Here is a 72,089-nt window from a genome sequence, read left to right on the forward strand (position 1 = left end):
TTGGGACAGTGCACAGGGGGACAGAACAGAACCCGACTGGGTGCCAGGATAGCGGACTGTGACAGATTCATGTCTTGGTTTTTTAAAAGCCTGTAGAGTTGTTCTTTAAGTAGGACACAATTGGCTTCTTTTCAAAACTGGGCCTGAGTAATAATGTTTGTCACCTACTTGTTGTGGACAAACTCTCAGTGACGTCATCCATAGGTTTTCTGAAGGCCGGTTTTGTAGCTCAAATAGAGCAGATATGGAGGTTGCCATCTTGACACTATTTAATGCTCCTTAACTCTTGGTTAACTGATAAATGTGCCCCAGCCTCTGATATATTTCATGAAAATTGGCTTGGAAGGTTTTTTTGATGTTGGATAATGAATAACTATTATGTTGAGTTAAGTCACTCCAATCTCAAATGGACTTCCCCACCTGTTATGTTTAAAACGCCTATTACAAAGTACCAAAAAGTACTGTTATCTCATTTAAACTTTTTAACAGTTATTAAACTTCCAAACATTGTCCATATAGATGGTGTTTATATAAAAAAATATATTTCTTTAATGTACAGTGTTGTTTTTCTTTTTTTAAACAGTAAATCTGTTGATATAAACTGCTGTTCAGTTTTACTCTTTTTGAGCAGCAGATGGCAGCAGCACATCAGACAAACAGTGAATAACTAGTACAACCAGTAGTAGTGGTGGTGGTGATAACTGTAATATATGTAGTACCATTAAGTCAGAGAATTGAAAAGTACTTTAAATAAAAATACAAACATTAAAACAAACAAAAAAAATTAAGCACACAGATGAAAAAGAATAAAGAAACATGAGAAAGGACATTGATGTCTAACTTTCCCATTCAATTGAATAGGAAAGTCTGTCCAACCATTTGACTCGTATACTAGTGTTTCCACAGTTACAACCCCATTACATTCAAATAAAATGCATTTTGACCATATTCTAACTACAAGTAACAGGGGGGAAAGATGGGTTTTGAGCTTGGATTAAAAAAAAAAAAAATTCACTGAATGTCATGAACATCAGTTACCAAATTATTTCACAAAATACAGTAGAAACTATGAGATAAACCTCGTTCATATGTTTGTGTCCTTCACAGTTGACTACTACAGTAATGTTTTACTTTCAGGGGACATCAAGACATTTTGGCATTACACAACAGGATTGTATATGATTGTCATAATTACTTAATTAATCTGCTATTTTAATTAACAATGAATCTTGTGAATCATTTTAATGTCCAAATTTTCTGATTTCAGATTTTTAAATGTAAATATTTTCTGTTTAATTAACTAGTTTCTTTACTCCTCTCCTTTTATGGACCAAATAAATCCCATTAATGATGCAGATGATTGACAGATTAATCAATAATGGGAGCAAACATTAGTTGCAGCCCTACATCCTAGTCAAAGAATGTTGCTGATACAATCTGCTGTATATTATTATTGTAGAATCAGTGAAAAGTATCCATATATTTGACTGGTTACATTGTTGTAGTCTGTTCCATCATTGGGAAATAAATAATGAACTGAATATGTTCCAGTCAATTATGAAGTCAAAAGAAATAGAATTGTATTGTGATCAGGTCTAAAAATAAAGAAGTATCATGCAGTTGTAAAACAGCCAAGCAGAAATGCAAGGTAATGGAAAAGATTTGTACAATGTAAATGTCAAAAGTTTCTATACTTCTGTTTTTGAGGTTCCATCCAACGCTGTGTGCAAAGTTATTAAAAAAAGGCATGAAGAAATGGAATATTAACTATGGTTTTTAGTGGTTTAATAACAATCTAGTTAAAAAATGTTTGCTTTTATTTATTCATTATTTGGTTAACAAACTATTTACCACCCCACTAGGTAAAGTGTGTGTGTGTGTGTGTGTGTGTGTGTGTGTGTGTGTGTGTGTGTGTGTGTGTGTGTGTGTGTGTGTGTGTGTGTCTCAGCTCTGAGCTTTCTTTTTTAATTGACTCCACCCCCCCCCCCAAAAAAAAAAAAAATTACTCAAACAAAAGTAGATAACCAACATATAACTGTATAATATGTCCATCAACTTATTAAACAAAGCTCATCACCATTTAAAAGGTTCTGGGTGGTTTCAAACATCTTCCAGTCCAGCATAGCTCATTTTCTCGTTTAACATTGCCAGATTTGTCACTTGCATCATTTTCTTGTAAAAATCATACATGAACCTTATTTCATTCATTTTAAATGATATAAATTTGAAATCGTAATGTCTAGGAACATATGAAATATAATAATTGTAGTAGTTAATAATTTAATAATAGTAGTAGTTAATAATAGTACAAATATCTTATTACCAACCATAAATACAAAGTCATCTACCTTGACATGTAATTAGCGAAAATCTGAGGGTATATTTTGAACTATTGTCAAAATAAATGCCTCAGTACCTTACTGTTCCAAAGTGAGCATTGCTAGTCGTTAAGCTAGTTCTTGTTTTTTTTCAAACAGAATATAAAAGATGAAGATAACGGATTTGTCAGTTAATGCTTTGCTGACTGCAAAACTCAAGTAAAACTATCATTCATGTCAGTAAAAAAAACAAAACAAAGATTATGAATAGAGCTGAAAGTGACCTGTTTTTGCTAAAGCTTGACATCAGTCTCAGAAAGGGAGGAAATGGAAAGGCATTCAGCAACTGAAGTGAGGCCCCTGTGTACGTAGACAAGGAAGGTTCCATTGGGGGAAAAGAATGTAAATCAAAGTCAACACATCATTCTTACTGTACAAGTGACCAGAAAAATAGAAACAGCAGTTTGACACTGCAGTGATCCTGTGCTAATCATGCTAACATCTGCTACATGCTGTTGGTGTTTAAAACAGAGAGAGAGAGAGAGAGAGAGAGAGAGAGAGAGAGAGAGAGAGAGAGAGAGAGAGAGAAAAGAAAACACCGTCAGAGGATTGCAACATTATTGATAGATGTACTATAAAATTGCATTTAGTAACACTACCATGAACCAAACAGCACAAAGTTATGTTTGATTATTCGTCATAAAACATTGCGCTATAATTTGAGCATTTATTGTTTGTTTGTTCCCCAACTTCTCCCAGGTTGTACAGCCGATTTCCACCAAACCAGCCATTTGGATGAAGGTGTTGTGTGGGCCGCTGAAGAGGAGGTACTGCTGGCCCACCACCACCAGAGGGCGCCCTGCTTGGAGTGCGGGCTCCAAGTACGAGAGGGCGCTAGACCCAGAAGAAGTGACAGCTGTCACCCGTTCATCATCACCACCATAAAAGCCGGACTGCAACTCCACCTCCCCGCCGAGAAATCGACTACCATTACCAAGGTAATTTCTCTGTGAACTTAAGACTGTGTATCTGTCTAAACTCTTCTTTGCAGCCGTTTTCCTGTAGGTGAGACTCGTCTGTGGAGGTGGCGTTTGAGGTGTTCAGCGACGGCTTCGCAACACCTCCCACCCAGATAAGTGCTCAAACAGGAGCTGCACGAGTGTGTGCTTGGAGGTGGAGGCGCTTCCTCCCTCGTTAACTGTGGATTTACTGAGTGTGCGGACTCACACTCACTCATCATATTTCTGCTTTCTGCCAGCAGTACCAGGGTCGACAGCCGAAGACAGAGGCCACCTGGGGACTCGGGACTTGGCGGCTCCGGTGTTCTTCAGACCGTTGGTGGGGGAAGCCGTGTGGGACGCGGCTTCTCTCTCGTCGGGGGTCTTCTATCTTCGAGCCTGCCCACACGTCACCTGGTGTTAAATTGACTGTGCAGATTACAGTACGTTTCGTTGTGTATTATCGCAACATTAAATTGTTACCTTTTTGGCTTATTCATTGTCCGTTCATTTGCGCCCCCTGTTGTGGGTCCGTGCTACGACACCTTCCCAACAGGATTTCTCGGCCATCGTCATGGATTCCGAGGGGCGTCAACCCGAGCTTGAACGGCCAATGGAAGAGCCAGGAGCGCAGGCGTCAGTGGGAGGCGTGTTGAGTGAGCTGCAGCAGATCTTAACCGCCTTCATGGCTCGGTTAGATTTAGTGACCGAGCAGAATGTCCTCCTTAATCGGAGGGTGGAGGCTCTCACCGCCAGGGTGGAAGCGCGCGATCAGGGCGCTGCTGCAGCCACTCCTCTGGCTGGTCCTGGGCCTGTATCAGACGTTCCACTGGTCGTTCAACGATCCCCCCCACCGTCCCCTGAAGCATACATAAGCCCTCCGGAACCGTACGGGGGCTGTGTCGAGACGTGCGCGGACTTCCTCATGCAGTGTTCGCTCGTCTTTTCACAGCGCCCTGTCATGTACGCATCAGACGCTAGCCGGGTGGCTTATGTTATTAATTTGCTTCGAGGAGAGGCACGCGCATGGGCTACGGCGCTTTGGGAGCAGAATTCACGGCTCCTAACGTCTTATACTGGGTTTGTACGGGAGTTCAAACAAGTGTTTGATCATCCCAACAGAGGCGAGACCGCTTCGAACGTGCTGCTGTCGATGAGACAGGGGCGCCGTAGCGCAGCCGAGTATGCAGTCGACTTCCGCATCGCGGCAGCGAGGTCCGGCTGGAATACCGTTGCGCTCCGCGCCACCTTTGTAAACGGACTATCCCCGGTCCTTAAGGAGCACCTACTGGCTAAGGAGGAACCGTGGGATTTTGACGGGCTTGTCGATTTAGTTATACACTTAGACAATCGTTTAAACGAGCATCGTCGGGAGCAGGCCGGGGGCGTGACCGGGCACGAGCCGTCCCTCCCTCTTCCGGTTCCGACAAGGTGACGTCGTCCCCACGCTTCACTGCCAGAGAGCTTCGTGTGGCTACAGCTCCCCCTGCTGAGGAGGCTATGGACACGAGCAGGGCCAAATTAAGATCAAATATCAGACAAAGGAGGCTGGCCCGCGGGGAGTGTTTTGTCTGCGGCTCTTGCGAGCACATGCGGAAGGTCTGCCCCAAACGGTCAAACTACAACGCCCGTCCTTAGAAACTGGGCTAAGGGTGGGCCATACGCACGCGGGAAAACCCCACAAATCTGCACGAATCCCAGTAACAATCCTTTGTGGGGATTTAACCCTTCACGCCCCAGCACTGGTAGACACGGGGTCTGAAGGGAATCTGCTGGACAGCAGATGGTTAAAGGAAGTAGGGCTCCCTCTGGTGGCTCTGCCGACACCATTGTGGGTGCGAGCACTAGATGGCACCCTGCTTCCATTAATCACACATCAGACACAACCAGTGACTTTGGTTGTGTCTGGGAATCACAGGGAGGAGATAGTGTTCCATGTAACACCTTCTACCTCCCGAGTGATTTTGGGCTTTCCATGGATGGTGAAGCACAATCCCCGGATAGATTGGCCGTCCGGGGTTGTCACGCAGTGGAGCGAAACCTGCCACTGGGAGTGTTTAGGATCCTCGGTCCCTCCCGGCACTACGGCTAATGAGGAGGTCAAAGTCCCCCCCAATCTATCGGCGGTGCCAAAGGAGTACCATGATCTTGCTGACGTTTTCAGCAAAGATCTGGCGCTCACTCTTCCCCCGCACCGACCGTATGATTGTGCCATCGATTTGGTCCCGGGCGCTGAGTACCCGTCCAGTAGGTTGTACAACCTCTCACGTCCGGAACGCGAATCAATGGAGACCTACATCCGGGACTCCGTAGCTGCCGGGCTGATCCAGAACTCCACCTCCCCGATGGGTGCTGGTTTCTTTTTTGTGGGTAAAAAAGATGGCGGACTCCGTCCATGCATTGATTACAGAGGGCTGAACGAGATCACGGTTCGCAACCGATACCCATTACCTCTGTTGGATTCAGTGTTCACGCCCCTGCATGGAGCCCAAATTTTCACTAAATTGGATCTTAGAAACGCGTACCACCTGGTTCGGATCCGGAAGGGAGACGAATGGATGATGGCATTCAACACCCCGTTAGGTCATTTTGAGTACCTGGTCATGCCGTTCTGCCTCACTAACACCCCCGCGACGTTCCAAGCTTTGGTAAATGACGTCTTGCGGGACTTCCTGCATCGGTTCGTCTTCGTATATCTGGACGATATACTCATCTTTTCCCCGGACCCTGAGACCCATGTCCAGCATGTACGTCAGGTCCTACAGCAGTTGTTGGAGAACCGGCTGTTTATGAAGGGCGAGAAGTGCGAGTTCCACCGCACTTCTTTGTCCTTCCTGGGGTTCATCATCTCCTCCAACTCCGTCGCCCCTGATCCGGCTAAGGTTGCGGCGGTGAGAGATTGGCCCCAACCAACAAGCCGCAGGAAACTACAGCAGTTCCTAGGCTTTGCAAATTTCTACAGGAGGTTCATTAAAGGTTACAGTCAGGTAGTTAGCCCCCTGACTGCCCTGACCTCCACCAAGGTCCCCTTCGCCTGGTCGGATCGGTGCGAAGCCGCGTTCCAGGAGTTGAAACGCCGGTTCTCAACTGCACCAGTTCTGGTGCAGCCTGATCCTGATCGCCAGTACATAGTAGAAGTGGACGCCTCTGACTCAGGGATAGGAGCCGTGCTGTCCCAGAGCATGTAGGCTGATAAGGTTCTCCATGCTTGTGCCTTTTATTCCCGGAGGTTGACCCCCGCTGAACGGAACTATGACGTCGGCAATCGGGAACTTCTTGCGGTGAAGGAGGCTCTTGAAGAGTGGAGACACCTGCTGGAGGGGGCATCGTTGCCCTTCACGGTTTTCACGGACCATCGGAACCTGGAGTACATCCGGACCGCCAAGCGGCTGAACCCCAGGCAAGCCCGCTGGTCTCTGTTCTTCGGGCGCTTTGACTTCCAGATCACGTATCGCCCCGGGACCAAGAACCAAAACCAGATGCATTGTCCCGGGTGCACGAAGAAGAAGCCAAAGCGGGGCTGTCGAACCCCACCGAGACCATCATCCCCGAGTCCACTGTCGTGGCCACCCTCACCTGGGACATGGAGAAGACCGTCCGGGAGGCCCTGACAAGGAGCCCGGACCCGGGGACTGGCCCCAAGTACCGACTGTACGTCCCACCAGAGGCAAGAGCTGCCGTATTGGACTTCTGTCACGGGTCCAAGCTGTCCTGTCATCCCGGAGTGCGTAGGACCGTGGCAGTAGTCCAGCAACGCTTCTGGTGGGCGTCCCTGGAAACTGACGTCCGGGACTACGTCCAGGCCTGTACCATCTGCGCCAGGGGCAAGGCAGACCATCGGAGGACGACGGGCCTCCTCCAACCCCTGCCAGTGCCTCATCGCCCCTGGTCTCACATCGGCCTGGATTTCATCACGGGCCTCCCGCCGTCCCAGGGCAACACCGTGATTCTCACGATAGTGGACCGGTTCTCCAAGGCGGCCCACTTCGTGGCCCTCCCGAAGCTCCCGACGGCCCAGGAGACGGCAGACCTCCTGGTCCACCACGTCATGCGGCTGCATGGGATACCATCGGACGTTGTATCAGATCGTGGTCCCCAGTTCTCTTCACTGGTGTGGAAGAGTTTCTGCAAGGAGCTGGGGGCCACCGTGAGTCTCTTGTCCGGGTACCACCCCCAGACCAACGGCCAGGCAGAGCGGGCCAACCAGGAGTTGGAGCAGGCCCTTCGGTGTGTCACCTCTGCGCATCCGGCGGCCTGGAGTCACCATCTGGCCTGGATCGAGTATGCCCACAACAGCCAAGTTTCGTCTGCTCCCGGCCTCTCCCCTTTTGAGGCATGTTTGGGGTACCAGCCCCCATTGTTCCCACTGGTGGAGGGAGAGGTCGGTGTGCCCTCGGTCCAGGCCCACCTCAGGAGGTGCCGCCAGGTGTGGCGGACCGCCCGCTCTGCCCTATTACAGGCCCGGACGAGGGCTAAGACCCATGCAGACCGCCGACGTTCCCCGGCCCCCACATACTGGCCCGGGCAGGAGGTGTGGCTTTCAACAAAGGACATCCCCCTTTGTGTGGACTCCCCTAAGTTAAAGGACAGGTACATTGGACCATTTCATATCCTCAAGATCATCAACCTGGCCGCAGTGAAGCTCCGACTCCCGGCTTCACTGCGGATCCACCCTGTATTCCACGTGTCCTGCATCAAGCCATACCGCACCTCGCCCCTCTGTGCACCTGGACCTACGCCGCCTCCTGCCCGGCTCATCGACGGGGAGCCTGCTTGGACGCCTCCGCAGGCTCCTGGACGTCCGTCGTAAGGGCCGGGGGTTTCAATACCTGGTGGACTGGGAGGGGTATGGACCCGAAGAACGCTCCTGGGTGAAGAGGAGCTTCATCCTGGACCCGGCCCTCCTGGCCGAGTTCTACGCACGACACCCGGACAAGCCTGGTCGGGCGCCAGGAGGCGCCCGTTGAGGGGGGGGTCCTGTTGTGTGGGCCGCTGAAGAGGAGGTACTGCTGGCCCACCACCACCAGAGGGTGCCCTGCTTGGAGTGCGGGCTCCAAGTACGAGAGGGCGCTAGACCCAGAAGAAGTGACAGCTGTCACTCATCCTCTGCACCAGCTGTCACCCGTTCATCATCACCACCATAAAAGCCGGACTGCAACTCCACCTCCCAGCTGAGAAATCGACTACCATTACCAAGGTAATTTCTCTGTGAACTTAAGACTGTGTATCTGTCTAAACTCTTCTTTGCAGCCGTTTTCCTGTCGGTGAGACTCGTCTGTGGAGGTGGCGTTTGAGGTGTTCAGCGACGGCTTCGCAACACCTCCCACCCAGATAAGTGCTCAAACAGGAGCTGCACGAGTGTGTGCTTGGAGGTGGAGGCGCTTCCTCCCTCGTTAACTGTGGATTTACTGAGTGTGCGGACTCACACTCACTCATCATATTTCTGCTTTCTGCCAGCAGTACCAGGGTCGACAGCCGAAGACAGAGGCCACCTGGGGACTCGGGACTTGGCGGCTCCGGTGTTCTTCAGACCGTTGGTGGTGGAAGCCGTGTGGGACGCGGCTTCTCTCTCGTCGGGGGTCTTCTATCTTCGAGCCTGCCCACACGTCACCTGGTGTTAAATTGACTGTGCAGATTACAGTACGTTTCGTTGTGTATTATCGCAACATTAAATTGTTACCTTTTTGGCTTATTCATTGTCCGTTCATTTGCGCCCCCTGTTGTGGGTCCGTGCTACGACACCTTCCCAACAGAAGGTGCATTTAAGAATTACACTTAAATGATTCGCTTTGGCAAAGGTCAAAGTCAGTGGGATTTCCATCTTGCCCCACTCTTCATATGGAGATTGGCTCTGGAATTGCAAAATCAAATTTGCCAAAGGTCGCTTATTGGGGCCAAGGTATTTTCTGACTGCTAAAGAACAACAACTTGTCCAGAAAGCCCTCACAGTATGTCAGTACCCATGAAGGTCCCTGGACAAAGTGCAGAAGTCCCAGAGAACAAAGAGACCAGATAGACAGAGACAAGAAGAAGAGTGTCTCTCCCTTATTTAGCAGGAGTAGGGGAAAAACTACAGAGAATCTTCAGACAGCACAAAATCCCAGTTTACTTTAAACCGGTTAACACCTTGAGACAGAAATTAGTTCACCCTAAGGACAGGATCCCTAGTTACAAACAGAGCAATGTAGTGTATTCTATCAGATGTCAGGAAAACTATAATGAACACTACATAGGTGAGACTAAGCAACCTTTACACAAAAGGCTATACCGGCGCCAGTGGACTTCAGTCTGCAGTTCATCTCCACCTTAAAGACACGTTTGAGGACAAGGAAGTTAAAATCTTAGCCAGAGAGAAGAAATGGTTTGAGAGAGGGGTCAAGGAGGCTTTCTATGTGAAACACTTGAAACCCAGCCTTAACCGGGGAGGGGGTCTGAGACACGCTTTGTCCCCTGTTTACAATGGGGTACTCATGTCAAAGCAGTTTCAGTCTTTTGTTCATGGTAATGAGTCATTCACATCATCAGGAGAGTCGTCAAGGGAGCCGGCAGGAGAGGCGTCCATCCCATAATTAGGAGGGACAGCTGCCCTGTCATTAGGAGGGTGCTAACTAGAGCACAATAGGTGCTAATTAGAGCTATTGTTTAGTTACTAGCCTATAGCAGTCTGCCTCTCGGTAGGAGGGGTCTGGTTAGGTTTAAAACTCCAGCTTTTGTGGCTTCTGTTTATTCTTCTCTACAAGAGTCAAGACAGAAGTCAGACTACCAGAGCAAGAATTTTAGCTGAAGAAGCTTCTGCGATTTGAAGCAAACGTCCTCACGTCAAGCAACCCAGTCCAGTCGAAGATTCAAGCTTCTCTACCATGCAGTGAGTCAACAGATAGCAGTGAATATGAGACAAATTATTCAGAAAGAAACAACTGTGTGAAAAGTAAATCATTGTTTCTATTACAGTATGTCATGACATATACAGTATAACTGTAGTAACTAGAAAAAAACACATTTTGTATCAAGTTCTTGCCCTCAAGGAAATAAGAAAATAGAATTTCACACCTTTAAACACAAACTCTCTTAGATTTAAGCATAAATTGAGCACGTCATGAATTGTAAATCTAATCCATGTTGTTGCCCAACAAAATAAGACACTCATGCCAAGATTCCCCCGCCGGTACGGTAATTTGTAACTTGGAATTTGACTATACCTCCCTGAGAAAATCATGTCTGGCCTAAATGAAGGATCAGTCCATATACTTATAGTGCTCTCCAAAAGGTTTGGAACACTTGGTATTTCAAAGATTTTAATTTGTTTATGCCATTTCAAATAGTAAATGCAAAAAATACAAATTTCTAAAATTATCTTCCTTAAACTCCTTCCAGTTTAAGGAAGATAATTTTAGAAATTTGTAGTGTAATTCGGGCAGTGGAAGGAGTACTTCGAGAATCTCCTCAATCCCATCGTCTTCTCTTCCGAAGAAGAAGCAGAGACTGGGGACTCAGAGGCAGACTCATCCATTACCCAGGGCGAAGTCACCGAGGTGGTTAGAAAGCTCCTCGGTGGCAAGGCTCCTGGGGTGGGTGAAATTCGTCCTGAGTACCTTAAGTCTCTGGATGTTGTGGGACTGTCTTGGCTGACATGCCTCTGCAACATCGCGTGGCGATCCTGGACAGTGCCTCTGGATTGGCAGACCGGGGTGGTGGTCCCTCTGTTTAAGAAGGGGGACCGGAGGGTGTGTTCCAACTATAGTGGGATCATACTCATCAGCCTTCCCAGTAAGGTCTATTCTAGAGTACTGGAGAGGAGAATTCGACCGATGGTCGAACTTCGGATTCAGGAGGAGCAGTGTGGTTTTCGTCCTGGTCGCGGCACACTGGACCAGCTCTACACGCTCTATCGGGTGCTCGAGGGTTCATGGGAGTTCGCCCAACCAGTCCACATGTGTTTTGTGGATCTGAAGAAGGCGTTCGACTGTGTCCCTCGGGGCACCCTGTGGGGAGTGCTCCGGGAGTACGGGGTCCGGGGTCCTTTGCTAAGGGCTATCTGGTCCCTGTACGACCACAGCAGGAGCTTCGTTCGCATTGCCGGTAGTAAGTCAAACCTGTTTCCAGTGCATGTTGGCCTCTGCCAGGGCTGCCCTTTGTCACCGGTTCTGTTCATTATTTTTATGGCCAGAATTTCTAGGCGCAGCCAGGGTGTAGAGGGGGTCTGGTTTGGGAACCACAGAATCTCGTCTCTGCTGTTTGCGGATGATGTGGTTCTGTTGGCTTCATCAAATCAGGACCTTCAGCGTGCACTGGGGCGGTTTGCAGCCAAGTGTGAAGCGTCCGGGATGAAGATCAGCACCTCCAAATCCGAGGCCATGGTTCTCAACCGGAAAAAGGTGCTTTGCCCTCTTCAGGTTGGTGGAGTGTCCTTGCCTCAAGTGGAGGAGTTTAAGTATCTCAGGGTCTTGTTCACAAGTGAGGGACAGATGGAGTGTGAGATCAACAGACGGATCCGTGCAGCGTCTGCAGTGATGCGGTCGCTGTATCGGACCGTCGTGGTGAAGAGAGAGCTGAGTAGGGGGGCAAAGCTCTCGATTTACCGATCGATCTACATTCCGATCCTCACCTATGGTCATGAGATTTGGCTCATGACCGAAAGAACAAGATCGCGAGTACAAGCGGCCGAGATGAGTTTCCTCCGCAGGGTGGCTGGGCGCTCCCTTAGAGATAGGGTGAGGACCTCGGTCACTCAGGAGGAGCTCGGAGTCGAGCCGCTGCTCCTCCACGTCGAAAGGTGGCTCGGGCATCTTTTCCGGATGCCCCCTGGACGCCTCGCTGGAGAGGTGTTCCGGGCACGTCCCATTGGGAGGAGGCCACGGGGAAGACCCAGGACACGCTGGAGGGACTACATCTCTCGGCTGGCTTGGGAACGCCTTGGGGTTCCCCCGGAGGAGCTGGGGAAGGTGTGTGTGGATCGGAAGGTCTGGGCGGCTTTGCTTGAGCTGCTGCCCCCGCGACCCGACTCCGGATAAAGCGGAAGAAAATGGATGGATGGATGGATGGATATCTTCCTTAAACTGAAATTGAAAGCAAATCTCTACAACTTGACATAAATTAATTAAAAACATAAAAGCCAAGATGATGAATTGCATAAGTAATGGAACACTTTGGTATAATACCTGTAAATAATTAGTTTTGTTGCCAGTTTTCTTCATACAGGTCAGGGGATGGATACATGAACATTATCAAAACACTGAATATGTCTTGGACATTATTTACATCAGTTATGAAGAAATACAAACTGTATGTCACTCTATTGTGAATCTGTATGGAGTAGACGGTTCCGAAAAACTGAGCAACAGTGCAAAAAGGAAAAGACTGAGGAAAACCACCAAGATAGCGAGAGAACCCAGAAGAAGTTATAGGCTTCTCTGGCTGTGATTGAAGAAATTGTGTATAGTACATGTTTTTCATTTTTTAACCCCAGTCATACAACTTCATGATGAAGTGGTACAGAGTAGGGTTTTCTTTCACCAAAAAAATCTAGGCTTACATCTCAGATGTACCTACTGGCAAACTGTAGCTGAACTTTCAGGTCTTCTTTTTAAGAAAATCCTCCTGTATATTTTCCATCACTGTGGTCAATGACACTGAAGTCAAGGTTAAAGGTTTTTCACCAAACTTGACACAAATATGGAGACAGGTTCTGTAATTGTCTAGGTGATGCCAAATGCCAGTCACTGGGGTAAAAGGTCAAAACTTTAAGTTTTCCACTCCAGTTTAAACCAAACGTGCCACACATATCAATGTGGAATTTAATCTTGTACACTAAAAGTGCCATATTTAACAATACATATGCAATAACAAACAATTCTAATATGTATAATATGAGGCTCTTCTTTTCTCAGTTTACAGAGTTGGTTTTTTACATATATCTGTACAATGTATATTGTGTTTATTTTACTATAGTGTGTTTTTTATGTTATTTTACTGTGTTTTCTATATTCTGTCTTGCGTATTTGTAAGAATTTTTTGACTCCTAAACACAATATTCCACTGTGTTTGTACTTAAATTTACTTGTGCAAATGGGAAATAAACTTCATTCTATTCTTCATTCTATTATATTCTAATTGCTCAGCAAGTTAATATTTTAAATGGTCAGTCAGTCACAACTGGGAACAAGGTTATGGCTGCCTGTTTTCTTACTGGCCTACTCTTCCCAGGTCCTTTTGTTGAATTCTACCAAATTTGCTATGTCAAATAATTCTTTCTAGCAAAGATCAAGGTCAAAGAATTTGATATTCAACCTGATTGGACCAAAGGTGGAACAGGAATATCACAGAATTACCCCAGAGCTATCAATCAGAGGTCAGTCAGTTGCAAGAAATCCAAGGTAATTGGGGTCAATTGTTCGATTGCTGTAGCCCCTATTGTCTTCAGAATATTTCTATACATTACATAACATGTATGACAAGGTTCAAGGTCTGACTTACAAGTTACTGCCACAAGTGTGAAAAAATTCCCAGTCCGATATAAACAGACAAAACTAATAATCAGCATGTCTATCTAGAGCAATGGTGTATGTAAAAAGTATGTATGATGCATTTTTGTATTCATTAATTGGCAATTTATGTAAAAAAGCAAAAAAACTGCAATTTTTGGTAACAAAACATTTTGCACTTGATGATGTCAGAACACAACATCAAAACATTGATGTATTTTAAGGTTTTAACCTATTGTGTATAAGATCTTGTTTTGCATGGTATCTAGTTTTTAAGGATTCCTCTTTGTTTCCGGTTTCTAGGTGACCTGGTGTCTCAAAGTCTGGTGACAAAAGTGGCGATGGGTTCTCCAAACAAAGGTAAGATTTACTTTTATTTCTAATATATGGCACTTAGTATGGTACTGACATGCATGTGTTATATACCATTTTAATCAACAAAACAAGATAAAGCAGATAAGCCATTGGGAAGTGCTGTATCGCCAGTTTTGTAAAAGCTGGAGTCCAAATAGCGACTCCACCTACTGTGAAATGCAAATGTGTGGAAAAAATAAGACATTTTCTAAAAAACTTGCATTTTGTCAATTTTCATTGTAGATGCCTGAAACCTAACTTGATGAGCCCAACAATATGCCGTATCACAAGTTAGAATATTGTGTTCATATCTGGTCTCTGTGAAGGCTCTCAGTTGTCCAGGTGGTTTCCATAGTAGAGAAGCTTGAATCTTCGACTGGACTGGGTTGCTTGACATGAGGACGTTTCGCTTCAAATCACAGAAGCTTCCTCAGCTAAAATTCTTGCTCTGGTAGTCTGACTTCTGTCTTGACTCTTTAGAGAACACCTTGAGTCAGAAATTAGTTCACCCTAAGGACAGGATCCCTAGTTACAAACAGAGCAATGTAGTGTATTCTATCAGATGTCAGGAAAACTGTAATGAAAACTACATAGGTGAGACTAAGCAGCCGTTACACAAAAGGCTATATCAGCACTGCACAGAGGGCCCCGGTGGACCTCACAGTTCATCTCCACCTTAAAGACACTAACCACACGTTTGGGGACAAGGAAGTTAAAATCTTAGCCAGAGAAAAGAAATGGGTTGAGAGAGGGGTGAAGGAGGCATTGTATGTGAAACAACTGAAACCCAGCCTTAACCGGGGAGGAGGTCTGAGACACGATTTGTCCCCTGTTTACAATGGGGTACTCAGGTCAAAGCAGTTTCAGTCTTTTGTTCATGATAATGTGTCATTCATGTCATCAGGAGAGCCGTCTGTCCAATCGTTAGGAGCGACAGCTGCCCTGTCATTAGGAGGGTGCTAACTAGAGTACAATAGGTGCTAATTAGAGCAATTGTTTAGTCACTAGCCAATAGCAGTCTGCCTCTCGGTAGGAGGGGTCTGGTTAGGTTTAAAACTCCAGCTTTTGTGGCTTCTGTTATTCTTCTCTACAAGATTCAAGACAGAAGTCAGACTACCAGAGCAAGAATTTTAGCTGAGGAAGCTTCTGCGATTAGAAGCAAAACGTCCTCGCATCAAGCAACCCAGTCCAGTCGAAGATTTAAGCTTCTCTACTTCATATCTGGTCCTGGAAAAAAATGAAAGGTTTATTAGAATTGAATTTTTGGTCCTGGTGCCCACCTGAAAAATCACAATATATGTACTATTATTAGTATCTCACACATTGTGCTAAGAAACATGAATTTCTCTTTAGGGACAAGTTTAATGACTTAGTTGTGAAGTGGTTATGGGGAGGAAAGATTCACTAGGAAGGATGTTTCTCTACTGGATCATCTGTCCGAAAATTGTGTCGACTCCTCTCGTGCATCTAAGTCACACATGTTGCTATTGTATCAAGAAGCACTGTCTGATTTAAGAATGGATTAACTATTTTTTACCTAATGTTTGCTGTTACTTCTCTTCCTCTATCAAGTGTCATAAATGTGTGTCTAGTTCTCATGTATTGACCATTATTATTGTTCTAAAAGGAGAGATGTGTATTTACATTTGTTATGTTTGAGCATTGTGCCTTTTAATAAATCATTCATGAATATTAAACTATCAACATTTTTGCATTTTTCTTTTCAGATCTGAAATCCTGAGAGGTTTTTACTTTAGAATCAATGAAATTTCATTGAATTATGTAATGCTGAAAATTTGCCCATTTTGGCAGTCAAATCTAAGTCAGACCTTGAACCTTGTCATATAATTGAGATAAAGTGATCCCAATTAAAATGATACAAATCAACTTGAAATATTTACAATACAATGTATAAAAGACGAGCTCTCAAGTGTCAGGCATGCTGTATTTCAGTGATGGAAAATCGTCTTCCTCAGTGGGTGAGTTATTTTTGTGAATATTAAAGTCCAGACCTATGACAAAAATGTTTGAATCTTTTTTTAAATCAACACGCAGGCATAGAAATAGCTTCCATGCAATCAGTTTTTAAAATACAATACACCTACTCTGAAATTATTTCTGTCTTTAAAAGCCCAGAGAATGTGGGCACACATCACATTGTTCAAAGTTCCATATTTGTGTGATCTTTATTTTCCATAATCATAGAATATGAAAACAGCATGGCCATGTTCAACAGCTAAAAATGAATGCACTCTAACCAAGAGGAAGTTAACCTTTAACAGTGCTTCCAGACCAGCAGTTCTGCTATTTGACTAGAAGACAGGGCTTTGTTGAGACTGGGTGCACATACTGCCACACATCCACACGGCCATAAACTCAGTTATTAATATGTAAATATAACTGCTTGAGGAAGCTGTTGTTTGACAGAACTTTCCCCCCACTTTGTTCAATAATTCAAAATATTTCTGCAGCTAGACTTTGCATCATAAAAGATACACTTGATTAACTGCCTTACTGTGGTTCTGAAATACCTACTTTGATAAATCCATAACTGCAAATAAAATCTTCTGCTTGCCTCAACATTTTTGTTTTCGTTATTACTGTTGAACCAGAGAGTGCCGAAGCGGCACCCTGCGGTGCCTCATTTCAGCATTCTCTGTTTCAGCAGAGTCATATATCATACGTTCAGTCGTAGTAAGTCTTTACTTTGGGTAATTTAGGCAGAAATTGCTCAGAAATATTTGTAGGGTAATAAAGTAGTAAGTCCTATACAGTCCCTGAGGCCCATTGGTGCTGATGCACATTTACATATTCTGTACTGTGAAGTAAATGAGAGTGAACAACTGCCCCTGGATGGGACACCAATTACTTCCACATCCAAGGCCAGTACCTGTTTTTACAGCTGGGTGGTCTGAGACCACACTGATTTACTGGGCTTGATTTACTAAAGGGTTGTGTGTGTGTAAAAACGTGTTCAAACACCATGGCTCTCCCAAATACACCTTAATGCTGAGTTACTAACAGTGCACAATGAGGATTGCACCTGTTAATTCACAAAACATGTCTTGTCAATTTAGTGCTTTTGCCTTCACGAATATGGAATTTTGGGTTTGTCCACCTGAAAGCGCAAAATTGTTGGAGGAAAAATGCAAACAGGTGAGGTTTTTACACACAACATGATTTATCATGGTGTTTTTTGTGACTTTGATAAAACACATTGAGGTGGTGCACATTGTGAATGTGCACCAGACTGTTGGAATGCCATGGGTAGAAAAGACTTGAATGTCTAAAATAGGAGATTGTTAAATTCTTCTTTTTCAATTGCCAGCATGTGAGCAGAGTTATGTGTCAGAGTTTGTATGTAACGGTGATTACTGCAAGTGAATGTACTCCTTATCTCATTATCAGTGTTGCCACAGTTACTTTGAAAAGTTACTTTAGTAGTTACTTTTTGTTACCTTAATGCATTTACTTTACAATTACAGTTACTTTACAATTACTTTACAGCTCCTTACAACTTGTAACCGATAAGTAATGGAACTAAAAAGGTAAGTAGTAATCTAACTTTGTTACTCCTAAGATTGAGTAATCAGCAAAGTAACTAATCAGCAAAGCAACTAATGGTTACTTTTCTGAGTACTCAGTCTTGAAAATAACCAAGTTAGATTACTAGTTACTTTATTAGTTACATTCAGCAGCTGCCAACAAGTTGTCCACAGCTGCTAATGAAGTAACTGTAAAATGTAACTGTAAAAAGTAAATAATAAAGTAACTTTTCAAAGTAACTGTGGCAACACTGCTCATTATCAGAAAACACATGGGGTCACAGCAAGAAATTATTTTGAAGAACGTTACATCTGGATTTGAGGGAATTCTCATTTACAATGAGAAACAGCACAGAGTGTAATCAGGTTAAAAATAGATTAGACAAATCATGGAGAAATTATAGTAAATATAATATGAACAGCAATAGATGAATCAATAAAATATACTGCTATTTGAGTACTGAGCTGTCTTCCATGTATATTAGATCTAGATAAAGAGGTTCCTCCACCCAGTAACTTCACTTCAGTGGCTGATTTAATTTCATTTTTATGCTTACAGCCAATAACGCACACAAAAGATTTGCATTTTTCAGTACTTAGAGTATTTATCGTTTACTTACAAATATTAATTATTTGCAATTATACATACGGGGCTTACAAGTGACCATTTTTTAAATTTACCAACCTTTGTTACTTGGGGAAAAAATGGCATTGACTCATGGGACTATTTGGGGCCTGAAGGATCCACCTGATATGTATCTATAAAGCAAGATGTGTTTGTGTGTGTATGTGACCCACATATCTCTCTGACTGTTTGCCAGATTGGCCTCAGCTTTCGGATATGTCTTGCACATGGCATGATGATGTGCATCCTTTATTCTGAAAATTTTGGGGGTTAATTTTCAAAACCTTTATTTTGATTAATGTAACATTAGTACATCCAAGATGGCGCCCTCTGTGGGTTCTCTGTCCTACTTTTCCATCACCTACATCACTGTAAGCTACAGTAGAGAAACACTTCTGAACATTAGCAAAGTTCATCGTGAACATTCATTTAGCCTCTTGAATCTTGAATCTTAAGCCCGGAAGCCTTCTGCCGCCATGTCCTGAATGGACAACAAACCTGATACAGTATGCCATTCTATTTCAACACGAGCAGGAAAATGCCCAAAACGTGTAAAGCCACTATCTGCCACCATTTCGGGTTCATAAACGGCAACAACAAAGATGAGGTTGACAAACGCAAAGCGATTTGCCAGACATGCCAAATGAAAGTGAAGTATTGCAGAAATACGACTGTATAAGAATGTGAGAAGTAAGCTTTAGTCAGCACAGAGCGTGGCCATTACAAGTGACATGTTATGTGGGCCGCTGAAGAGGAGGTACTGCTGGCCCACCACCACCAGAGGGCGCCCTGCTTGGAGTGCGGGCTCCAAGCACGAGAGGGCGCCGGACCCTGAAGAAGTGACAGCTGTCATTCATCCCCTGCACCAGCTGTCACTCGTTCATCATCATCATCACCATCTTAAAAGCCGGATCGTGACTCCACCTCCTCGCCGAGAAATCGACTACCGTGAGGTACTTTCTCTGCTGATTAACACGTTGTGTAGGATTCTGAACTTCTGTTGCAGCCGGTATCCTGTGGTGTTCACCCTTATCTGGGAAGTGGCGTGGAGCGTGACGACGACAACCGCGCTACAGATAAGTGGTCACACTAGGAGCTGCACGAGTGTGTGATTCGGAGGTGGAGGTTCTCCTCCTAACTGTGTACAGACTGTAGACCACTGAGTGTACGGATTTACACTCATTCATCTTTTCTCTGCTTTCTGCCAGCAGTACCAGGGTCAACAGCCGAAGACAGAGGTCACCTGGGGATTCGGGACTTGGCGGCTCCGGTGTTCTTCAGACCGTTGGTGGTGGAGGCCGTGTGGGACGCGGTCTCTCTCTCGTCGGGGTCTTCTATCTTCGAGCCTGCCCACACGTCACCTGGTGTTCATTGACTTTGCAATTTCTGTACATTTAGTTGTGTATTGTCACAACAGTAAATTGTTACCTTTTGGCTTACTCATTGTCCGTTCATTTGCGCCCCCTGTTGTGGGTCCGTGCTACGACACCTTCCCAACATGACACCACTCAACAACATGTTGGTATGAATTCCATTAAAATGTAGCCTACATTTCAAAATAAATGCTGTTGCTGGATTGACTGCAGATCACCCAAACACATTCATACTTATTACAATATTTCACCATACATACCTTATACAGCGCTTTTCCATCTGCATCAGATGCTCAAAGCGCTATACAATTATGCCTCACATTCACCCATTCACACAAACACACTCACACGCTAATGTCAGGGTGCTGCCAAGCAAGGTGCTCACTACACACCAGGAGCAACTAGGGGATTAAGGACCTTGCCCAAGGGCCCTTAGTGATTTTTCCAGTCAGGCTGGGGTTTGAACCAAGGATCCTCTGGTCTGAAACCCAACACTTAACTGTGAGACCATCACCTTTGTCTGTTAAAACTACGTAAGAGTAAGTACACCGCTTTGTACATCCCACCTTCAAACACAGCCTCATACGACCATCCATGAAAAATCTACTTAAGCTTCCAATTTGAAATAGGTATACAAACTTCCCTATGGACACTACACTAATGTCCTTCATTTGTGAGGTAAAGAAGGCTGCAATCGTTGGCTGCTTCACAGACAGCCTTTGAAATGGGACAGCTTAGTCGCACCACTTATAATGTAAACATTCGTCGACTGCTGCCTTCATTGGGTGAAGCCGCTGAATTTGGACACAGCCAGGAAATCAGGCCCTAAGGTAGCATGAATCAGGTATGAGCCTAGGTCTGCATATTGCCAGGCTAGCTCCTTAACATTCACATAATGAAGAAGGAAGTCCTATATAGGCCCTGACGCTTGTCAGTGCCAGTGATTATCTCCAGATTCCGTAGTGTCAAGCGGATGAGAGTCTTCAACTCCTGGACGGGACATAAGTCCGATGCAGGTTACTTCCCCAGCTGAGTCTGGTACCCATTTACAGTTGGGTGGACAGAGACAATGTAGATTAAGGGTCTTGTCCAAGGACACAGACAGGTAGTATGAGCAGGATTTGAACCCAGGTCTACATATTGGCAGGCCAACTCCTTATCCTTAGCCTCCACTCACATAAAAATGAGTTTAATAATTTCCGTGCAGCTAAAATAAGGTTCATGAATTACATTTTACAATACACTGCTGATGTCAGACAGAGATGTTCCATGAGCACATTCAGTTTCCATACTCTATGCACCAATCCCAATTTAGACTCAGCAGAAGATCTTAATGACTCAACATTAGTTTTTTTATTGTATAATTTTGCCCTGTGGCTCCACAGGTGGTAAAATGCTGCCCCTATCAGTTTTTACACATCTTTCCAGTCATGTGGACGTGAGTCAGGTGACACATGTCACTTTGTGTTCTGGGAACATGACAGCAATGATTCATGATGCACGAATGCACACAAACAAGTTACTTTGTTTCCTCTTCTGAGGCATGAACACTTTTATTTTCTTTACTCTGAGCCAAGTCAATACATTCCCATGCTGCCAACCGACTTCATCACCCACACAGAAGGGTGTGTCTTAACCACAGCCACGCCCACCTTGCCAAAACAACTTTAGTGATCTGGCCTCTGTACAACAGTACACAGGAACAAAAATGAAACGATCAAGGTGTTCTCTTAGTGCACATTTTTAGTTTTAATTCAAGGGGTTCAACACAAATATTGCGTTAACCATGAAGGAATTATGGCCATTTTTATACACAATCCATCAATTTTCATAACTAATTAACTAACCAACTAACTAAATGGACAAAATATGTAAGGGTTATTTTAATACAGCCATTTGTCCTCTAAATCAGAGGGATGGATACATTTACAAGTCACTGAATATGCCTTGGAGTGAATTTACATCAGTCGTTTAAAAAATACAAACAGTATGGTAGTGGTTAGCAAATCTGTCTAGAGTAGACTATCCTCAACAACTGCATAAGAAGGACAAGGGTGAGCAAAGCCACCAAGACACTCAAACACCACTAAAAGAGTTATTGACATTTGTGGCTGGTATAAAATTGTGCAACTTTTGTACACTGCATCATGTGCCATGAAGGACCAAGACACAGGTTTTCCCTGCTACTAATCATCTCAGCGTGTGATTTCATTGATGATCAGGTGTTTATGTTCAGAGGAGAAGCTCATCAGCAAACCCACCTGCTGAGCTGAATGGTTGCAAGGAAAGCCTGCAGTGTCTTGGCCCTCGTTGCCCACCCCAGGTCATGAGTTGGAGCCTAAAACCTGGAGACATCTCAAAAATACTACTTATTATGCAGATTGTTGCATTTTATGACATTTCTGGCTAATTTTGCACATTTTAGGAATGATTTAGTCATTTTGTTTTGTTTCCAACTACAACGTGAATAGAACATTTAAAACATCTTCTACAAAATATTCATTTTAATTATAAACAGACATATAAAATGCGTTAATCTGCATCAATCAATCAATCAATCAATCAATTTTTTTTATATAGCGCCAAATCACAACAAACAGTTGCCCCAAGGCGCTTTATATTGTAAGGCAAGGCCATACAATAATTATGTAAAACCCCAACGGTCAAAACGACCCCCTGTGAGCAAGCACTTGGCTACAGTGGGAAGGAAAAACTCCCTTTTAACAGGAAGAAACCTCCAGCAGAACCAGGGTCAGGGAGGGGCAGTCTTCTGCTGGGACTGGTTGGGGCTGAGGGAGAGAACCAGGAAAAAGACATGCTGTGGAGGGGAGCAGAGATCGATCACTAATGATTAAATGCAGAGTGGTGCATACAGAGCAAAAAGAGAAAGAAACAGTGCATCATGGGAACCCCCCAGCAGTCTACGTCTATAGCAGCATAACTAAGGGATGGTTCAGGGTCACCTGATCCAGCCCTAACTATAAGCTTTAGCAAAAAGGAGTTTTAAGCCTAATCTTAAAAGTAGAGAGGGTGTCTGTCTCCCTGATCTGAATTGGGAGCTGGTTCCACAGGAGAGGAGCCTGAAAGCTGAAGGCTCTGCCTCCCATTCTACTCTTACAAACCCTAGGAACTACAAGTAAGCCTGCAGTCTGAGAGCGAAGCGCTCTATTGGGGTGATATGGTTCTACGAGGTCCCTAAGATAAGATGGGACCTGATTATTCAAAACCTTATAAGTAAGAAGAAGAATTTTAAATTCTATTCTAGAATTAACAGGAAGCCAATGAAGAGAGGCCAATATGGGTGAGATATGCTCTCTCCCTCTAGTCCCCGTCAGTACTCTAGCTGCAGCATTTTGAATTAACTGAAGGCTTTTTAGGGAGCTTTTAGGACAACCTGATAATAATGAATTACAATAGTCCAGCCTAGAGGAAATAAATGCATGAATTAGTTTTTCAGCATCAATCTGAGACAAGACCTTTCTGATTTTAGAGATATTGCGTAAATGCAAAAAAGCAGTCCTACATATTTGTTTAATATGCGCTTTGAATGACATATCCTGATCAAAAATGACTCCAAGATTTCTCACAGTATTACTAGAGGTCAGGGTAATGCCATCCAGCGTAAGGATCTGGTTAGACACCATGTTTCTAAGATTTGTGGGGCCAAGTACAATAACTTCAGTTTTATCTGAGTTTAAAAGCAGGAAATTAGAGGTCATCCATGTCTTTATGTCTGTAAGACAATCCTGCAGTTTAGCTAATTGGTGTGTGTCCTCTGGCTTCATGGATAGATAAAGCTGGGTATCATCTGCATAACAATGAAAATTTAAGCAATACCGTCTAATAATACTGCCTAAGGGAAGCATGTATAAAGTGAATAAAATTGGTCCTAGCACAGAACCTTGTGGAACTCCATAATTAACTTTAGTCTGTGAAGAAGATTCCCCATTTACATGAACAAATTGTAATCTATTAGACAAATATGATTCAAACCACCGCAGCACAGTGCCTTTAATACCTATGGCATGCTCTAATCTCTGTAATAAAATTTTATGGTCAACAGTATCAAAAGCAGCACTGAGGTCTAACAGAACAAGCACAGAGATGAGTCCACTGTCCGAGGCCATAAGAAGATCATTTGTAACCTTCACTAATGCTGTTTCTGTACTATGATGAATTCTAAAACCTGACTGAAACTCTTCAAATAGACCATTCCTCTGCAGATGATCAGTTAGCTGTTTTACAACTACCCTTTCAAGAATTTTTGAGAGAAAAGGAAGGTTGGAGATTGGCCTATAATTAGCTAAGATAGCTGGGTCAAGTGATGGCTTTTTAAGTAATGGTTTAATTACTGCCACCTTAAAAGCCTGTGGTACATAGCCAACTAACAAAGACAGATTGCTCATATTTAAGATCAAAGCATTAAATAATGGTAGGGCTTCCTTGAGCAGCCTGGTAGGAATGGGGTCTAATAAACACGTTGATGGTTTGGATGAAGTAACTAATGAAAATAACTCAGACAGAACAATCGGAGAGAAAGAGTCTAACCAAATACCGGCATCACTGAAAGCAGCCAAAGATAACGATACGTCTTTGGGATGGTTATGAGTAATTTTTTCTCTAATAGTTAAAATTTTGTTAGCAAAGAAAGTCATGAAGTCATTACTAGTTAAAGTTAATGGAATACTCAGCTCAATAGAGCTCTGACTCTTTGTCAGCCTGGCTACAGTGCTGAAAAGAAACCTGGGGTTGTTCTTATTTTCTTCAATTAGTGATGAGTAGAAAGATGTCCTAGCTTTACGGAGGGCTTTTTTATAGAGCAACAGACTCTTTTTCCAGGCTAAGTGAAGATCTTCTAAATTAGTGAGACGCCATTTCCTCTCCAACTTACGGGTTATCTGCTTTAAGCTACGAGTTTGTGAGTTATACCACGGAGTCAGACACTTCTGATTTAAAGCTCTCTTTTTCAGAGGAGCTACAGCATCCAAAGTTGTCTTCAATGAGGATGTAAAACTATTGACGAGATACTCTATCTCCCTTACAGAGTTTAGGTAGCTACTCTGCACTGTGTTGGTATATGGCATTAGAGAACATAAAGAAGGAATCATATCCTTAAACCTAGTTACAGCGCTTTCTGAAAGACTTCTAGTGTAATGAAACTTATTCCCCACTGCTGGGTAGTCCATCAGAGTAAATGTAAATGTTATTAAGAAATGATCAGACAGAAGGGAGTTTTCAGGGAATACTGTTAAGTCTTCTATTTCCATACCATAAGTCAGAACAAGATCTAAGATATGATTAAAGTGGTGGGTGGACTCATTTACTTTTTGAGCAAAGCCAATAGAGTCTAATAATAGATTAAATGCAGTGTTGAGGCTGTCATTCTCAGCATCTGTGTGGATGTTAAAATCGCCCACTATAATTATCTTATCTGAGCTAAGCACTAAGTCAGACAAAAGGTCTGAAAATTCACAGAGAAACTCACAGTAAAGACCAGGTGGACGATAGATAATAACAAATAAAACTGTTTTTTGGGACTTCCAATTTGGATGGACAAGACTAAGAGACAAGCTTTCAAATGAATTAAAGCTCTGTCTGGGTTTTTGATTAATTAATAAGCTGGAATGGAAGATTGCTGCTAATCCTCCGCCCCGGCCCGTGCTACAAGCATTCTGACAGTTAGTGTGACTCGGGGGTGTTGACTCATTTAAACTAACATATTCATCCTGCTGTAACCAGGTTTCTGTTAGGCAGAATAAATCAATATGTTGATCAATTATTATATCATTTACCAACAGGGACTTAGAAGAGAGAGACCTAATGTTTAATAGACCACATTTAACTGTTTTAGTCTGTGGTGCAGTTGAAGGTGCTATATTATTTTTTCTTTTTGAATTTTTATGCTTAAATAGATTTTTGCTGGTTATTGGTAGTCTGGGAGCAGGCACCGTCTCACAAGTAATGTTTCCTTTTCCAAGATATCTCCGACAATTTCTGGGTTTTAGGATCCACTGTCACAGAAAGGACTGTCATGAAGGTTTAAGTCTTCATGGTTCTATTCAAAACAATGGATCAGATGTATGCTGCAGTTTCCCAGTGCCTTCAAGCAAACTGTTGCTGGAATTTCATGTCTTTTTGTTTAGGTAGATGATCCATAAAACCCATATCTCACAGAGCGGCGAATGCTGATGAACGCAACGAATTTTGGGTTTTTACAGGGTTCGTAAAAGGTTACAAAAACAGTTCACAAACAGTTTTTAGGGTTGCAAACAGTATTTCTTTTCGCAAATAAATTTTGAACATGTTCAAAATTTCTTAGCAAATTTATTTTTTTGCAAACAGTTGCAAGCGTTTGCAAATGGTTGTAATATGTGCCACTAACGTTTTTGGTTCGCAACCACTCTCTGACCCAAACAGTGTAACTTTTCTTTTTTTCCTTTCTTCATTTTCTTACTCTTTTTCCTTCTCTTCTGCACCAGGATAGCTGCAGCAGCAGCCAGAGAAAGTAGTTCTTCCTCAAGGGCAGCAGCATGTTGGCCTTTTTCCTGACATAAATTAATTTCCATATTCTGAAACTCCATCTTCTGTATTTTCCATATATGAGCTCGTAGCTTCTACAGGCAAGTCATCTGAGCTCTGTCTTCCACAGTGGTCAGGAGAAATCTGAATGCTGGGAATTCCCCAGGTATTTTACCAGAAGATTGGCAAAAGGTCATAAATGTTCCTAAACACAAACACTGTCGCTAATAGTTGTTCGCCCATTGTTATTCAAAACGTTTCCTGAAACGTTTGCCCTCCTGTTGCTAATTGTCACTAAATGTTGCTAATGACAGAGGGGAAACCCTGATTTTCACCAACAAAGTTGGCAAAAAAGGTTCTTCCGCATTCGCTGCTCCGTGGGAAACTAGCTTAAATAATGAACAGGTTTGGCTCTTATATGTAGCTTCTTGCAAATGGGGAGATGGTGACCTAAATGCCTGAAAGGGCTTGTGAACAGAGGATCGCCAGTTCAATTCCTGTTTCAAGCAGGAATAATTATTAAGGCGCCCTTGAGCAAGGCATTTGCGGTTGAGCACGTTAGATAGCAGCACTCAGAAGGTGAATGTTACTATGAACTTTGAGCATCTCAGATGAAAAAGCACAAAATATATAGTGTCCATTAAACTAAAACCATTTCCACCCAAATAGAGCTGTGTATAAGTATAATATAAAATTTAATGATGTGATTCAATTTTATTTTATTGAAACCTCACACTGGTCTATAGGCAGGAAAATCAGCCTAGAAGCACATTCTGCTTCCCCTGCAATGTAAAAAAAAATATAATGCAATGCTAAAATACCACTGGCCGTATGAGCATAAAAATAAGAAACAAAATGTGAGATTTTGACCACTTAAAATAGGTCAAGGTTAGTCATCTTTGAGCTTGTCCAAAGTCTGTGTCCCAAGAATGGTCCCCCTTACAATATAAGGCGCCTTGGGGCAACTGTTTGTTGTGATTTGGTGCTATATAAATAAAATTGATTTGATTTGATTTATTTGAAGACTGGAAGTAATAGGACTGGAACTATGCTGAGCACAGACAGATGGACGTACAAACGCAAAGTCTTCACAATACCTGATGGCCATATATTGGTCTTAGGCAATGACACCTGCTTACAGCCCTCCATGTACCATTAATGAAGGTGGCACTGCTTCAGCTATGGCTGAGTTAGCGCTTCACAAAAAGTCTATGAAAAGCAGCTATACATGTTTACAAAAAATAAATTGGAGGTAATTAACTTGAACATAGCGGGGAGGCTTGCAAGCATAAAAGAGGCCAACTGCAGTTGAGAAAATGCAGTGAAGAGGTTTGCAACCAAGTGTTTGCTCAAGAGTTGAATCCTTTTTATGTTTTGTGTGTTTTTGTACAAGATTTAATACGGGGTACATAACAATTCTCCAATCGTAGTTACATGTTTGCAAACATATCTACATTTTTAACAAAAAGTGAGGATGCTTGTCATCCCACTTTGCAAAAGGTGGCTTAATTTCAGGTGTTCAGATGTAACTGTAGCTGAGTGAATGGAATTTGCAGAGAAATTAATGTGAATGTTTTTCCTTCATTATTTTTTTTTTTTATTTATTTATTTATTTTTTTAATGAATTATTGAAGCTTTTTTATTTGGTGCACCTACCTGTCCTCAAACTGTCCTGTCTACACAGTGTCTGGCTTCTGTAACACCAATTACTTCAGAGGATCATCTGAGGATGAAAGATATATAAAAACAGAAATAACAAAACATGAAGTAGACTGAACAATTACACAAAGAGCAACATATTTATTTTCAACAACACGTTTCTTTCAGTATTTTCTTATACACATTTTTTTCCCCTGTCTGCATATATATAGTAATGGTAAATGCCACACTGGCAGAAGCATTTATGAACATTAATACACATATATGCAATTTATTCTTGCAGGACAGAAGGTATGTAGTGCGTGAGTGAATGTGGTGTGGTGTGTGTGTGTGTGTGTGTGTGTGTGTGCGTGCGTGTGTGTGTGTGTGTGTGTGTGTGTGTGTGTGTGTGTGTGTGTGTGTGTGTGTGTGTGTGTGTGTGTGTGTGTGTGTGTGTGACATACACATTTTTTAATTGACCTCACAAACTGACACACTTTTCAGTGAAAATTGATTCTTAAAATTCCTCTGTAATTCATAATAATCCCAGCTTTACATTTTTGGTGTATTTTGAGTTAATAAAGTCTTACAAATTTTTCCATCATATTTGTAAAAAAAAAAAAATTGAAGCTGTCTAAATTGTGAAATAAAAATATACAAAACAATATATCTGTATAGTCATAAATTGTTTATTAAGCTGGAGTGCAACAGATCAGGAAATTGGATCCTGGTTTTTAATTATGGATCAGATCAATTTTTGATTCAGAAACAAAGCAGACAAAAACAATTTTACTTTGCTTTTCATTTATTAAAGAACAATGAAAACAACAAATTTTTGCCCAGGGCCCCTTTATGAAAACAAATTGTCCAATGTTTAAATAATATTTATTTATTCTTTCATTTTCTGTACGTGCTTACTCCAATTAAGGGCCTGTCTCAGCTAAGGTAAGAGGTGGTTTAAATAACATTCATTCATTCAAAACCAAAATTATTTTTTTCAAGGACATACAACTTTTCTGCTCCACTTTTGTATGTAAATCTATTTGTGTATTTCAAAAGGTGTAACTATCATACCTGCATAATTAAAGCATGTCCTTTTCGCTGGAACGGACGTTAAAAAAATATCCACAAGAGTGTGTTGCAGACCATCTATGGACAGGCCGTCCATAGCCGTATTTCAATTTTGAATTTCAATTCATTTCATTATATATAGCACCCAAATCACAATAAAGCTGCCTTGAGGTGTTTCACATGAGTAAGGTCTAACCTTACCAAGCCCTAGACCTAGAGCAAGCACACAGGCAACAGTGGTAAGGAAAAACTCCCTCTGATGATATTGAGGAAGAAATCTCAAGCAGACCAGACTCAAAGGGGTGACCCAATGCTTAGGCCATTCTAACAGTTTATTTAATGTGAATAACGTTAATGTTAGTATTTAACATTATGCCTAAATGAGTCCTTTAAGCATTGGGAACTGAGTAATCTTCCTTTTGATTCACAAAGCTGAGGCCTTGCTGCATCTACTCCACTCATAATGTACATGTGAGCATCCACTTTTGGAAAAAAAAAAAACCCTGTACTTCAGTGAGTCTTTGAATTTGTGTTCAATGTGCACAGCACATGACACAGAGGAACTGAGACATACGGTAAATGCAGGCATGACACTGAGCATGAGTGGTAAATATTTTTGTCATGCAGACATACACAGTAAATGGTACATAATGTAAGAAAAGTGATGCATTTTCGTATCAAGAGACTGCGGCGGCGAGTCACTTACGGTAGTTCTTTGATGGCACCTGTCCTCATCATGTAACGGTGTCTCTGTGGTTCTGTGCCACCCACATACTTTGTCTCACTGCAACATTACAAGGAGGGAAAATGAACCATGAAGTGGTGGAAAACAAAGTATGCAATCATAGCTGGAAACTTTACAGTAATTTCCTCATCTTATACTGAATTCAGACTGAAACAACAGCACTAACCTGACAGATGTATACATTAAAAGCAGTAAGATCATGCCTAAAAAACATTACTTCACATGTGATTAAATGAGCTGCTCATGTTTTATGGTGCAGACTTCCAAAATAGCTGGCGCTAGAAAATAACTAAGTAACTAATGAATATAACCAAATCAAAATCTCATAAATACACTGAAAAAAGAGAATGTTTGAACCAGCTTGATTCATTCAGGTTTTTACAAATTGTAACACTTTTTGAAGTTGGTTCAAACATTCTCTTTTTTCATTGTAAGTATTTCTGCAAATCATATGTCAAAATATCACATTCACCAATGAAACTGCCCTGAAAAAAAAGGAAATCCTAAAGAAATTGTTTCAATTGGTTACAGAAAATGAGACTTTCCCAGTAAGAATCTACATAAGTAACATAAATGTTACTTGTTAAGTTAATATGAATCAACCTAATTAATTAGAGTGTGAAGCACTTTTTATTCATTCATTTGAAATTTATTCAGTAGAATCTGAAGCACTACTTTAAATTGGTCAAACAGTTGTCTTTATTCAGTGAAATTAACTTTTTCCTTGAAATTGTTCCATGAAATTATTTTTTTTTTCCTATATAGCCTGTTAAGCACACCGTTGATCAATCACATTTATAGATTTAAAGCAAGTTCACTCCATAAAATCATAAACATTATCCATTATCATTATCAAGCCGTTCAGCCATAGTTGGGACTGACTGTTTTCAGGATTCCGTTGGGATTTTAACAAACCAAACAAGAACAATCCTGACTCACATTCGGCTTTAAGAAGAAATTCGTCTACAAAACTACACATGAAAGAGGCCCATCGTTTCTACAAACAGGATTATGTCTGGAGTGTTGGGTTGCCCACTATAATCTAGTTCTAATCTCCAGTATCTCGCGTATAATACTGATAATGTATGTGTTGATGGTTCACCAAGAAACTTCATTTCCATGTTGGGAGAAATGTCTGTGTCACAACATAATTGAATGCTTTCATTTGACACCCGTGTATTTTTAGAGGTTTACATTTCAGTGGCTCAGCCTGCTTCTGTGATGGTTACGATATTTTTAGTGAGTGGAAACTGTGTCAGCTGCAATAAAGAAAATAACAATGCAGATGAGGAAAGCGAGATCGGTGGATCTGCTCAGCAACATATTTGGAAGTCCGATGAGCCACAGCTACATTATTAACTGACTAAGGCAGGGTTTGGCTCTCAGAGCTAAAAGAGGAGAACAGCACTGTAGCAACACTGATTCAAGGCAATAATCAAAAACCCTACAGTAGTGAAAGTTAACCGTAACTTATCCCATCAAATTTCTGAAGTCTTTTTGTAATTCTTTCCTGTTGAAGTCATGTGTTTTCATCTGTTACTGATATTAGGTGCCTTTCAAGGATGCCAGGCACACTGTGTAAAAATCAAATCCAAATAAATTTAGGCTGTGTGCAATATGTTTTTACAATGGAAAGTTTGTCTATTCTAAGCACATAATAGGGAATTGGGTTCAAAGGGGTTTGGATTTATCATCTAAATTAGTTATGGGCTTTTGTTTCATGTCACTTTTTTATGAACACAGACGTTATGGTCACCAACTTTGTGTGTATTATCCAATGTAGGGAATGCTGGCGTGTCAAGGTGGGTAAGGCGGTACAATCTCAGACGGCATTAACTTTTGAACTTAAACGCAAGTGGAAACCATCTTGGAGCAATGTGTCTACCCTGCAAAGGAACTGATGTTGGAGGCCAGTGAATATTCACAATTGGGTCTGGACGGTTAAAGAGAGGTCGTGTTGGAATTCTGTGTCTCTCTGCCTAACCCAAACATGGCGGCCTTATCAGCTACCAAAGGTCAAAATGCCCCGCTGTTTTTCCTCCAGAAGGATTTCAACGGCCTTGGTGAAGCATTTGGCTCCCTCTTCATTTTGCCCTCCCCTACAGACTCGACACACACACGGACAGAGACTGATATGAACTCACATGACGCATGCACACACCCCCACCCCTACCCTTCCTTTGTGTTTCTGTCCCCACCCCCGCACCACTCCGGCCTCCGCTTTGTCACTCCAGGAGGCCGCGCGGCACAGCTGCAGCCTACACTCACTTTATGTCAATTCGGATGACAGACTGCTTCAATGTTTAGCATACATAAACAAATCAAATTTATATGTGCAGTTGTTTTAATTCGGATGTGTGCCATTATTACGTTCAACCAGTAATAATTATGGATTAATTGCTGTATTTCCGAGGTAACTGGGTGTGAAGATAATTTTGTTGCACTTGTTGTAATGACAGTAAATCATCATCAATCAATCATCGATCTGTATTCTGTAAAGTAGTGACTTCAGTTTTACTGCCTGAATGCTTTGTTGCGATAAATATCGCACCGTTCATTTAGCAATTCAATTAAATGTCTCACTTTCATAAGTCTCAATTTATCCCTTTTTAATTAGCCTCAGGTTTTTTTCTTCACATCAGGTTTTCCATCCTGAGATATTCTGTCAGAGCAAATTCATAGAATGGAAATTTGATGGGTCACATAAGTCGCTTTGGCATTGCATATTCTACTAATATAAGAATATACATGACTTAGATTAATTATCCAATGCAGGGAATGCAGAGCGTTGGGGCTAGGTGCTAGCTTGCTACTTTAGCCTAGTTAGTGTCTCTCAGTGCTAGCTTTGCTAGTAGGAATGTATCTGCTTCAGAAATAAGTGGGTTAAATTTGACTGTCAACAAATGTATTTTGTTGCTAATATGTATTCATCGAGTAATATGGTGACAAACAGCTATGTAGTTTGTGATTTTATGAAATACCTTCATCTTAAAGTTGTAATGTTGAAACCCTGTGTTTTCTGTCACTAGTATAATCACAGCATTAACCAAATCCTGTAAAGACCCCTTAGCAAAAAGAAGTTTATTCAAGTGTACTATGAGTATACTCATTTTTTACTAAAATTGAGGAAGTATACCTGAATGTGACTTCTTATAAACTATATTTTATATACTTAATGTAGCGGGATGAAAGTCCCGGGTCCTGATTGAAAAGACATTCCCGCTAGCTTGGCTAATGGGGGAATTCCCCTTTGGCTGACCTGGTAGAGGAATGGTCTTTAGTGCGAGCCGTCTGGGTTCAATCCCACCGCCATCCTGGCCATAAAGGTCCTACGGTCACAATCTGGCGTCACAAACAGGATGTGGGTAGTCACAGAACATGCTTAAATGCACCTGTGACTTCGGGACGAAGTCAAAAATGGTGGGGAGATATGTAGCAGGATGAAGGTCCCGGGTCCTGATTGAAAAGACTTTCCCACTAGCTTGGCTAAGGGGGGGATTCCCCTTTGGCTGACCTGGTAGAGGAATGGTCTTTAGTGCGAGCCGTCTGGGTTCGATCCCACCACCGTCCCGGCCATAAAGGTCCCACGGTCACATTAAGAATAGTATAGTGAAGTATACTTGGTTTATACTGAAAAGTATAAACAAAAGTCTAAGTACATTAATACTAAGGCTTACACTTATACTTTAATACTAAAACTTATGCTTTAGTATATTTTTATGTCCTTCTGCCACAAAGTACTAACACGTATTATGCACTTGGAGCAAGATATACTAAGTCAAGCCATTGACTCAAGTAACTGCAAAGAAGTCATAAAAGTACAGATTTTTTTTTCTAAGTAGTTATTTATTTTTGGTTCCAAAGATTCGCACTTTTCTTTTACCTTTTTTGACAAGGAAGGACTTTAGTTCTCAGCTGAAGACGCTATGTTTACATTTTTACAAATAAGGACTTGATCTTGGAGAGACCATTATGTTTACATTTTACATGCACTTTTTCCTTTAATTTTCTCCACAAAGGAAGGACTTGATTTCATAGGTCTTTCTTTTTGAAATGTTTGAAAATATATCAAACTTGTTTTCAACATTCTGTCTTGTGATTTTTTTAAATGTATCACACTCTTGTGTACATACAGTATGAGTAAACTTTAAGAATACTAAAAGGAGTATATTATCAGTATATAAATAGTAATCTACAAGTAATATGCCAAGCAAAATTAAAGTATAAAAAGTAAAATAGTGAAATAACCGATGTGTATGACAGTATACTTTAAGTATACAATAATAAACTAAAAATAGGGACTCAAAGTATACAACTAGTACAATGGCAGTATATCGATAAGTGCACTTGTGGTATACTTTAAGCATAGGAGAGGGATATATCAAGTACATTGATAAGTGTACATCAATCAATCAATCAATTTTTTTATATAGCGCCAAATCACAACAAACAGTTGCCCCAAGGCGCTTTATATTGTAAGGCAAGGCCATACAATAATTATGTAAAACCCCAACGGTCAAAACGACCCCCTGTGAGCAAGCACTTGGCTACAGTGGGAAGGAAAAACTCCCTTTTAACAGGAAGAAACCTCCAGCAGAACCAGGCTCAGGGAGGGGCAGTCTTCTGCTGGGACTGGTTGGGGCTGAGGGAGAGAACCAGGAAAAAGACATGCTGTGGAGGGGAGCAGAGATCGATCACTAATGATTAAATGCAGAGTGGTGCATACAGAGCAAAAAGAGAAAGAAACAGTGCATCATGGGAACCCCCCAGCAGTCTACGTCTATAGCAGCATAACTAAGGGATGGTTCAGGGTCACCTGATCCAGCCCTAACTATAAGCTTTAGCAAAAAGGAAAGTTTTAAGCCTAATCTTAAAAGTAGAGAGGGTGTCTGTCTCCCTGATCTGAATTGGGAGCTGGTTCCACAGGAGAGGAGCCTGAAAGCTGAAGGCTCTGCCTCCCATTCTACTCTTACAAACCCTAGGAACTACAAGTAAGCCTGCAGTCTGAGAGCGAAGCGCTCTATTGGGGTGATATGGTACTACGAGGTGCCTAAGATAAGATGGGACCTGATTATTCAAAACCTTATAAGTAAGAGGAAGAATTTTAAATTCTATTCTAGAATTAACAGGAAGCCAATGAAGAGAGGCCAATATGGGTGAGATATGCTCTCTCCTTCTAGGACAACCTGATAATAATGAATTACAATAGTCCAGCCTAGAGGAAATAAATGCATGAATTAGTTTTTCAGCATCACTCTGAGACAAGACCTTTCTAATTTTAGAGATATTGCGTAAATGCAAAAAAGCAGTCCTACATATTTGTTTAATATGCGCTTTGAATGACATATCCTGATCAAAAATGACTCCAAGATTTCTCACAGTATTACTAGAGGTCAGGGTAATGCCATCCACAGTAAGGATCTGGTTAGACACCATGTTTCTAAGATTTGTGGGGCCAAGTACAATAACTTCAGTTTTATCTGAGTTTAAAAGCAGGAAATTAGAGGTCATCCATGTCTTTATGTCTGTAAGACAATCCTGCAGTTTAGCTAATTGGTGTGTGTCCTCTGGCTTCATGGATAGATAAAGCTGGGTATCATCTGCGTAACAATGAAAATTTAAGCAATACCGTCTAATAATACTGCCTAAGGGAAGCATGTATAAAGTGAATAAAATTGGTCCTAGCACAGAACCTTGTGGAACTCCATAATTAACTTTAGTCTGTGAAGAAGATTCCCCATTTACATGAACAAATTGTAATCTATTAGACAAATATGATTCAAACCACCGCAGCGCAGTGCCTTTAATGCCTATGGCATGCTCTAATCTCTGTAATAAAATTTTATGGTCAACAGTATCAAAAGCAGCACTGAGGTCTAACAGAACAAGCACAGAGATGAGTCCACTGTCCGAGGCCATAAGAAGATCATTTGTAACCTTCACTAATGCTGTTTCTGTACTATGATGAATTCTAAAACCTGACTGAAACTCTTCAAATAGACCATTCCTCTGCAGATGATCAGTTAGCTGTTTTACAACTACCCTTTCAAGAATTTTTGAGAGAAAAGGAAGGTTGGAGATTGGCCTATAATTAGCTAAGATAGCTGGGTCAAGTGATGGCTTTTTAAGTAATGGTTTAATTACTGCCACCTTAAAAGCCTGTGGTACATAGCCAACTAACAAAGATAGATTGCTCATATTTAAGATCGAAGCATTAAATAATGGTAGGGCTTCCTTGAGCAGCCTGGTAGGAATGGGGTCTAATAAACATGTTGATGGTTTGGATGAAGTAACTAATGAAAATAACTCAGACAGAACAATCTGAGAGAAAGAGTCTAACCAAATACCGGCATCACTGAAAGCAGCCAAAGATAACGATATGTCTTTGGGATGGTTATGAGTAATTTTTTCTCTAATAGTTAAAATTTTGTTAGCAAAGAAAGTCATGAAGTCATTACTAGTTAAAGTTAATGGAATACTCAGCTCAATAGAGCTCTGACTCTTTGTCAGCCTGGCTACAGTGCTGAAAAGAAACCTGGGGTTGTTCTTATTTTCTTCAATTAGTGATGAGTAGAAAGATGTCCTAGCTTTACGGAGGGCTTTTTTATAGAGCAACAGACTCTTTTTCCAGGCTAAGTGAAGATCTTCTAAATTAGTGAGACGCCATTTCCTCTCCAACTTACGGGTTATCTGCTTTAAGCTACGAGTTTGTGAGTTATACCACGGAGTCAGACACTTCTGATTTAAAGCTCTCTTTTTCAGAGGAGCTACAACATCCAAAGTTGTCTTCAATGAGGATGTAAAACTATTGACGAGATACTCTATCTCCCTTACAGAGTTTAGGTAACTACTCTGCACTGTGTTGGTATATGGCATTAGAGAACATAAAGAAGGAATCATATCCTTAAACCTAGTTACAGCGCTTTCTGAAAGACTTCTAGTGTAATGACTAAATTCCAATTTAGTCTGAAAATGTATTAAATTTGTGTACTTACTAGTATACTAACAGTACACGATCTGTAGTATACTTGCTATACTTATACTGAAGCATACTTAATAAAATCAACTTTAAGTGTACTACTTTTTGCTAAGGGACTGAAGGAATGTTCGTGAAAATATGAAGACAGCAGAAGGAAATACATCGGTTTCAGGTTTGTTAGTCAAAAAGGCTGGTTTGTTGACCCATTTAAGATGCTAGAAGTATTTAATGTTCTGAAAATATGTAGAATTACATTATTAAAAAAAGCCTAGTTATGTGGCTGTTCTATGTTACTGCGGAGTGTTTCTTGATAAACTTACCAATACAATGATGTGGTTGTAAATTTTTGTTTGTATTCATTTGGCAGAAGATGAACTTGGCTGTAATGTTTCCTAGGAAACACTGGGTGTTTGAATTATCTTTGTTTAGAAAATGCTGGAAAGTTCAGGGCTGAGCCTACACTGACAGTAAAAGGAATGAACACTCCTTTCAGTTTGTCAAGCACCAGCATGAAGAGGCCCAGCTGTTGGCCTTATGTTGTGAACTCTGCTCATAGCGCACATTCCTCATTGATTCACCATGTATTTAAGTGTGTACATCTCTCGCAGTCTTTCAGTGGCGTCCTCTTACCTCACTCACACAGGCCTGTTTTTCACGCGGTGTTTGTCACATAAGTAAGACAGTGAGTCAGAGCCCCTTATCTAATATGGTACACCACTATAACCACCAGTCAAAACAATCAGTCCAGAGGAATTATTGATGTACCCATATGAGTGGGCCAGTTGTTTTACAATGCATGATTAAATATGTAGCATGACATTGTGTTAAAATATTTTAACCAGTTTGATTCAGTGTCAAGAAAATCAACGGAAACAACAAAGCTTGACCTTAGGATCAAGCTCACAACCTGATACCTTTGTAGGTGTAATTCACAAACATGATGTGTTAAAAAAAAGTCCAATTATGCCCCTTGAAGACATCTGCACAATACTCTTTTTGCTCTGTATGCACCACTCTGCATTTAATCATTAGTGATTGATCTCTGCTCCCCTCCACAGCATGTCTTTTTCCTGGTTCTCTCCCTCAGCCCCAATCAGTCCCAGCAGAAGACTGCCCCTCCCTGAGCCTGGTTCTGCTGGAGGTTTCTTCCTGTTAAAAGGGAGTTTTTCCTTCCCACTGTTGCCAAGTGCTTGCTCACAGGGGGTCGTTTTGACCGTTGGGGTTTTTACGTAATTATTGTATGGCCTTGCCTTACAATATAAAGCACCTTGGGGCAACTGTTTGTTGTGATTTGGTGCTATATAAATTGATTGACTATTGACTACTATTTTCCTTCATGCATGTCGTCATTTGGCGTGCTGCCATTGTGTGAATTTTCATTGAAATCCATAAAATGGTTTTTAGAAGTTACACTTAGGCTGCTGAACAAGAAAACAAACAAAAAAACTCTCACTCACTTGCAACACCAAGGTGAATTTAATCAAACAACATTTCAGCCAGAGGCCATCATCAGGCAAAAACGAAGAAGTTACACTTGCAATGTCAAAATCATACAGTGCATTGCATGAATTAAACACAGAACTCGTTATCTCCCCTTGAAGTTGTTGGACCAGAATCATTTTCCTTACTGCACATCTTCATATGGTTTGCTGTCACTGTGTGAAGTTTCTTTGAAATCCACCAAAAAGTTTAGGAAGAGTTCAGCTTACAAACCTCCCAGACAGACAGAAGTTTGCAGGAGGTATCCATGAAAAGTGTGTTACAATCTTAAAACATATTGTAGCTGCAAGAATTAGTAAATGTGCTCATATAATAACACAGGGAGAGTCTCCGTGTGTGTATGCAAAGTACTATGAAGATATACCCAGAAATCCACGTTTGTAAGCTGTATCTGTCTTGGGAAGTGCATCCAACAAGTATTTACAGTGCTTCACTTTTTCTGCATTTTGTTATCTTACAGCTTTACTCCTATATGGAGTGAATTCATTTTTTTTCCCCTCAAAATTCTACTCACACAACCCCGTAAATGTTGGGAAAGTGTAGTGACACGGACCCACAACAGGGGGCGCAAATGAACGGTCAATAGATGAGCCAAAATATAACAATTTAATGTTGTGAATGTGCACAACGAACATACAGACAATCTCAGAATATCATAACAGTCAATACACAAAGGTGACGTGTGGGCAGGCTCGAGGATAGAAGACGTCTGTCCTAAGAAGAGCCGGAACCACACGATTTCCGCCGCCCCAGAACCTGGTGAATACTGGAGCCGCCAAGTCCCGAATTCCCAGGTGATCACCGTCCCCGACTGTCGGATCTGGTACTGCTGGCGAAGAACAAAGACAGTCAAGTGTGGGTGTGTGTACACCCAGTAACAACAACGGTGGGAATGCCACCTCCACCTCTCACTCAATAACTTGCAGAGTTCTGTAGAGTCCTCAGGGGAAAAGAGTGCCTTCAGCGCTCTCACAGCTTCCACCGACGGAGGAACTGGTACTCCTGCAAACACTCACAATATACAAATATTGCAATTACAAAACGGCTGAGGATATTACCTCCAATGAAGTATGATATCTCGGCAACGAGGTGGAGATGACGTCTGGTCTTTATGGAGTGAGATGATGTTGAGTAGATGGGTGACAGCTGTCAAGAGGTAATGAGCGACAGCTGTCACCCCCGGCTGTGTCCATGGCGGCAGCGCCCTCTCGTGCCTGAAGCCCGCACTTCAGGCAGGGCGCCCTCTGGTGGTGGGCCAGCAGTACCTCCTCTTCTGGCGGCCCACACAACAGTAAAGACAACATGAAAAATGGTTTGTTTGGGTTTTTTTTTTTTTTTTTTTTTTTGCAAATTTATTAAAAATAAAACACTTTAAAAAATCCCATGTACACAGGTATTCACACCTTTTACTCAACACTTTGTTGATGCACCTTTGGCAACAGTAACAGCCTCAATTAATTCTGTTATGTGATTTCTTACTTTTTTATTGTTATTTTAATAAATTTGCAAAAATCTCAAAAAAAAACTTTTTCACATTGTCATTATGGGGTATAGTGTGTAGAAGTTTGAGTTAAAAAGTAAACTACTCTTTGGATGCACTGTACCAGTCATTGTGAATGACACTGCAAATTGTCAGTGCACAGACCAACTTTTATACAGATGAAACAAAAACACAGAAATGCTAAAATTGCTCAACAAGTGCTTCACTTTGTCCCAGCATCTGCTCTCAAGACCTGTACAGAACTGTCTGTACAGAACTCTCTGTACCGCCGCTTCCAGGCATGTTGCACATGTGTCTGTCTTATATCACTCTATGATTGCCAGATGTTGCACATCAATTGCGATGAATGAATCAGCCATACAGCCTCCCCCAAACCCTATGTACACATCATTCTGAATCAATGATCGTCATCTATACCATAACAGCTGTTTTGACTAATTAGCTGTACGTGGTCCTTTTAGCTCTTCAATATGATTAAATGTCTTTGCTGTGGCAGCATTCATAACTAAAAGGCACTCAGAGACCGCATACCTCTGTAAAGATCACATTTTGCTTAAAACATCTTTTGGATCCAAAATGTGTTCTGGATCAAGTTCAAAATAAAAGCTCTCATCTGCTCAGACATTATCCATGGGCTCACTAAATTTCATCAACATCCTCTCGCAACTTTTTGAGTTAAATGTTGCTCTGTGCCAAGCAGGCTTATGGCTTTGAGTTCTAGGATATACTGGATTGCGTCCAAAAGTGGGGACATTGCCATAGATGCCCATTTTATAATGTCCAACTTTAGAGGAGAAAAAAGAGAACATGTTTACAGCCTGTGACAAGAAACTGTTTTGGTGTCTAAATGAAAATTAAAAAATTTCAAAATGAAAATAAAAATTTTTTCTAACATCTTAGCTTAAGACATTTTAAGACATAAAGTTATGCATAAATAGGGGCGTGGCCGATTTGAGTGACAGCTCTCTGAAAAAGAGCTCAGGCAAGCTGCTGGAGAGGACCATGTCTGTCTCTTGAGCATTTTATTACAAATATCTGTAATATTAAGGCTTGTTGTGTGGTTAATTCTCCTCACAGATCATCTAAGACATCTGTGGTGTAATATTTGCATTGAGCAACATTTTCATCTTATTAAATGTTGTATGCTAACAACATGAGCACTTTTAGCAGCTATCAGTGGCTTGATTCAATAGCTCCAGTTAATCCACAATTATTGAGAAAATAAGCGGGTAATAATTTTTAATGCCCACACAAAAAGTAAAACATTATGAGAACCTGTTATTTCTACCTGGTTCTTTTATGTAAGATTCTGCCCCTTACCAAAAACCAAACCACTGTATTTCTCATTTTGAGTTTATTCGAGGTCACGTTAGAAACCAGGCCTGGGATCCTCACAGACAGTGTCCATCCTGTGAAAGGCCTCTAAAATGAGTCATACAACACCTTTTATACATTGTGGGTGTTAACATGGGTGTAGTTGAGTCTCACATTTCTAATGTTACTGGCTCTCATCAAGAGGGGGGAGATCTCCCTATGTCTGAGACTTGGACACATGATAAAGTAAAACTTAACTTATATTTCTGAGAACATCCAAACAAATAACACAAATACTTAATAGCTAACATAAAATAATTAGCACAGATATTATCTAACAAACCTCTGTCCAGTCCCCCAAAAGATGTGTAAGCAAAGCAACTAAACATTACAGAGAAATGAGTAATACTACCATTAAATACAGGCCTGGGTGAAAAGCTAAGTGACTGTTGTTCAGCTGAAGTTGATTATTAGCCAATCATGACTTGATAAGCTGCAACTGTCATTGATTAAGCGGGATATCAGCGTAAATTTCATTAGAAGAGCCAAAGTGAGCTGCAAGAGATTTTTTCTATGAGGCTTTGTAATCTTGCAGGAAATGACTGTGGCATTTTGAAAAACATTCCAAAGCAACAGGTGCGGTTTCAATGAGAATATATTTAAATGTTCAAGTCCTATGAAACAATAATTGACTGCTGTGAGCACATAATTACTAGCAACAAAGTTTGAATTGTGGTAGTTGTGTAACTCAGCATTTTCCCATCCATTGTTAATCATGTTGCAATCAATTGTCAATTGTGAAAAAGCGGAGCTGCCTCCAACGCCTCGTACACGTCGCTACTGCCTCCAACACCTCGTACACCTGTTGCTTACAACTATTTGTGCTCACCAGCGGCTGAAAGACAGAGTGCCCTGTGAGAGCCCATTCGATCCCTCTCATGGCAGGTGTCGGCCAAATTCCAGGTGACACACATGTGCATCTAACACCGCTCGCTTTGCACTAAGAAAATGTGTGGCCATTCACGCTGTCAGCACAAAAACACTCTGCAGACGATCACTTTCGAGCTGGATGTGAAATTTGTCTAAGTGCCCCCCACAAGTTGTGAAGTTGCCAAGTACACATGTGGCATGCCAGTGTCGGCTCTCCCCACAACACGTGTGCGTGCATTTCATGCTGCCCCCCCCCCCCACCAATACATGGCATGCGTGTTGGGGGGTGCAGTGGGGAGCGCAAATGCGTCACTGGTAAAACTGATATTTGTGACAGTAATCCAGCATGAACATCGGCAAATCATCCGACACATGGGAGTTATTCCTATTCTAATCCAATTCTATTGTTTGCATGGTTTATTTTTCTGTAGGTAATTCAGTCGGTGAGGCTCGAGCCGAGGCAGCGCCGTTCCAACAGCGGTCAGAACGTGGAGTAATCAATCAAATGTGAAAATTCATCAAGTCCATCAAATGTGAAACGGTAATTCTGTATCAGAATCCACATCAATACTTTCGTATGGTCGCTTGAATTCACCCATTTCAGCATCATCGTCGGTACGCGACTTTCTCTTGCTCTCAGCTAACAGCACCATTATTGACATCTGCATAGCAGAGCGCACGGCCAGTCAGGGCACAGAGTAATACATTAAATGTGAAACGGTCCAATATTTTGTGACCTGACATGAATAACCAGTCAGATTTGTGGAAAAATGTAATTGGATTAGAATTTGCAATATATTGTTATCAAAGGTCCCTCAGTCATTCTCTTTTTCTGTTATGGATTTACCTACACCACCAAAATTGGATGGAGGTTCCAATTTTATGCCTGTTTGTCTATTTTCCAGTTATTACTCGGAAACCAACTGCCAAAAAGCAATCCAATCCAATCCAATCCAGTTAATTTATAGAGCACATTTAAAAACAACAAAGTTGACCAAGAGTGCTGTACAAAGAATAAATAAATAAATAATCAGATGGTAAATAACAGTGGCAACGATAAAAGTTTTTAAAACAATAAAATCATCAACCCCCTAGTCAAAATCCAAAGAAAACAAATATGTTTTAAGGTAAGATTTAAAGACGAGAGGTGACAATGACAAATTGTGCATAGCAAAAATAACCAATGTTCTGTGAAAATTATTTGAAACTGAAAAATCTGGAAAAAAAAAAAAAAAAATCCTGACAACACCACAAAAAAAAAAAAGTTGATTCAAGTACATACTCCTGACATTTGATCACATCTAATTTAGCTTATGAAAACCCACTTCTAACAGGACTTTGACCTTGACAGTTTTTCCAAGGTAAAAATTTGTTAAAATGGAATCTAGTGTTGTTGGAAGTTTGCACTCTATGAGCACGGCGCTCTAGTTTTTATGTGTATATCAGCAGATATATAGGTATCGGTGTTATAAATGTTTTACTCTCTAATGTTGGTAATGCCCTGGGCTCTATAACAGAAAGCAAAAGTAAAAAAAGACCCTTCGGGTGCTCCGTTGTTTGCACTCGGGGTCGCCACAGCAAATCCAAGGTGGATCTGCATGTTGAATTGGCACAGGTTTTACGCCGGATGCCCTTCCTGACGCAACTCCACATTACATGGAGAAAAGTGGCAGGGGTGGGATTTGAACCCAGAACCTTCTGCACTGAAACCAAGCACTTTAACCACTTGGCCACCACCCCTGCTAACAGAAAGCAAAAGTATTTTTGTAAATAAAAAAATAAAATAAATGCACATATTAGGGGTTGATTTCTTCTTTCCCCCCAGATTGATACATACACTATGTCATTTTTGTTTCATCATTTTGACAAATATAAATGTTTGGTTTGTTCCTCTGGTATCCATGTTTATGTGAGCGCACACCTACACACATACACACAGAGTCCATCATTTCCTGCCATTTGTTAGAAACAGGTTTCACCAGCTGATGTTGTAAGACCTCACCTTTCACAAACTTAAGCAATTCCAGCACACACCCTTTAACCTGTCTCCAGGGCCCGTATCCAGAATGCAGTGACACATGCACACAAACATATTTACACAATGTGTTTACTGTAAAGTTTGACATTGTTTGACCTCACCTGTCGTACCTTCTGTACCCTCTTACTGCTATTTCTTTCCTTTATTCCCTCCAGTGTATCGTAAAACAGCAGTGATTGTGTCCTGAGTTTGTAAAATGACGACTTTCGGTGTGTTGCGCAACTGACGAAGCGCAGTCACAATAGTTTGGCCTAGTGATCATAACAAAGGCGGTTGTTGATTTTATATAATGTCAGTGAACCAGAAGTTACATAATCTTTATTTTCCAAGATGTGACATATTTCTAAGTAACACAAGAACATTTCTACCACCTCCACCACCCGGCGTTGGGTATGAACTTTTCATCATTTATGGATGAAGTGTCATTTGTAAACTAATACGAAAGGATTTTTAACTGAGCAAGAGAGGTTAATAATTTGTTTATTATATGGCTATATAAACACATGACCGTATGGTATCGCCCGATTATGAAAGCTGCTGATGGCTCATATAGTCAGACTTGTCATTTCCCCTCCATGAAAAACTTGCTAACAGACAGTCATTAGCTGGTAAACTTTCAATCTGTGTGTTTTTTCTGATGCTGTTTTGATATTTATGGAGAAAGTTGATGTCCGACTTGGTGTTTCTAAATGTGGTTTTAGCTTTCTGGTTTGTAATGAATGGGATACGCATTCTGGACTGATTGTCATGGTAACCAGTCTGATAGGAGAAAATATCACTCCAGAAATCAACCAATCAGAGCCCGCATGCCATCGCAGCCATGTAATAAAAGTACATATTAATGGTTTGCTTTTTCCAAATTCAGACAAAATAACAATTTTCAACTTTTTTTTTTTGCTATCTATGCCAACATTTTTTGCAATAATCTCAAAGAAAAACATTTGATTTGATTGTTGTTTCATCCAGGTTTTAATGTCCAATGATCACATACAGCCACCACCATTTTACTAGGTACACCTTGATAGTATCGGGTTGGACCACCTTTTACCTTTAGAACTGCCTTAACTCTTTGAGGCATAGATTCAACAAGGTGTTGGAAACATTCTTCAGAGATGTTGGTACGTATTGACATGATGGCATCCACGTAGTCGCCCATTCAACCAGTCTGCCTGTTCACCTCTGACCTCTGACATCAACAAGGCATTTTCCTCCACACAACTGCTGCCCACTGGATAACCTCTCTTTTCCTGACCATTCTCTGTAAACTCTAGAGATGGTAGCGTGTGAAAATCCTAGTAGATCAGCAGTTTCTGAAATACTCAGACCAGAACATCTGGCACCAACAACCGTGCCACCTTCAAAGTCACCGAAATCCCGTTTCTTCCCCATTCTGATGCTCGGTTTGAACTTCAGCAAGTCAACTTCAGCACGTCTAGATGCCTGAATGAATGTGTTGCTATCATGTGATTGGCTGATTTAGTTATTTGTATTAAGCAATTGAACAGGGGTACCTAATGAAGTGGCTGGTGGCAAATATTAAAACAAACTAGCAAATGTAATGACATTAGTGTGTTTTCTAGCTCTAAATTACCCCTGCGGAGTTACAATAAGACAGGTGCAACTGGAGTTTCTGTGCATACACACATGAAACGCAGTGTGGAATGAAGAGTGGAAACAACTCGCCAGTTGTCGCCACTCTCAGTATGTGGCCACGCTACACTATACTGCCACTAGCCTCACATATATTTCTTCTACTCCAAACTTCTGCTACAATACCACAATTCCTCTCTTGGCACCCTATTATAAAGTTTTTGTAATCCACAAACACACAGCGCAACATTTCCTGACCTTCTCTGTACTTCTCCATCAGTACTCTTCAGCAGATATTGCATGGAACCATGTAAAGTGCTGTGATACAATATGAATATATTTGACGTAGTCACGGATTTTCTATACTCATCAAATACTAAGAATTTCAATTGTATGAAAAATCGCACCGGACTCAGAATAAAGTCCAAGTCCATGTGTTGATCAGTGCGAGTCCTGTCGTTTTATTTGCAAAACTGCACTGGAATGTGACACAAACATGACCTTGGGATGAAAACACAAATACACAACCTCCTGGTTACATCTTTACACCTCCGTACTGTTTCACACACTTGACAAAGAGAGCCTTTGAGATGTCAGGGCAGAAAGTGTTTGTGCTAGAATGTGTGTGGGATACAGGGTGGCTGCAAGTGAGCTGCGCGATATGCACCACTGCGACTGCGAGTGTGCATGTGCATGTCATTTGTGTCAGTCGTGGCGTAGTGGGAAATACAAAGCGTATGTGAGAGAGATGAAGTGAGCCGAGAGAGCTGAACAGAGGACAGAGGAGTTTCAGTCACTCTCTGGGAATTTGGATTTATCTCAGTGTATTCAGTCGTTCTGATAGGTTAACTTCAACCGTTCTTATTTACCTTCATCATAGTGTTACAAAAGTACAAAAATGTTGATATGCACCACATGCCTCTGATGATATCATTCCAACAAAGAGTTAAGTCAACACGTTTTTCCATTCTTCTGTTTTTTATGTCCAGTTAAATTAGAAATACACAAAAATCCATTTAACTGATCAGGTAATTATACAGTAGTGTTCAGAATAACAGTAGTGCTATGTGACTAAAAAGATTAATCCAGGTTTTGAGTATATTTCTTATTGTTACATGGGAAACAAGGTACCAGTAGATTCAGTAGATTCTCACAAATCCAACAAGACCAAAAGTAGAAAAGGGGGTGTTCACAATAATAGTAGTGTGGCATTCAGTCAGTGAGTTTCAATCAGTCAATCAATTTTTTTATATAGCGCCAAATCACAACAAACAGTTGCCCCAAGGCGCTTTATATTGTAAGGCAAGGCAAGTTTGTCAATTTTGTGGAACAAACAGGTGTGAATCAGGTGTCCCCTATTTAAGGATGAAGCCAGCACCTGTTGAACATGCTTTTCTCTTTGAAAGCCTGAGGAAAATGGGACGTTCAAGACATTGTTCGGAAGAACAGCATAGTTTGATTAAAAAGTTGATTGGAGAGGGGAAAACTTATACGCATGTGCAAAAAATTATAGGCTGTTCATCTACAATGATCTCCAATGCTTTAAAATGGACAAAAAAACCAGAGATGTGTGGAAGAAAACAGAAAACAACCATCAAAATGGATAGAAGAATAACCAGAATGACAAAGGCTCACCCATTGATCAGCTCCAGGATGATCAAAGACAGTCTGGAGTTACCTGTAAGTGCTGTGACAGTTAGAAGACGCCTGTGTGAAGCTAATTTATTTGCAAGAATCCCCCGCAAAGTACCTCTGTTAAATAAAAGACATGTGCAGAAGAGGTTACAATTTGCCAAAGAACACATCAACTGGCCTAAAGAGAAATGGAGGAATATTTTGTGAACTGATGAGTAAAATTATTCTTTTTGGGTCCAAGGGCCGCAGACAGTTTGTGAGACGACCCCCAGACTCTGAATTTAAGCCACAGTTCACAGTGAAGACAGTGAAGCATGGTGGGGCAAGCTTCATGATGTGGGCATGTTTCTCCTACTATGGTGTTGGGCCTATATATCGCATACCAGGTATCATGGATCAGTTTGGATATGTCACAATACTTGAAGAGGTCATGTTGCTTTATGCTGAAGAGGGCATGCCCTTGAAATGGGTGTTTCAACAAGACAATAACCCCAAGCACACTAGTAAACGAGCAAAATCTTGGTTCCAAACCAACAAAATGAATGCCTCGTAGATGTGAGGAAATCAAGAAAAACTGTGGTTATACAACTAAATACTAGTTTAGTGATTCACAGGATTGCTAAAAAAGCAGTTTGAACATAATAGTTTTGAGTTTGTAGCGTCAACAGCAGATGCTACTATTATTGTGAACACCCCCTTTTCTACTTTTTTTTTACTAATAGCCCAATTTCATAGCCTTGAGAGTGTGCATATCATGAATGCTTGGTCTTGTTGGATTTGTGAGAATCTACTGAATCTACTGGTACCTTGTTTCCCATGTAACAATAAGAAATATACTCAAAACCTGGATTAATCTTTTTAGTCACATAGCACTACTATTATTCTGAGCACTACTGTATATTTTCAATAGTGAAGAAAGAGTTAATAATTGTAATGCATTAACTCATTTTGGGAACAAATTAAGGTTTCTGGACCAGCTACCTTCTAAACTTGATAACTTGCCAGATTAGACCAAAAAGGAGGCTGGCTCCAAAAAGGAGCACATTCCCATAGGAGACCATGTTAAAATGTCCAACTTTTGGGCTGAAATAAACATTTAAAAAATAGCAAAAAAAAAAAAAAAATGGTTATGGTCTCTATAGTTTCCTCCTCCATGATAATGGTACAGGGATGATTTTTTTCTAACTTCTTAAATTTCAATTTATTTTCATTTATATAGTGCCAAATCACAACAGAGTTGCCTCAAAGCGCTTCACACAAGTAAGGTCTAGCCTTACTAACCCCCAGAGCAACAGTGGTAAGGAAAAACTCCCTCTGAGGAAGAAACCTCAAGCAGACCAGACTCAAAGGGGTGACCCTCTGCTTGGGCCATGATACAGACATAAATTATAGAACAATTCACAAAACGAATATACAGGAAAAGCTGCTGGCGCACAGGACAGGAGGGTCTCCAGCACAAATACCACACCCATCTCTGGATGGATCTGCACCTTAAACAGAGAGAAAAAAACAGAATCAGGCATCAGAAAGACAAGAAATACAGTATAATTTGCCAGCATTAAACAACATCTTAGTTTAAGATGTTTTAAGCCATATTTATTATATGGTATGGGATTTTGCCAACTTCTGATTGGCCCATTCGCCACTTTCTGAGCTGTACCACATGCCGAGTTGACCACTGGTGGAGCCGAGTTGACCGGTGAGAAGACAGGTTTGCGTCTGTTAGCGACGCTGACTTAAAATGAATTTTACACGAAAAAGATGCGAAGAACACCCACAGAAATACACAGTCGGCAACCAACCTGTTTCGCAAGTACGTCACTGAAAAGGGACATGCGCCCAAATTTGAAACTTATGACAGACGGATGTTTGATGGAGTACTCGGTCGATTTTATGCAGAAGCTAGACAGGTGAATGGCGAACTTTATAAGAAAACAAGCCTGATGACTCTTCATCACGGACTTAACAGGCATCTCCAGTCGATCGATGGGATGTCAGTTGGTTCAGTATGATAGTAATAATAAAGAGTTGAAACTTGAGATTGATTTTTCAGTTTTAGTATGTTTGACAAACTCCCAGTTTTCTTGTTTACCATATAATAAAGCAGTTATAGACTTTTGATTTCAGTGTACCCGTGATTATCTTGACCAGGTCCACATAATCACGGGTACACCGAAATCAAAAGTCTATAATTGTATAGAGTTCTGCATAATATATAATAATTCCAACATTAAATAAGACGAGAGTTTCACTCAGCGTGAATATTTCAACAGAGACGTCTTAAATAATCTGTTAGGCTGTTTGACCACACATTATTCCAGGAGTTTGGAATAAAATACTCCAAACAGACACAAAATCAAGTGGCTCCATTTTGGTCGGAGACTATGAGGAAGAGTCGATGGGCACCGCCGCTGTCACGCTAAGCAAGCACGCCCACAATTATACAGAATTTTATTAATTAAAATGTTTTAAATTAAGAAGTTAGAAAAAACATTCAACCCCTGTACAGTTGTCAAGGAGGAGGAAACTATCTACACAGACCCAAACTGCTTTATGTACCAGGCTTTAAACATGTTTATTTCTGCTCTAAAATTTGATGTTTAAAAATGGGTTTCTATGGAAATGTGCTCCATTTTGGAGTCAGCCTCAAGTGGTCAGTCAAGGAACTGCACTTCCTGGTTGGGGTCAAAATTCGAGCTCGAGTGTTGCCGCTTGGTGACGTCACACAGGCTTTGTCCAGTATATATTCATTCTCTGGTAGTTACTACACACCTTTATCAGTCTGTAAATAAAACAGTTCAGTGGGGAAAAATGTGTGTCATCAGATGACGTATAAAATAGCTAACGATCCACAGCACCTGTAGAAAAAGAATATAACAGCAAAGCCGACCACATTTCCCTGACGTAGACACAGAGGCATGCAGAGACAAACACATGCAGAGACACGCAGTAACTTTCTTGGCTTTGTTGGGGTCAGAATTCCACAACAGGCATGTTCATATTCTGTATGTGACTTTCATATAATAGATTACATTTATACATATCATATATGCATAAGGACAGTATGTGAAAACTGGCTTTGAAGTATTCTCTCTTGTAGCGTTAGCAGAGGCTCGGCTCAGCTCACTCAGTAAAGAAGTTTAATCTGGACTAACACTATGACAGATAGATTATACTGAAGGGGTGAACAAAATCTCTTGAGGACAACTCAGACATGCACCACAAACACTGCCAGAACAGATTCTTTGGAAGTGTTGGTAACCAGGTTGTGTTTAATCATGGATGATGTTTACAGCCCTGCACTGACAGCAGGTCTGCTAGATGTCCACAACTGCAGGAAGCTGGGTCGCAATGGTATGCAGTGTCATCTTAATGAGTCTTTGTGTAGTTGTCTAGTCCCTCTTGGTGCAGCTGGCAAACCATTGCGAGTAAGTTATATAGTTTGTCTTTAGCCAGTGTTGGTGTCCTTGAGGGGAAGGGTTCACCAGTCCGAAGGTTCAGTAGTCTGTGTGTGTATTTACTTCAAATTCAATTACCAGTCAAATTCACATACCAAAGGTTTCCTCAATGATATCTGACCAGATAGTTACCTCAGTAATTTCACCTGGGCTGTGATTCAGTATGAACCATGGCCATGAAAAAAGTTCTGCTGTTTGCCACTGTAGCTAACAGCAGCTGAATTCCTTTTGCTATATGGCATTTCTGTTAGAATTTGGCAACATGGGTAATAGGTAGCAGTGGCCCAGCAGTTAGAGACCCAAATAGCAGTGTGTTATGGTATTTACACCTATGTCTTCACAGCTATCCTGCCACAGTTTAATGCAGCATCACAAATAGATATTACATATATGCCAAATCACTGCTATCATCAAACAAAACTGACTACAGCCGAATTTCGCTCATACAACCACCAACCAAACAAAAATGCCATAAACAGAACCAACACTATCAGAACTCAAAAGATTCCAGCCAAGATGTTCCACAGATATGCACCTTTCAGTTCAGTACAAGTTCAAAGTCTTTATTGTCATTGCACAGTTATACAGTGTACACCAGCACAACGAAATTGGGGCACGGCCCTCTCCTCAGTGCAACATACATACATATAACACACAACATACATTTAAAAAAACAACTGTATATTAATACTATATAAAATTATAATAATGCACTGCGATGGCCCTGTTATAGAAACTGTCCCTCAGTCTGTTTGTCCTTGCCCTCAGCATCCCGAACCATCTGCCTGAGGGCAGCAGCTGAAAGATTCCGTGCCCTGGGTGTGTGTTATCTCCCAGATTGTTCTCCTCGTTCAGCCATTGTGCATGAAAAAAACTACTCAGTAAAAATTTAGCACCCCCCCCCCCCCCCCACACACACACACACACACACACCTAAATGTCAAGAAAGAGTTTAAATGAATTAAAAGTCAACTGAAAGGCTACATTGTGTGTTAGCCTTGTTTCAGATAGCTAACTGGCTCTTTCAGTCAGCCCACACTGCTGACGTAGCTGCAAGCGAGCTAGAAGTGGCTACCAACCACACAGTGTCAAAGAACACGCCCAGCATAGCAAATTTAAAAACCAATTCGTTAAAGAGCGTGACGCTCTGCAACATCATAGGATTTTGTCAAAATTCCGAAGGCACGAGAGAAGTGACACTTCTTCAGTAGTTTTAAAGTTACATGTTGCTTGAAATGAGGTTGACTATCAGTTTTGTTCATTTTGAAAATCCAGGTCTGGTGGCCACCAAGGCCACCGCTCCTTGTCTGACAACTTATTGCACGCCATAAAATGATCCAGATTGAATGATTCTTCTAGATCAGGTGGAAATGAAAAGGGAGATCAGATCAACAGGTGTGTGGATGTGATTCTGTTTTAACAAAAAATTTCAAAGTATATATAACTTGAAGCACTCACTTATAGTTGACAGTCTCAGCAGAGCCTCCACCTCCACTTGACCATCCAAAGCCTTTTGCTGTGATCACTCAACATGTTGTTACAGCACCTTTTTAAAATGCTGATAAACCTCCTCAGAGTTAATTAAATAGAATTGTAGTGCCTGTGCAGCTTAATGTCTGCTGAAAAGCCTGAATGTAGTTTGTATTGAATGTTTGCCCTTGAATAAATGTCACATTCTGTGTGGAGTCAACTGCACACAAACAGGGACGAAGCTCTGCAGCACCTGCATTTCATAGTGGCTCAGAATTTGATTTTCTAACAACCACTGGACTACAGAAATGTAACTGCTGAAAATCAATCAGTGGAGAACAGTGCAGCCCGGCCCGAGCACCCACGGGACAATTATACTGTCAGAAGCATTTGTTTTTTGCTCCACAGAAGCAGGTTTTCCTTGACTCAGTGGTTGTGGTTCTGCTGTACGTAAAAAAAAAAAGAAGAAGAAGAAGAAAATGAAAGGGAAAAAAAGAGAAAGATTAAATTCTATAGGCAAAGGATTTAGAATAAAAACAAATGTGATGTTTTGACTCATAATTAATATTTTTACATTTTAGCTCATAATTAAGACTTGGAAAGTAGAAATGTGAACTTATTATCTCATAAAAAAAAAAACCTTTGAAAGTTTGGGTTTTGGCTTTTTACCTAATTATGAATTACAAAGTTTAGGTTTTAACTTAATATGTCATATATATTTAAAATATTGATGTTGATGTTCATAATTAGCCTTAGAGTGTAAAAATGTTGACTTACTATCTCATAAATAGCTTTCAAATTTAAGATTTTGACATTTTATCCAATAATTTTACTTACAACATTATGGTTTCGATTTAACATGGCATTTATAATGTAAAATGTTAAAGGTTTGACCTTTATAGCTCTTAATTAAGACTTGGAATGTAAAAATGTTGATATACTATCTCATACATTACCTTTAAAGGTTAGATTATTGATATTTCATCTCATAATTACAAATTCTGAATTGTTACTTAATATCACCTATATAATTTGACTGGATAGTGCATAAGTATGATTTCTAAATTCACAGGTTTGACTTGGTATAATATACTTGTATATATATATATATATATATTATTTAAAACAATTTAAAATGACAGGTCTTTGCTTATAACTGTGGCCTAGAAAGTGAAAATGCTAACTCAGACGCTCATAAATATATAACCTGAAATGTTGCATTTTAGACATTTTGGCTCACGCTTTGTTTTATACTTATTGGAGTTTTCATGCTGTTTTTGAATATGCATTTCAGTTCCGTCATTATCTATATCACATGGTTTGAAATAAGTGTTACATTATGATTTTGCAAGTCAAAATCTTAGTGTCTTATCACTATCCATAATAGATCACTACACAACAACAACACATGCACACAAAATCAGTGGAAGAGCTCCGATTTGGTGTCACTCCCTTTACTCTTTTGTTTTTTTTTTTTCCTTGAATATTTGACCAAAAAACACAATGAAACAAATTATTGACAGTTCCAGTTTGCCTTACTGACAGTCTCCTCAGCTCAGGCAATCTTAGGGTAACCATATTCCTGAAAGATCTCACAATGTTACCATTTAAAATGTGCATCCAGCCATATGAATAGAGAAACACAAAACTCTTCCAGCAACTTTGTGTGCATACTGTACTTTGCAGTGTCACATCATATTGCACTGTAGGCCAAGACAAATCACCAAATTGTATAATTATGGCTTAGCATAACTGACTTGAAAACTTACAATTTTGATTGTATTTACCTTGTAATTTTAACTTGTTTGGGTGCAATTGTCAGTTTTTTTTGTTTGTTTTTTTTACTTTAACATCCTGTTGTTGACAGGCAGCACAGTGGTTTAGTGGTTTAGTGGTTAGCAGTGTTGCTTCACAGTGAGAAGATTCATAGCCCTTCCCGTGTCGATTTTGCATGTTATCCTCATGTTTGCATGAGTTCTCTTCAGGTGCTCTGGCTTCCACTTCTAAAGACAAACAGGTTAGGTGAATTGGTAACTTTAAATTGACCATAGGTGTAAGTGTGATTGACTTTGTCTGGCCTGGCCAGGATGTACCCCACCTCTCACCCGGTGACCAATGGGATAGGTTCCAGCTCCCCTCCTCCATGACCCTTAACCCTTTAATGTTTAGTTCAACCTATTGGTAGAGCATATTAATATGTGCTATATTCTGTTGAAAAATGTGAGGACATTATGGGTTAATTAGAATAAGAAGGTTTAGAAAATAGATAGATGGATGTCCTGTTTATTTAGAATGCAGCAGCCAGAAGACTTCTACACATTCACAGAAATGCGGGTCTTCAAATATCCAACATTTCTGTGTTTGCATGTTTGACAATTACTGGGTTTACCTCATTTTGGTATTGGTAATGTGACAAAATCAGACGCCACCCTACTGAGTCTGGTCTGCTTGAGGTTTCTTCCTGTATTCAAAAACACTTCAGGGAATTTGTCTTTACCACTGTTGCCTGTGTGCTTGCTCAGGCGGTGGATATGGTTAGACCGTACTCTTGTGAAATGCCTCAGAGAGACTTGTGTTGTGATTTGGTCCTCTATAAATAAACTGAATTGAATTAAAACCAACAATAGCCTAAAGGTTTACTAACAATGTTCTATGTATATGGCAGGAGATTGAAATTATAGGATGTCAAAACATTTGTAGAAATGAAAAGTGTTTTTTATAAATAAGCTTGTAAATATTATAGCTAGCAGTCCTGTTTTTATCCCAGCATTTATCATTTAAATGTGTTATTATGTCAGAAACTTTAGTGACAAGAAACAAGTGATATGTAAAACAAACTGTACTGACAACTTAAAACCAGGAATTGGGAGATTTTGTCTCTTCCTTAAAGCCGACTTCCTGGGCTTCCAGCTTTTGTTTGATTGTGGCTTGTTTTTTCTTTATCCTTTGTGGACTTCTGGGCTTCTAGTTCCATGCAATAGATTATCTCCTTGAGTTGCAGGTCTTTCAAAGTCTTTCTTCATAGCTGCTCACTGTTTCTTCAGATTATCTGTCATATTTTCAAACTTCTCTTTCAGATGTGCTCATTCTTGCTTCATTTTGAGCAACTCATCCAGAGGAGTGTTTGAGACCTTCTGTTCATGTCTCTTTGTCTTCTTGTACCTTGGTCTTATCAGGTATCAACAGGTCTTCAGGTTGACTTTAAGGTTTCTCCTTATCCATGTTTGGTTGTGTTCCTTTCATCGTCTTCTCTTCCTTCACTTCATGATGCCTTATAAAAGAAAAAAACATTAACATGAAGTCTTTTATTTTCTGATCTGTCAACAGCACGGAAACAAAAACTAATAATCAGGTTGATCTGTTTACAATCTTGTTTAAAATATGAATGTCACATTTAGATTGTAGTGCAACCAGTCAAGCTGAAATGGCCTGTAACCAGAAGAAGTTGGGTTCTGATGTTTCACGTAGTAATGACTCCATGATCTGTGACATCATCAGGTTGGCTGCATTCCATGATTGTGTGTATCAGCAACACTGACGCCAACAGCAGATCGTTCACTGCTTTAAAATCTATTTTCTGTCAAAATAATTTGCTCAAAATATCATTCTCAAGCAAATATGTAAGAATATGTCATATGTAAGAAGGTCTATAATTAGTTAGTATTGATGAATACAAATTTGATATCTAATACCCCCATCACAGTAGAGGCTGAATGAGCCCAAATCGTGTCCAAATGAAAATTCAGCCCACCTTCAGGGAGTGTTGAGATGCATTTGAAAATGTCAGACAGTATTCTCAGGGCGATCTAAACAGTTGGGAACAGTCATGCGGCTGCTTCAAATGTTTTGCACATGTTCAAAACAGTCGTGATGCAGTCGAGGTGGAACCACTATCAAACTGTTTTGTCTATTGTGTTGGTAGCATGGCCCAAGCAGAGGGTTTGGTAAGGTTACACCTTATTCGTGTGAAGCACCTTGACACAACTTTGTTGTGATTTGGTGTTCTATAAATGAAATGAATTGAAATTGAAGTGCTGTCTGCCCCCAGTCTGACTGCACTTTAAACAATTAGACGGCCGGAAAATGGCATTTGTGACATTCCGATCATGTTCGGGGTATGTTCAGCATTTTTCCACCATGTCGAACAGTGGCTAAATGTCCTGAATGTGCCTGAACACACCACGAGTGCGCCTCGAGTGCTGCTGGAGTATATTCTGTCGAACTGCAATCGGACCTCAATCGCACAGCATTGTAAGTGCATTCTGTTCTTACTGCAATCTGGCCGCTGTCCATGTACTCTTATTGTGTTACACATACATTTGTACTGCGTTCGGAGGCTCATGCACACAGCACATGCACAAATCAGTCGGAGCTGGTTGGAGTGCAGTCTGGGTGTCCAGACAGCTGTCTCTGCCGTTCTTATTCCCTCCCAGATGTGGCACGAATTCATTTTTTTTGAACATTCTGCCTGATTCGGCTTGACTCATGCCCATCAAGCATAAGTGTGATGGGGTCATAAGCAGAGGTGCGACCATGCCCATTTTAAAGCAAACAGGAACAACACCAGCGGCAAATGATAAGTTAACAATACTCAAGAGTGAAGGTTCCAGTAAAGCACAGAGAACTTCACCAAGCCAAGTGAGCAGTGGATTCACCAAACAAGTGATACGTTTAGCAAATCTAATCATTGATTCATGATTAATCATTTATCGAATCTAATCAAAATTTCAAAATCAGACAGTGCCAGTTTTGAGCCAGTTTAGTTAATACTAGTTCATACTTCATGGGAATATCCAAACATAGCCAATGAAGGTTTGTCAGCCAGAAATATTTGAGTTTCTGGCATTCAAATTTCAAATTTTCAAATTTTTGGAAAAAACTCTCCACACTCCCTGGAAAGATTAAAATTGCCAGTGAAAATAACTCTTTGATGTGTGCACGTCCTTTAACAGGTGTGCAAACTGAGGAGGTGATGAGAATGGTCGGTTCTATAATTTACTGTAATTTAAAGTCTGCCCATGCTGCCTTTTAAATTATAAGGGTGGCTTAGTGGTTAGCACTGATGTCTCACAGCAAGAAGGTTGTGAGATCGCTTCCCGCCCTTTCTGTGTGGAGTTTGCATGTTCTCACTGTGTCTGCGTGGGTTTCTTCCCACAATCAAAAACATGCTTATTTAGGGTCTGCTCCTTTCTCTGCATCTGGAGCATTGCAGTCTCTACATCTGGAGTTGGTCGATGACTGTGGCTGCTCACTGCCCCTAGTGGTTGAATTGTGTCTAACTGTAATTGGGATGGGTTAAATGCAGAGGACAAATTTTGTTGTATGTATGTACAATGACAATAAAGGCTCTATTATTAATAATCTTATTATTATTAATGAGGGAAGAGGTCCTGAAATAAAAACCCACCTCCCACTGTCTGCCATTCTGTTTAAAAAAAATATGATAAAATTCTGTTTAAGAATTTCAGATTCCCATCGTGCATTGTCATTGGCTCTGACATGAATAATCTGACTCACCGTGTCCAGTCTGATGGAGCGGAGTATCTTCGAGTATCTTTGTTTTTTGCCCCATAATGTAATTGTACCACCACCAGGTTAAACCTGCAGAGAACCTGGTGGAATGAAGCACCAGTCTGCGTCGGCGTGCTGACTCAGTGCACTCTAGTCATGCTGTTGTGACTCTGTCCTTGACATGACGGCCTCCTTGCATGACGAACGTGGAATAGCAGCAGCTGGGGACTTTTCTTTTTGTAATGCTTCAAAGATGTTGGACAAATTGTGGTCTCTGGGGACCTACAGACCTTTCCTTTGTGGACTACAATCCACTGGCCATACCTCGGCACCGCCTGCTCCACTCCTTCATACTGCGGGGAGGATAAAAACAATGACAAATATAAGTATTTTAGTTTCATCAGTCCTCTCAGCAGCACCAAAACAAATAATCAGGCTGATGATTGTAATCTTGATAAAGTATTCATGTGACAGTTTCCAGTACCAGTGGCCACACTGACGTGTCGGTCACCTGGCCGGTGTCCCACAGGGCATCTGCCAGGTGAAACTGGGAACAGAAAGTCTCACTCTTAGTCTCACTGAGGTGCCCCTGCACCCACACACTGAACAAAGTTACTCAACAGGGACAGTAAAAGCAAGGTTTCTCTTTCACTTTTCACCCATGAAAAGGTTGTTTTGCAGGGGCTGGACTAATACACCCTCCTCCAGCCCCCAGCTGTTTTCTACAGACTGAAGAACCCCCTGTATTCCTGGATCCAGATTAACATCACACTCAAAATGAGTTAACTTTTAATTAAGTAAAAGTTAAGCTTTAACAAAGTATGGACAGTTTAAAGCAAATACAGATGATAGTTGGTACAGAATCAAATGGAGAAATAAGAAAAAAAAACTCTTTTTGAATCCAGACATTTTGTCTGATTGATGATCATCTTCAACTACTATTAGTCTTTTTAATCAACATCTGAATAAGAGCGTATGAAGGTTTGATGAGTTTACAGTCTAATATTTTACTGCTGTGGTACTAACACTGTGGCCTGTGTGCATTTGGATGTCGGACTTTTTGCTGTTTGTACTAAAACCTCTGGGGCCTACACCATCATATGCGACAGCTGAAATCAAGCTTTACTAAATTATAAATAACTTTTTCATGATATGAGATAGAAACGTGCTATTTTTTTTTTTTTTTTTTGCTGAAAAGTTAACTCTGCGGATGTTCGAGCCACCGTCCACCATCTTTGTACTCCTCATAGAAGCTGTGTGATGACGTGCGCAATGTGAGTGTCCAATCAGAATTGGCTCACCGTCACATGGTTTTCCAAAATCTAATCGTAGGGCAGATTCACCTCACGTGACACACCAACGATTATTTTTAGGAGTGATGTGTTTGTAGTTGGCCCATTTGAATAGCCCCCTGGCTGCTCCAATGTGCCCTGCACCATTACGCACAGCAAAAGTGAGCAGACGGAGAGCCTCTCATACAATCTCACATGCTCAAACAGTGTGTGAGTATCAGGATTGCTCGAGTAGTTTTCCTATGAATGTTACTGGATAAGCCTGTGGCAAGCTCTCTTGCTCCAGCGTAAAGCACTGTTTACCATATCAATGGAGCGAGGGGGAGGGGCCGCTCCTCAGATTGAATGAGCCTCGAAGTGTGAATGTTGCTTTCAGAGTAGGAGAGAACAAACACAGTCAACTTCATAGTAAAAGTTTGTGATGTGACGTTTTTGTAAAGCAGACAGAAATTGCTTTGAGATGAAGACAAGCAAAATGCAAAGACCATTTTGTATATATTGTTCAAAATGTGCATTGTGTTTATTGTTTGAACCTTTTTGTTGTACAGTCTTTCACACAAGAGCCCAAATTACTTTTATAAAGTGTCAAAATTATAAAGTGTTTATTATAGTTTGCTGTGTGTTTTGAATAAATGTGTGTGGAAAATTATTTGCCGCTTTACTTTTTACTTTCTTATTTCTGATTGTAAACCTTTATTACACTTATAAAACACAACTATAGCAAATATATATTTTGAAAGTACAGGTTGTCCTGAAAAAAAGAGACATAAAACTTGATTGTGGGATGCAGGGAGAGCTGTTAACAGCAATAATAAAACATTTATGCCAGGCGAGTGAACTGTCCAAAAAATGCCCTCGGACCCCAGAGAGTTAATGACAATAGAAGACAGCAATATCCAACTCACAAATTATAAATCTAAGGGTACTAGACAAGGAGGGGTTGCTTCACCCTTCCTTTTTAACATGTTTTATCATGTTTTAAATGCATCAGGGGATATCTATTCGTGGCAAATCATTCAGTGTGTTCTGTTCTGCATATAGTTTAACTGTGTCGGGTTTGCAGAACATGATTAATCTTGCAAATGATTACCATATTTTCCAGAGTATAAGTCGCACCTGTTAAAAATGCTTTTTGAAGAGGAAAAACTTATATCCATGTCACATTAGAGTATAAATCATAACTTCTTCTCTATCAGCTCTTTAACTTGGGATTTTTATGCATTGCTGAAGTGTACTTTTTATTATTGCCATTATTTTATGATTAGGTTATTTTGTTTAGTGCTGATTCCTGTTAAAGTCCTATGTAAGTAGTCATTCTAATTATTTTTTATTTTTAATACATTTTTCGGTGGATAAGTCATATTGGAGTATAGGTCACAGCACCTCCCAAATTACTAAAAAATGTGATCTATACCCTGGAGAATGACACATTGTATGTCATGGTCTATGTTTTAATCCAACAACAATTTGGCCATTTTTGAAAGTCATTCTTTACTCGGAGACCTTGTTTTTGAATAATGCTGCCTTAACTGAAACAGATGTTATTAATGAATGAAAGGCAGCTGGGCTCCATCCCCACTAATCAAAAGACAACACAGCCAGTTCACACTCAAAAAAATGACTCACTGAATGAACTCAATTCAATTATGAGCAGGATTTCCATCTAATAAATATATGTAGCCCCAAATCAAATAAAGCACATCCATGCAAGAGTAAGTCAGTTATGAGCAGTTTGCGGATGTATTTTTACTTGCTGAAAGTGCAACTTTGTCTCTGGTTTTGAATGTGAGTTTTAACATGATTAAAAGTTACATACAAAACAGTGGAAAACAATAATCACAAAATCATTTAGTGTTCATGAAAATGTATTCAGATTTGGCATATTGATGATGCACTGACTTCATAAATCGTGCCACATCGGCCTTCCCTTTCAAAGTGCATGAGCTTTTATAAGTAAAAAGTATTGTATTGGTATCAGTATTGGTGATACTGGCCCTGTATTTTCTTGTTCAGCACCAGATTTTGCAGTATGACACAGCAGTAATGGAACGTTTGAAAGCTAAATTATTGAAGGTATTACTAGGCATTCTAGAAAAAGACTCCTATCTTCAATGCAGTGACAATCCACAAAGTGAAAACTGTTCTTGATGTTAACTGTTTAAATCTTACATGCAGTATATTGAAAACAAATTCACAAACGAGAGTATTTTAAGTCCATATCATTAATTTGCACTTCTGTGAAAATTTCCAGAGTAATTAACCTTGTTGTGAGAGCAAGTTATTTCTGTGATTTATAGAGATTTTATATGACATATTATGGATTATGCATAGTGTAGTCAAAGAAAAATCAAGATGTTTCTGTTTGATTGTTTTTGAGACTGCTCGTCAGCTTCTGCTGAGTAACAATCTTTACAACTGATCGGTGCTGAATATGATGTTAATGCCTTTTTGATCTTTGTGTATATTTTGCTGCATTTTATGTGATCTTATTTATTTCTTTGCTTGGAGGAAATCAAATTCAATTAAATAAAACAAAGAGAACAGATATGTGACTTTAATCTGAACTTAAAAGGCTCAACATAATCAGACTCTTGTCCCAATGGGCAAATCTGCAAATTAGTGGCTATGACCAGAAAAATTCAGCAAAGTTATGCTCAGTGAGCACTGTTTGTTTATGGAACTAAAGAGCAATGAACAAAAAAAGACTATATGCCAACATCTACGCTATCCATCAGCTGTGCTGCATTTAGGAGTTCCAAAAAAAAAACTCCTTATGGGATACAATGGCCAAAATTGATCTATTTTGATTATAGCCAAGACACATCTGTGAAACTCCCTTCATTCCTCATGCTCTCGCCTTCCTGTGTGTGTTATTCCAGCAGCGTGGCCAGGAACATACTTTTCCTTTTAAAGAAACAGTCCGGGGAGACTGCAGGCAAAAGCATAGAGTAGAAAGAAAGCAATAACGTAATACCTGCAGGGAAAAAGGTACAGCCAACGTGTGAAAGAAGAGTGAGTAAGCGAAGGAGATGATAAGTGTAGTACTAGTGACGCATTTGGCCAGACGGGATTGAAGGAAAATCAGTGGATCAAAGAAGCTGGAATTACATACTTTATTTAAACTGACATATGTCAGTGTGTCAAATGTTCAAGCTGCTGTTGGGGAATCTTACATTTTTGACCCGTATCAGTGATATAAGGATTTTCCAACCCTGCATCACCAAGAATGTGCGTTAGTGGCGCTCTGATGGAATCTTTCATGCTAATCACGTAATGGTTAAGAGCCAAGTTGAAGGTTTTGCTCAGCACAAAAAACAGAATATTTTATTGAAAAAATAACACAATAATAATTGTTTTATGTCACAAATTTGGAAAATTTGCATTTTTCTCCACAAATGCATTTAATTACATCCGCCAAGGATGTAATAAAATCATCTGTGTTTATTTATTTATTTGTCTGGTGGTATTTGCACCACAGATAGATATTAGGCCATGGGAAACTCGATTAAATTTTGATCCAGATGCTGGAACAAGATTTGATTTTATATAGGCTTTTAAGGATGACATCTGTTGTGAAAGTGTAGGAACACAGACCCACAACAGGGGGCGCAAATGAACGGACAATGGAGGAGTCAAATAACACTGTTTTTACTGTTGTGAAACAGGCACAACAAATACAACCGATTACAATATTGAGACTGAGTTCAATTACAACGGTGTCGTGTGGGCAGGCTCGACGATAGGAGACGTCTGTCCAAGTCGAACCGGAACCAACCCGATTTCCTCTGCCACCGAACCCCGGGAATACTGGAGCCGCCAAGTCCTGAATTCCCAGGTGGCCACTGCCTCCGCTCGTCGGATCCGGTACTGCTGGCAAGAAACAGAAACAGTCAGGTGTGGGTGCGGCTGCACCCAGCAACACGGAGGGTGGAGAGTCCACCTCCACCTCTCGTCAACAACAATCAAGAAGTGTAGGAAGGTGAGTACTTATCCAAATGATGTCCGGTAGTCAGCTGTCCTACAAATAATCAACAAGAATACAATTATAGTCACACGTATGTGTAGGCGGAGATTGTTACCTCTTTGGTAAGGCGATATCTCGGCAAATGAGGTGGAGATGCCGTCCTGCTGATATACCTCCTTGTTGATTGGGATCAGCTGTTTCCAGTGATGGGTGACAGCTGTCATCCTGGCTGCTCCTGTAAGGCGGCAGCGCCCTCCGGTGCCTGGAGCCCGCACTCCAGGCAGGGCGCCCTCTAGTGGTGGTGGGCCAGCAGTACCTCCTCTTCAGCGGCCCACACAACAGGACCCCCCCCCTCAACGGGCGCCTCCTGGCGCACGACCGGGTTTGTCAGGGTGGCGACGGTAGAAGTCGGCCGGACGGTCTTCTCCACGTCCCAGGTGAGGGCGGCCACGATAGCAGACTCCGGGATGATGGGATCCGGGGGATCCGACGACTCCGTTTTGACCTCATCTTCGTGTACCCGGGACAAAGCATCCGATCTCTGATTTTTGGTCCCGGGACGGTAGGTGATCCGGAAGTCAAAACGGCAGAAGAACAGTGACCAGCGGGCTTGCCTGGGATTCAGCCGCTTGGCGGTCCTGATATACTCCAGGTTCCGGTGGTCAGTGAAAACCATGAATGGCACGGACGTTCCCTCCAACAGATGTCTCCACTCCTCAAGAGCCTCTTTCACCGCAAGGAGCTCTCGATTGCCGACGTCATAGTTCCGTTCGGCTGGGGTCAACCTGCGGGAAAAATAGGCACACGGGTGAAGGACCTTATCGGTCTTCCCGCTCTGGGACAGCACGGCTCCTATCCCTGAGTCCGAGGCGTCCACTTCAACCACTAACTGGCGACTAGGATCGGGCTGCACCAAAACAGGTGCAGACGAGAAGCGCCGTTTCAACTCCTTGAACGCGGCTTCGCAACGACCCGACCATGTTAAGGGGACTTTTGGTGAGGTCAGGGCTGTCAGGGGGCTAACTACTTGACTATAGCCCTTAATGAACCTCCTGTAGAAATTAGCAAAGCCTAGGAACTGTTGCAACTTCCTACGGCTTGTGGGTTGGGGCCAGTCTCTCACCGCCGTAACCTTGGCTGGATCAGGAGCGACGGAGTTGGAGGAGATAATGAACCCCAAGAAGGACAAAGACGTGCGGTGGAACTCACACTTCTCGCCCTTCACAAACAGCCGGTTCTCCAACAACCGCTGCAGGACCTGACGTACATGCTGGACATGGGTCTCAGGGTCCGGAGAAAAGATGAGTATATCGTCTAGATATACGAAGAGGAACCGGTGCAGGAAATCCCGCAAGACATCATTAACCAACGCTTGGAATGTTGCGGGAGCGTTTGTGAGACCGAACGGCATGACCAGGTACTCAAAGTGACCTAAGGGGGTGTTAAATGCCGTCTTCCACTCCTCTCCCTTCCGGATCCGAACCAGGTGATACGCATTTCTAAGATCAAGCTTGGTGAAAATTTGGGCTCCATGCAGGGGTGTGAACACTGAATCCAACAGGGGTAACGGGTATCGGTTGCGAACCGTGATCTCGTTCAGCCCCCTATAATCAATGCATGGACGAAGTCCGTCGTCTTTCTTGCCCACAAAAAAGAAACCTGCGCCCATCGGGGAGGTGGAATTCCGGATCAACCCGGCAGCTAACGAGTCCCGGATGTAGGTCTCCATTGATTCGCGTTCAGGCCGTGAGAGGTTGTACAGCCTACTGGACGGGAACTCACTGCCCGGAACCAAATCGATGGCACAATCATACAGACGGTGGGGGGGAAGAGAGAGAGCCAGATCCTTGCTGAACACGTCAACAAGGTCGTGGTACTCCACCGGCACCGTCCCCAGACTGGGCGGGACTCTGACCTCCTCCTTAGCTCGGGAGCCGGGAGGAACCGAGGAACCTAGACACACCTGATGGCAGGTCTCGCTCCACTGCACCACTACCCCGGACGGCCAATCAATCCGGGGATTGTGCTTCAACATCCAGGGAAATCCTAAAACCACACGGGAGGTGGCCTGGGTCACAAAAAACTCGATCACCTCCCGGTGATTTCCTGACACCACCAGAGTTACAGGAGGTGTCTTATGCGTGATCGGAGGGAGTAGGGAGCCATCTAGTGCCCGAACCTGAACAGGCGAGGTAAGTGCCACCAGAGGGAGCCCTATCTCCCTGGCCCATCTGCTGTCCAACAGATTCCCCTCAGAGCCCGTGTCCACCAGTGCTGGGGCCTTCAGGGTTGAGTCCTCATAAAGGATCGTGACTGGGAGTCGTGTGGCAATGTGGGTGTGTCCCACGTGAATGTCTCGGCCCACCCCTAGCCCAGTCTCTAGGGGCGGGCGTTGGAGTTTAACCGCTCGGGGCAGTCTCTCATATGGTGCTCTATGGCACCACAAACAAAACAAGCTCCGTGGGCCCGTCTCCTCTGTGCATCCGGTGCCCTAAATGTTGCCCTACTTGTGTCCATAGCTTCGTCAGTAGGGGGAGCTGTGGTCCCACGGAGCACAGGGGCCGTGGAACGTGGGGAAGGCGGAGCGCGGTCGGAACCGGAAGGGAGAGGGACGGCGCGTGCCCGGCCACGCCCTTCGTCTCGTTCCCGCCGACGTTCTTCTAACCGGTTGTCTAACCGTATGGCAAGATCGATGAGCCCATCTAAATCCCGCGGTTCATCCTTAGCCACCAGGTGCTCCTTAAGAACCAACGACAGTCCGTTTACAAAGGCGGCGCGGAGCGCAGTGCTATTCCAGCTGGACCTCGCAGCCGCGATGCGGAAGTCGACTGCATAGGCAGCTGCGCTCCGACGCCCCTGTCTCATTGACAGTAGCACGGTTGAAGCGGTTTCGCCTCTATTAGGGTGATCGAACACGGTTCTGAGCTCCCTTACAAACCCATCATATGTCAGAAGGAGCCGTGAATTCTGCTCCCAGAGCGCTGTAGCCCAAGCGCGTGCCTCACCGCGAAGCAGGTTTATTACATAAGCTACCTTGCTAGCATCGGTCGCGTACATGACTGGATGCTGTGCGAAGACGAGCGAGCACTGCATAAGAAAATCTGCGCACGTCTCCACACAGCCTCCGTACGGCTCTGGGGGGCTTATGTAAGCTTCAGGGGAAGGTGGGGGGGGTCGTTGGACGACCAGTGGAACATCGCTGTTACGCACAGGGTCGACGGGAGGGAGAGCCGCAGCGGCGCCCCGGGGGCGCGCTTCCACTTGTGCGGCGAGAGCCTCCACCCTGCGGTTCAGGAGGACTTTCTGCTCGGTCATTAAATCCATCCGAGTCGTGAAAGCGGCGAGGATCCGCTGCAACTCACCGATCACCCCTCCCGAGGACGCCTGCGCGTCCTGGTCTTCCATTGGCCGTTCAACAGCCGGTTGACGCCCCTCGGGATCCATGACGTTGGCCGAGATATCCTGTTGTGAAAGTGTAGGAACACGGACCCACAACAGGGGGCGCAAATGAACGGACAATGGAGGAGTCAAATAACACTGTTTTTACTGTTGTGAAACAGGCACAACAAATACAACCGATTACAATATTGAGACTCAGTTCAATTACAATGGTGTCGTGTGGGCAGGCTCGACGATAGGAGACGTCTGTCCAAGTCGAACCGGAACCAACCCGATTTCCTCTGCCACCGAACCCCGGGAATACTGGAGCCGCCAAGTCCCGAATTCCCAGGTGGCCACTGCCTCCGCTCGTCAGATCCGGTACTGCTGGCAAGAAACAGAAACAGTCAGGTGTGGGTGCGGCTGCACCCAGCAACACGGAGGGTGGAGAGTCCACCTCCACCTCTCGTCAACAACAATCAAGAAGTGTAGGAAGGTGAGTACTTATCCAAATGATGTCCGGTAGTCAGCTGTCCTACAAATAATCAACAAGAATACAATTATAGTCACACGTATGTGTAGGCGGAGATTGTTACCTCTTTGGTAAGGCGATATCTCGGCAAATGAGGTGGAGATGCCGTCCTGCTGATATACCTCCTTGTTGATTGGGATCAGCTGTCTCCAGTGATGGGTGACAGCTGTCATCCTGGCTGCTCCTGTAAGGCGGCAGCGCCCTCCGGTGCCTGGAGCCCGCACTCCAGGCAGGGCGCCCTCTAGTGGTGGTGGGCCAGCAGTACCTCCTCTTCAGCGGCCCACACAACAGACATCAAAACCACTTCATGGATTCTCACCAAATTAGCACCACATATAGATATTGGGGCATGGGAGGCTCCATTAAATTTTGGAGGTGATCCGGTGTCGCCAACCAAACATTCTCCCCTCAAAATCGCTCCACCCTGCCTTCATTGCGCATGCGTCATTAGCCGCCGTTCACCAGTTATCACCTTGTTTAAAACTGCACACCAGTCATCATCTATCTCAGCGACAGATATCTGAAGCTTTTGTATTACAATCATTTCCACATGAATTCAGCTTTATTTTAGCATAAAAGATGGAGGAAGCGATCAGAGCGCCGTGGCTGCACGAGCCGCTAGCTCATGCGTTCACTGTGCGTCGATCATTTCATAGCGTCACAGAGTATCGCCTCGTTTCTGCTTAAAACTGACTTTAGAATGATTTAAGAGGCTTCACCTTTATCATCTGATGGTTAATAATCCCATTAAACCATTTGATCGCTTTGGGTGAAGAGACTCTGTCTCAGACGAGCTGCTGATCTCCGAAATGACGCATGCACAGTGGAGGCATGCAGACCAATTTTTAGGGGCAGACCATCGGTCCGCGACACCGGATCCAGATTTTGGATCAAAATTTCATTTTATATAGGCTTTTGAGGATTACGTCAAAATTACTTCACGGATTCTCACCAAATTTGCACCACAGATAGATATTAGGCTATGCAAGACTCCACTGAATTTTGGAGGTGATCCAAAACTGGATTCTGATCAGGATTTCAATTTGTACTGTTCACCTTGTCGGATTTTTAGGATTATGTCAAAACTATCATTAACGGATTTTCACCAATTTTTCACCACACAATGGTGTTAGGCCTTGGAAGAGTCCATTTAAATTTTTGAGGTGATTGAGATCCGGATCCTGGATCAGGATTTCACTTTGTAGACTTTTAAGAATTTTGTCAAAACTACTTCACGGATATGACATCACGATGTAAAACCAATATCAGCGCTCATAGACCGCAAACCTCTGCCAACACTGGTTTCCAATTCCACAATTCTATTCATTGAGAGTGCCAGTTTGTACCTCATTGTCACAAATGAGAGTGATTGGGGCACTTTTGATTTAAATATAATGCAAAATGTAATCCAAATGAGCTTTTCAATATTAAATTTAAATGTCCACAAAATCCACAATCCAAATCAGATCCAGATCAAATAGTAATAGTGAGTGTCAGTCTCCACCTCACTTTCAAATATGAGAGTGATTGGGGCATGTTTGATGAAGATATAATGTAGTAAAATATACATTAAATGGGTTTTCAATGTTAAATTTAAATGGCCACAAAATCTGTAATCTTGATCAGATCCAGATCAAGCTTTGTCAGTCAACAAAGGATACCATCCTACATATCACTGTCAAATATGAAAGAAATTTCATCTTTTTTGACAGGATTTTTTGAAAATCTGTGCAGCCAATCAGAGTAGAGCTGCACCATAATGTCAGTGGCTGGTCTCTTCAAAACTGCTTTGCTTTGTGTTTATGCATGTCTCTCATATATTATATTAAAGCTAGTGAGAAATAAACACTTCTAAAACTGAAATGCTGTTTTTGGAACCTAATAACACCTCTGAACGTATTTCGCGGATGTTAGCATGGTGACATTACAGGCTGGTAGCTAGCTGTAAAACTCTGTTTCGTTTGTGTGTAATCTGACTGTGTGTGAAGGGGCCCTCATTATCTTCTTTTTGTCCTATATTATGTAAAAGATAGAGAGAAATAAACACTTCTAAAACCAAAAACGCTGTTTTTTTTTGTTGTTTGTTTGTTTGTTTGTTTTTTTAACCTGATAACACCTCTGAACTTATTTCGCGGATGTTAGCATGGTGACATCACAGGCTGGTAGCTAGCTGTAAAACTCTGTTTCGTTTGTGTGTAATCTGACTGTGTGTGAAGGGGCCCTCATTATCTTCTTTTTGTCCTATATTATGTAAAAGATAGTGAGAAATAAACACTTCTAAAACCAAAAACGCTGTTTTTTTTTGTTGTTTGTTTGTTTGTTTGTTTGTTTTTTTAACCTGATAACACCTCTGAACTTATTTCGCGGATGTTAGCATGGTGACATCACAGGCTGGTAGCTAGCTGTAAAACTCTGTTTTGTTTGTGTGTAATCTGACTGTGTGTGAAGGGGCCCTCATTATCTTCTTTTTGTCCTATATTATGTAAAAGATAGTGAGAAATAAACACTTCTAAAACCAAAAACGCTGTTTTTTTTTGTTGTTTGTTTGTTTGTTTGTTTGTTTTTTTAACCTGATAACACCTCTGAACTTATTTCGCGGATGTTAGCATGGTGACATCACAGGCTGGTAGCCAGCTGTAAAACTCTGTTTCGTTTGTGTGTAAATATATCCTGTTTGTCCTATATTATGTAAAAGATAGCGAGAAATAAACACTTCTAAAACTGAAAACGGTGTTTTTGTAACCTGATAACACATTTTGCGGCGTTAGCATGTATGACAACTTCCGCTAACTCAAAGCTAACTTCCTATGGAGTTAAATTTGTCTCATTAATACCAGCAAATGCACAGAGGGTGATCTACAAATATTCCTTGATTTGCATAAGTTCCGCTTTTGTTAAAAGTTCATGTACACACACAGGCAAAGCCTCCTGCAGACGCTGTTAAAACATTAATATTGTTTTTGATTGACTGATTAATAGAGGGGCTTCATTGAACATGTGCAAATTGTATGTAAGACAACAAGATCTTAATAATTAATTAAGCAACTGCAAATTTTAAAGAACACACGGCTCATATGGCCGAGGGCATTGTGTTATATTTAAATCTATTGAAGATCAGTTAATGGACCTGTGGGAGTAACTGTGCAGCTTCTAGTTAAACAGACTGCATGCAAGAAATGCATAAATAAAAGCTTTCTGTAAACTGTTAGAAAAAAGAAAAGAATCTCCTCCTTCTCCTTTTTTAAGCCTCCTCCTTCATTCACTCGTAGACAAAGGAAACCAGCTTCACAATCCAGCAGTGTTTGTGTAATCATCTTAAAGAAATTAGTAAATTAATAAAGTGCTATGGAACTGCGCCTAGCTACTTGGGCAATCAGAAAGTCCAATTTTGGGTGTGTTGGTATTGATGGCAAACTGGAACAGATTCCTGTGTAACAGTTTGGCTGGGCTAAAAAAAAGTCCAGAGGCTGAGATAAATGCAAAAATACATTTCAGTCACTGGGCACTCCTCAAGAATTGAAAAGTTTGCTGCTGTTTATATTTTTCATTCCCCAACCCCCCCCCATTTCTCATACTTTTTGTTTGAACATATACTCAACAAAATATAAACGCAACACTTTTGGTTTTGCTCCCATTTGGTATGAGATGAACTCAAAGATCTAAAACTTTTTCCACATACACAATATCACCATTTCCCTCAAATATTGTTCACAAACCAGTCTAAATCTGTGATAGTGAGCACTTCTCCTTTGCTGAGATAATCCATCCCACCTCACAGGTGTGCCATATCAAGATGCTGATTAGACACCAAGGTGTGCCTTAGACTGTCCACAATAAAAGGCCACTCTGAAAGGTGCAGTTTTATCACACAGCACAATGCCACAGATGTCGCAAGATTTGAGGGAGCGTGCAATTGGCATGCTGACAGCAGGAATGTCAACCAGAGCTGTTGCTCATGTATTGAATGTTCATTTCTCTACCATAAGCTGTCTCCAAAGGCGTTTCAGAGAATCTGGCAGTACATCCAACCAGCCTCACAACCGCAGACCATGTGTAACCACACCAGCCCAGGACCTCCACATCCAGCATGTTCACCTCCAAGATCGTCTGAGACCAGCCACTCGGACAGCTGCTGAAACAATCGGTTTGCATAACCAAAGAATTTCTGCACAAACTGTCAGAAACCGTCTCAGGGAAGCTCATCTGCATGCTCATCGTCCTCATCGGGGTCTCGACCTGACTCCAGTTCCTCGTCGTAACCGACTTGAGTGGGCAAATGCTCACATTCGCTGGCGTTTGGCACGTTGGAGAGGTGTTCTCTTCATGGATGATGCGAAGGAGATGTGTTGCACTGCATGAGGCAAATGGTGGTCACACCAGATACTGACTGGTATCCCCCCCAATAAAACAAAACTGCACCTTTCAGAGTGGCCTTTTATTGTGGGCAGTCTAAGGCACACCTGTGCACTAATCATGGTGTCTAATCAGCATCTTGGTATGGCACACCTGTGAGGTGGGTTGGATTATCTCAGCAAAGGAGAAGTGCTCACTATCACAGATTTAGACTGGTTTGTGAACAATATTTGAGGGAAATGGTGATATTGTGTATGTGGAAAAAGTTTTAGATCTTTGAGTTCATCTCATACCAAATGGGAGCAAAACCAAAAGTGTTGCGTTTATATTTTTGTTGAGTATATCTTAATGAAACAGACTATATCTCCATTTATCTCAGCCTGTGAACTTCTTTCGCAGTTTTTTTATCACAGTCAGTTTGTTGTGTGGGTATCTTCTTGGCCGTCCATCTTCAAGGAATTCTACGTATAAAACAAAAACAGCTCTCAACCAAATGTGGCGATTGTGACAAAATAAAATTTATCTGGTCTTTTTCCGGAATCTTTAAACCTTTTACCTGATTTAGCTTGCTTTTTTTTCTTTTTTTTTTTGTCCTGAGGCTGAACTTATTTCCTGGCAGTAACTTTAGTCTGACAATGTTCAGAACATTTTGTTTTATTTGTTTCATTTTCCAACTCTGGCTTCCCGTCTAACCCTCCCCCAGCATTCCTGTGCCTCTCTTCAAACTAGCCCTATTTCCGTGTGAGAGGGAAGAGGACTCCTGCTGTGGAAAGAGAGAAGGGAAATGTAGGAGTATGAAACGAAAGTTTGGAGAAATGAGAAAATTTCAGAGAATTCAATAAAAGTCTCAGCAAGAGGTGACGAACATACTACAGGCCAAAACTGTAACTTGAGAGGGAGTGAGGAAGTAAGGAAAGGCAAAGGCTTGATGGTGTCATCATGCTCAGCTGTGTGCCATTTCCATTTTAGTATCTCTG

The 72,089-nt window shown here is 41.7% G+C and overlaps 1 long non-coding RNA gene across 1 annotated transcript; it reads right to left on the reverse strand.

Moving 5' to 3' along the window:
* Positions 1–29,685: 29,685 nt before the first annotated feature.
* LOC117509142 lies at positions 29,686–45,200 on the reverse strand. Its single transcript, XR_004560265.1, has 3 exons — positions 44,930–45,200; positions 31,874–31,882; positions 29,686–29,696 (listed from the first exon to the last, which is right to left on the reverse strand). It is a non-coding gene; the product is annotated as an uncharacterized LOC117509142 (long non-coding RNA).
* Positions 45,201–72,089: the final 26,889 nt, after the last annotated feature.

This window comes from Thalassophryne amazonica, chromosome 4, assembly GCF_902500255.1.
Source record: "Thalassophryne amazonica chromosome 4, fThaAma1.1, whole genome shotgun sequence".
Lineage (NCBI taxonomy): Eukaryota > Metazoa > Chordata > Actinopteri > Batrachoidiformes > Batrachoididae > Thalassophryne > Thalassophryne amazonica.